The 60,948-nt window shown below is 40.6% G+C and overlaps 3 protein-coding genes across 9 annotated transcripts in view; 2 read left to right on the forward strand and 1 right to left on the reverse strand.

The window, feature by feature from the left end:
• The window catches only part of BTF3 (basic transcription factor 3), a 9,586-nt gene extending 2,720 nt beyond the window's left edge, over positions 1-6,866 (forward strand). The window contains exons 3-6 of the mRNA XM_054032681.1: positions 1,726-1,839; positions 2,052-2,253; positions 5,908-5,964; positions 6,775-6,866. Of these exons, the coding sequence (XP_053888656.1) occupies positions 1,726-1,839; positions 2,052-2,253; positions 5,908-5,964; positions 6,775-6,821 (420 nt within the window). The 3' untranslated portion in view covers positions 6,822-6,866. The remainder of the gene's footprint in view (positions 1-1,725; positions 1,840-2,051; positions 2,254-5,907; positions 5,965-6,774) is intronic.
• A 24,189-nt stretch (positions 6,867-31,055) lies between these two features.
• On the reverse strand, positions 31,056-47,633 carry ANKRA2 (ankyrin repeat family A member 2). Of its 2 annotated transcripts, none has more exons than XM_054031654.1 (9): positions 47,507-47,633; positions 44,271-44,675; positions 41,993-42,151; positions 40,230-40,295; positions 38,518-38,615; positions 37,737-37,862; positions 33,251-33,317; positions 33,053-33,133; positions 31,056-31,604 (listed from the first exon to the last, which is right to left on the reverse strand). In XM_054031654.1, the coding sequence occupies exons 2-9, from the start codon at positions 44,557-44,559 to the stop codon at positions 31,549-31,551; spliced, it is 942 nt and encodes a 313-aa protein (XP_053887629.1). In that variant the 5' UTR covers positions 44,560-44,675; positions 47,507-47,633; the 3' UTR covers positions 31,056-31,548. The 2 variants fall into 2 exon arrangements, with proteins under 2 accessions (XP_053887629.1, XP_053887630.1); XM_054031655.1 differs by lacking the exon at positions 47,507-47,633 and adding an exon at positions 47,353-47,500.
• Positions 47,634-47,779: 146 nt separating this feature from the next.
• On the forward strand, positions 47,780-60,237 carry UTP15 (UTP15 small subunit processome component). Of its 6 annotated transcripts, none has more exons than XM_054031647.1 (14): positions 47,780-47,943; positions 48,808-48,904; positions 49,136-49,326; positions 50,118-50,210; positions 50,326-50,510; positions 51,502-51,680; positions 52,747-52,872; positions 53,769-53,904; positions 55,065-55,149; positions 57,023-57,172; positions 57,523-57,624; positions 57,828-57,955; positions 58,845-58,903; positions 59,551-60,237. In XM_054031647.1, the coding sequence occupies exons 3-14, from the start codon at positions 49,237-49,239 to the stop codon at positions 59,772-59,774; spliced, it is 1,557 nt and encodes a 518-aa protein (XP_053887622.1). In that variant the 5' UTR covers positions 47,780-47,943; positions 48,808-48,904; positions 49,136-49,236; the 3' UTR covers positions 59,775-60,237. The 6 variants fall into 6 exon arrangements, with proteins under 6 accessions (XP_053887622.1, XP_053887624.1, XP_053887625.1 ...); XM_054031649.1 differs by having other exon boundaries at positions 48,857-48,904; XM_054031650.1 differs by lacking the exon at positions 49,136-49,326.
• Positions 60,238-60,948: the final 711 nt, after the last annotated feature.

The raw sequence follows: 60,948 nt of genomic DNA on the forward strand, positions 1-60,948 counted from the left end.
GCCATTTAGCAAAGACACTTCAGTTTTTTTAATTTTAGGGCAGGGTTGGCCAGATGTATTTCTCAGTATTCCAAACATAGTCTGCAGCATCCACTCATCTTTAATACATAGGTGGAACCCCAGGAATTGTGCATGTCTCAGCAGGATCAAGGTGGATTTAGTGTCAGAGACCTGTAATCTTTACAGGCTTCAATTCTGTAAAGATGAAAGCAGCTCCTATCCACTTAATGGAAATTAACTATGAGATTCAGATAGCAGACAACTCTAGCATAAAGACTTAAATCAATCCAAATGCATTTGACACCTATTTTAACCTATTGTGAATTGGCAGGTGTCTCTGCAGACACCTGCCAAAAAAAACTTTTTTGTCAGATTCCTGCAAAGCATGACTTTCTAGACCTATTAAAAAGCCTTTTGTTCTGAAATATTAATGTAGTCCTGACAGGCTGATAAAAACTCCTTTTGAATCACTCCTTACATGAAAGGTCACTGTTCTGGTTGCAGTTTCAAATTGCTGAGTGAGCTGGGTTCAGACTCTAGGCAGGCAGAGTGTTTCAGGCTGAGATTCCTTTCCAATTTAGTGGCAGTTTCACCTTAACTGGGGCTACTACTGTTCTTCCTATCCTAGCCTACCCATTCTGGGGGGCCTTTCTCCACACACAACTTTAAAAGGGGCTGGGGTTTTTGCTTCAATTGGATTAAAGCCCATAATGTTCACCCAAGTTTTTCTTTAGACCAATTCACTGATCGGTACTCTCTCTGAGGGAATTATGTCTAGATGGATGTGCAACTGTTTCTTATTGCTAGGACCTGGCTGGCCTGAAGCAGAAGCAGCAGGGTTTGGGACAGCAGACTCAAGGAGGAAAAGGAATGAGGTTAATAGAGCCATCTGTTTTGCGCTCTTTAGTTCAGGGGATGCCAAAATCTTGTGACTGTAATAGAAGCCATAAAGTGGCAATGCTGCTCTTTGACATGGAGAAGAGCAGTCTTCCCTGCCAAAGAACTGCACCAAATCACAAATCTAGGGCGCTTTGGTTGGGGGGAGTTGGCCCTCAACAAGGGGAGAACTCATCTCTTGGTGACTTCTGCTTTGTAAATGGGTATGACCTAGAATTCAGTTCAATAGTACCTTTATTGATGTGCAAAATATGAGTTGCCAAATCAGAAAAGACAGATCCCAATCTGTCAGACATAGCTATCTTCTCCTTGGGGCAAAGTTTCTCTGTTTGAGTGACAAATTCCTATGTAGTGCTGTAGCATGTCTTATTGTTCTTGGGATTCTGTACAGTTTTTTTTTCTCATTTCTTTTTGATGAATAGTCTTTGATTTCTTGAGGAAATCATTTTTGTACTCTCTCCTTTTATTTAGAATACATCTTATTACAGAGTTTCCTTTAATTTTAAGTTTATAAAAGTATCAGAATTTGGATATAATTTAAGAAACCTAGAAAGGTTTCCATTCTCCTTTCCAGAAATGGTTCTCTATGGAAAGTCTATCAAATCCTCTTTCCAAAAGTATACTTGGCAAATCTTTAAAGTGTGCTAAAATGGGATGTTTGTTTGAAATCTTTAGCCCATGGTGTTGACATAGATATCAAATTTACCAGTTCTTCCTTCTTGACATTTATACTTATCATCATCCCCTGTGAGTGATGTGTGAAATAAGAGTTCTTTAATTTGAGAACTGCTGTAGTATAAAGGTAAAACATATGTTCTTTCCACAAAGGGAACTGCTCGCAGAAAGAAGAAGGTTGTCCACAGAACAGCTACAGCAGATGACAAGAAACTTCAGTTCTCCTTAAAGAAACTGGGAGTCAACAACATCTCTGGTATTGAAGAGGTAACTGCTTTAATTAAAAAAAAAAACAACAACCTTAAAAAACAAGTTTTGTGACGTTTGTTATATCTACTTCTGATTATACTCATGAACTGTTAAAAATATTGCAAGTAAGCCTTGAGCTTGAACAAGGCTTAGTTGTTCAAGTTTTCTATTGAAATTAAATCATAGTCCAAAATTTGACTGTCTTGATATGCTTTTACTTTTTCTTGCAGGTAAACATGTTTACCAACCAGGGAACAGTCATCCACTTCAACAACCCTAAAGTTCAGGCATCTCTGGCTGCTAACACTTTCACTATCACAGGCCATGCTGAGACAAAGCAGCTGACGGAAATGCTTCCCAGCATCTTAAATCAGCTTGGAGCTGACAGTCTGACTAGCTTGAGGAGATTGGCAGAGGCTCTACCCAAGCAACGTAAGTAATAACCTCAACATACTTTTTCAGCAGATTTATACAGTTTTTTTTGTCTCACAGCAGTGAACTTCAGGAGTAAAAATTCAGTGTTCCACCCATACGCTAATAAATGTAATCAAAACCTGTTCGCACATCTATTTCCAACATGATATATAGTAAAATAAAAGAAACTGGCACATATCCCTTAACCTGCATGTAGTTTCTCAAATACCAAGAAACTGGAAGCAAAGTAATTAATGGTTATCTTACTCATCTAGGGCAGCTTGCTTAATTTGAGCACACTCATCTGTTTAAAATAGGGTTAGCACATTTTTATGTGGAAAACGTATTAATTTACATTTATCTTTTTTTAAAAAAAAAAGTAGCCTGGGCTTTGTTTTTCCTCTTGAACTGGCAGTGTTCACTTGCACAGAATTTCAGGAGGGGATTTAGAGGCACTAAGGTGCTCTGATGTCATGCTCCCCCTCTGGTTTAGCAAAGGTAGGTCTGCCTGGCGAGACGTTTCAGTAACTAGGAGGCAATGAAGCAGTATCAGGGAGTTCCTAGAGTTGGTATGGGGGAGAGAGATTATCAAGGCTTCCACCTCCAAATTCCTAGGTAAATGAGAAGAGGGGAGCAAGACAGCTCCCACCAGCAGCAGAAGCAATCATTACCCTGCAGTCTTGGATTAATGCCATATACCTGAATTGTGAAGAGGAGGGAAGTAGAGACGAGGGTGGGTACCCTCAGCACAGAAAGGTGGTGCTGCTATAGAGTAGGGTTTGGAGGAGAGGGAATTGGTGGAATGTGGCTAGTTTAACTGTCACTGGACATCTCTCTCACTGCCTGCAGATGGGGGCTTCCTGGTCTTGCTCTTCTTTCAGGTTAAACTTTTGAAATACCTTGGAAAGGAATCACAAATTGTTTGCCCAAGCTTATCCCCTCCCCTTCAGAGGATGAGGCCTTTGTTAGCAGTTGGGAGGATAGCCAGTTCCAGCAATAGTGAACTGGTGCAACTTTCCCTATTCCAATACACACCCCTCAGAATCTAAGGCATTTGTTTGGGGAGGTAGGGAGAGAAATGTTGCTTGTACAGTCCTCTGGCTCCACCTGCCGCTTTTATATCTGCGGTCAGGTAGTGAATGGCTTAGGTGTTGTGTACCCTGCAATTAAAAACCTGTGGCTGGCCTATGCCAACTGTCTTGGGCTAAGGGGCTTAGATTAAGGTGCTATTTAATTGCAGTGTAGGTGCTCTGGCTGGAACCCAGGCTCTGGGACCCTGCGAGGTGGGAGGGTCCTAGAGCTCAGGCTGCATCCTGAGACTGAACGTCTGCACTACAATTAAACACCCCCTTAGCCCAAGCCCTGCGAGTCTGGGTCAGCTGGCATGGGCTAGCCAGGAGTGTCTAATTGCAGTGTAGATATATTGAATCTCCTCTAACACGGCCCTTTTCTGGGTAGGGGAGGTGTAGTTGTCTATTCTATGGATGGGGGAGGGTGGTGGGTCTCCTGTTTTCTGCTGTTAGTTCAAATGTGGATGAGGAGGTTGCTTGATCCCCTCTGATAGAGTAGAGGGTTCTTTATGCTTTCCCATGGCCCAGAGGAATCTGCAGAACAACATCAGCAGCTGGGCAATCTTTTCCTGTCTCACCAGGAGTTCAGATCCCTCCCTTCCTCCCATCGTCCTTTTAGGTTTCCTCAAGGCAGCAGCAGCAAGATTCCTTGGAACTCCTAAATCCTCAAAAATAAAAGGACCCTTTGACACCATAATGGACCCTGACTGTTTTATATGATCAAATGCTAATCTTGGATACACCAAAACTTAAGGTCTTTAATATTAAAAGGTTTAAATGTTACTTTGAGTCAGTAAAACACTCTTCAACTTTGAATTGATAAACAGTTGAATCCACCGTGCAATATTGCTTATTGGATTTGGGAATCTGTAATTGTTGAAAAGTGAATTGCCCATGCTGTTTTATTAAAACTGCTCAATTTATAACTGATTTGAAATAGCAGATTTCTTCCAATGTATTAGCTAAGCTTGTGGAGGCCTTACACTTGATGGAGTCTCTGTGTAGAGTGCTAGCTTTTGAGTGCTACATCTGATCAGTAATTTCAGGGAATGTGCTAGACATCACTGGCCAGAACCTTATTGATTTGAGGGAAAATGGGGGACACATGAAGCTCTTTAGCACAGCCACAACCTTGAGTACCTCTGTAACTGGTTATAGATCAGACTGGTTGGTGGCACCCCTTAATACTTTCCAGTTAAAGTGTATCTCCTTTCCTCTCCTATTATCCTCCCAATAGAGTTTAACATGTTGACACTCTGAATGACTTCTGTCCCAGACAGAAGAATGGTGGGGGCAAAAGGGGAATGGAGGCATACACAGCCCCAGCCATGGGGCAAAGAATGGGGGACTTGGTCTGTGGAGGGGAAGGGGCAGAATTGGGGATACTGGAATAAGTGGAGGTAGGGAAGGGAGAAATAGAAGTGTACACAGAGTCCCTGCTGTGGGAAGGATAATGGGGGATCCTAGAATGGGGTGGAGGAATGGGGGGTACACAGAACCCCTGCCATAGGGGGAGAATGGGAGAGGTGAACAAGGGGCACACAGAGCTGCCAGAATGTGGGACTCTGGTGTGGGATGAGGGGGGTGGGTAATAGGGGGCACGGAGACCCTAGCAGGGGGTAGATTAGGGTGAGTTGCAGGGACTCCCTGAAAAATAATGGGGTGGGGGAGTGTGGTACAGAGGGAGCTTGTGATTGGGAATGGATGAATGCAAGGAGCCCCTGTATGTGTGAATAAGCTCAGCCGATGTAAGCTACGAAGTTTGACTCCTTAGTAGCCTGCTTTTAATACTAATTTAAGATTGATATTTGACCTATCAAGCCCAAAATGGGTTTTCCCCCTCTCATCTTGTGGTAGAGTACTTGAGTGAACAACCTCCTTTCCAGTTTAAATGTGGTGCAGGATGTTCTTGGTTGGGAGGCTTGAATTCACTCCCTACCTACCCTTTTGATCCCCAGAGCCAGGATTTAGTGATTTCAGAGATCTGCTGCAAAGTCATCACACTCTCCCAGACATTTAATGGGAAGGATTGATTGGTGGGGTGATTAAGGTGTTCAGTCTTCCCAACTCAAATTTCTGGTAAACACTCTCCCTTCTTTCATAATCTCCAGGGTAAGCACAATTAAGCATGCTGCAGCTTATTGTTTAGAGTCTGGGATAGACAGAGAACAAACGAATTATCAATAGATCAAGATGCTGTTTTAATCTGAGTAAAATCCCAGTTTTTGCATTTGCAGATGAAAATGATTATTCATACAAGGCACTAAATTTGCAGTGTTGATTGAAATAAGCTTACATTGCTGTAATAAGTTGACCAGTAAAATAGTTGTAGCATGTGTCCTGTTGTTTCCTTGTGTGCTGGTTGTCTTCTGATGAGACATAATGAAATAGCCAAAAGAAAATGTATACTCCTAGCTGGGTCTTATTTCACAATTATGTAATAAACTTGCATCACAGACCCTTCCCCTGCTGAAAATATATTTCAAGTTAACGTCAAACTTCAGTTTTGGCTTTATTCCAAAAAATATATATATTGTAATTGGAGATTTTTTACAAATAAGCTTGGCATTTAAAATGGATATTACATTATTTGTGATTACAGCTGTGGATGGAAAAGCACCACTTGCTACTGGAGAGGATGATGATGATGAAGTTCCAGGTAAGAACAAACATAAAATAGAAACTGATGAAAGGACCTGCTGTCCCACAAAATACAAACATAATGTAGAATTGAGGCCAAGAATTTAGTATGATTAAAAAAAAATAAAAAAATTGGTGTTTGACAATGAGACCATTACACACATGAAATAGACTTGGGGTGGGGGGCATGGTGGAGAAATGGTTAGGGAATTAGTCAGCCACTAACTGTTAAACTTCCCTATGGGCAAGTTATTCCATGGTGGACGACAACAACAATTTTTTTTTTTTTTTTTTTTTTTTTTTTTTTTGCACCTTCCTCTGAAGTATCAGGTATTGGCTGCTGTCAGGGTATGAGCCTAGATGGGCCTCTGGCTTAATCCAGTATTTTAGCTATTTTGTAGAAATAGCATCTGCAGTTTTTAATGTTGCTAGGCTAAAAATGATACATACTATCAATAGTGTGCATCAAGGAATTGGCCTAATACATATCATGAGGGTACAGAAGAAACCTCCCCTTTTCTTCCCTCTCCACTTCCCACCGCACAAGTGTGGTATAGCACAGTTAAGTGTGCTATAAGTCATTGGTGGTTGTTGAAGACAGGATTCATAAGATACTAGTGGTTCATCTACACCAGTGTCTTATGTGGCATTTATACTTTTATGTAGAAATTGTTTACTTGTAAATGCTAAAGCTGTAAGATCTCATAATTAAAATACTTAAAGTTGACTTTAAGATAAAATCTTGACTCACTAGATATATTTGGTAAGGTAAAAAAGGTACTGATGCTTTGGTTTCAACATGTACTTTTCTTTCTTTTTTTCTTTCTAGATCTTGTTGAAAATTTTGATGAAGCTTCAAAGAATGAGGCAAACTGAACTAAATGTCACTTTCTGAATAAAATTAAAACTTGAAAAAAGCTACATGAGCTGCTATTTTATATTGTGACTGCTTTTATTTGTAATTTTTTGTATTATGTTTACTTACCTGAGGTCTAAAATCTGTAATATTTGGAAACTCCTTGAACATTGCAGCTCTTTTCTGTTTTATTGCTCGTACACAACATTAATTATCTTTGCAGCCTGGTTGAACTGAACAAACCTAAAAATTAGTATAAAATCAAATTGCTAACAATCTTTGCCTATACAGTTAATTTTCTGAGTAACTTGTATACAAGCAAAAACCTGGCTCTAGTGAATTTTGGCATATAATAAAAGATGTAAAATTGAAAACTTGTTTAGTGTGGCTTTTATTAGAAAAGCAAATACTTTTTAATTGGGAAATAATCTGGCCTAAATGTTGAATAATCATATTCCTAGAAGATCTTGCTTCTCTGCAAAGCGTCTCCCAATTGCCATGTTACAGAACAATGCTGCTTAAAGTGTTAGTTCTAGAATTGATTGTCATAAGTTTGAACTGCTCATGATTAAGCAGTGAAGCCTCCTGATAGTTGTAGCCCAGTACACAATACCTGTTGGGTTTCAGGAACTTTTTTTCTTTTGACCCAATGGAGTTTGATCAAACTTTCTTCTACACTCTGGTATTGCTTTGGTGCTCAGATTGACAGATAAATCCATATTATTGGTCTGTAATAAAACTGAGGGTTGCAGATAACTTGAGGAAACTAGGTATTAATGTCAAGTCGTGTGTTCAGAAATTACAAATACATAGAGAAACCCAATCCAGTGGATTATAGCAAAATTATTATTTTCTCACTAAAATTGTCCCAATATCAATTTTCACTTAAAGCACTATAATTACGGTAGGGAAGCGAGGCTATACTATGGAGTTTGGGAAAGGGAAAGATTCAGCAGAGCTAATGGCTGTTCTGTGAAAAGTGAGTTTGTAAATTTTTTTTTTTAACACAACAGATCTATTAACTGTCTGGTCACCTCTGCTTGCTTTAATGGCAAGTTTGTGTTTCTTTGAGCAGCATTTGTTGTAGTGGGCTAAGACTAAAATGGATTTATACTCGTATATGAAAAGTGATATTTACTAAGTTAGTCTGACTTGTGCTAAACTTCTGAAGAGAGTGGAGTTGAAAGCCAGACTTTGGATTGGAGAGCCTATTTCTGGTGATGGATGAGAGAGCACTTTAGTTTGTCTTTGAGGTTGAGAATGTAGTCCCGGCAGCTAAATATTTTTTTTTCCTTTTGTGGATTTCTACAGTGCAATTATTTCTTCTAAAATAAGCTACGTGTACAATGTCATGTTTAGAGTAACTTTGAGTAAAACCACACTTCAGCAGTGATCCCAAATATGACACTTTGAAAACTGGTAGCAAACCAGTCTTGTTTCCTCATAACCAAGAAAGGATGGGACTCCGTGTAACTTGCCAAGCCATGTAAGTCATGCCATGACTTTATTGTGCAACTTGTAACAAGTTTCTCCACTATTTCTTAACTGCCATAGTTTGAGTCAGGGTAGAAGTTGTGTGTCTGGTGTAAGAATTCAAACAGTAATCATTGCAGTTTAGTTTCCTACTTTATGTAGGAGGAATTCTGTTTCACAATGCACACTTACTATATAGCATTAAACTGGAATATCAGTACTGTCACACTTCCATGCTTCAATGAATCTAGTTTCTGTCAATAGTAAAATATGGGGTGTTTGAGTAATAATGGACTGCTGTAATGTCTCAAAGCACTTATCAGAAGAGCAGTGGCATAAAGATGGTTGATGGAATGTGTTGCACAAAATCAAGATTTGATATAGGATGCTGGTGAAGAACTGTCCCTCAACAGAGACTTCCAAGAGGTGGTACAAATGGAGAATCATTCACAAGATGTTACTTGAATATCTCAGAATAGCAGCATTTCTGCCCACCTATGGAACTAGGCAGAAACTTTCTTGTAAAAGTTTCCATTTTGTAAATTTACTGGGCAGATCTAATACTCTTAATGGAGTCTACTGGAGTTCAGGGCACGCAGCACTTAGGAATACTTGCATTTCCTACGAGTCCTCTAAATTAGTCAGACTATCCAAATATCTATCAAACCATGATTATAGTAGATTCTAAGAAGGTAGGAAGGGGCATACTTTTGTTGTGGTTCACGGTAATATAATTGACTAGCAGATTCTTATTTTTTTCTGTATGTACTCAGCCTGATTCCATGTTCTGTTGTCTCTACCTCCTTTAAGTTAACAGATTAATTGCCCTAAACCTTTAGAGGTTGTCACTAAGTATTTCCAGTTTCTGGAAGTTATGAGCTAATTTTTTTTTATTAACATGTACTTTCATCACTCCAGTCCGTGCCATGTTGAATGCAACCATTACAACACTAGGTATAGTCAGTCAGCAAAGAAACTTCATACCTATATTCTGAACAGCTTTGACAATGCAGAACTGCAAACATGTTTGCATTTGCATTTAAAACAAAGGCATATGCAGATCATTAAAACTTTGACCTAGCTTCCCTGTAAATGTCAAATTAAACTTTATCACACCTGGATTCTAGTATAGTAAAGTGCTGAAAGGGCATTCTTTACCAGTGTTTTTTTTTAAGTGTCACAGTTTGAGCTTTAACCTAGTTTATTTTAAACTTGCTACCTATCCCAAGCTGTAGCTGTCCTGCTGTCAATTAAAAAATAAAGTCCATAATAAAAACCAAAGTAGCTGCAGAGCCCTTCCACTGGACTACAGCAAGTCAGCAAAACTACCAAACTTTCCCTTTCACAGCTGCTTGAAAGAACCTTCTCAATCCTCCTGACGCACAGACCTCACTCAGCATGTCCCTAAATAGATATTCCTTAGAATATGCTCCAAAGTAACTTTTGGATCAAAACATTTCAGGCTATTGTGGAACAGGGGGCATAAACTCCAAAGTTGTGAAGGCTCTCACAGAGATTCCCTTGCCAATAGTTTAAATGGGAGTTTTAGCTTCAGTGACTCTGCTAATGGCATTAGGATTGATCACTTGAATGTGGGTGCCAACATTTTCAAGCTTGTGCCTAACATTAGATACACCAAAATCAATTCTTAAAAACCTAAACAAATGTTTCAGTGGAGGTTGTAGGTACTCTATACCTTTGGTAAACAAAACTACTTTTACTTGCCTAAATACAGGTTGTGTATAGAAAATCCTATAGATTCATGCTTCAGCTGGAATAGCTTCCTGTATCTCCATAGCACTGGCTATTTAATTTAATCTAACATCTTTTCACCATTGTCTATTAATTTCTCCATTTTAAATGTTTAGATCATTTTGGGGATATAATTTATTTTTAGTGGCTAAGCTGTTGATCCTTTCCGTAAGAGTGGAGGTTGCAAAACATGGACATTTAAGAAATTGGCTTATCAAAGAGTACAAGTGGATTTGTATTTTATACTTGAGATATAACTAAAATTTAGGGCACCTAGGAAACACAAGGCACCTTTGAATTTGGGTGCTATCATTCTGCCAAGGGGCTTTGATGACAAACCGTGAGAACTGGACTCAAGGCACTAAGACTTTGAGATTAAAAATGTCTAGCCCCGTAATTTAAAAATTGCCTATGGAGCCAAGTAACGGATCCATGTCTAGATACCCTCTTGCCCTTCTGTCTCAACCTCTCCTGCTACTATTCCTTGGTCCTCTCTGACTTTCTGTTGATGCTGCTATCTCCCTTCAGCTAGCCACTAATGGCTCCTATCTACTGCCTTCTCTTCTTTGAGCAGTCCCAAAATGTTTACTCCTGCCCTGGCAGTTTTTTCTCTATCCCTGGACTAGATTAACCTTCCACTGTGGCTCTCTCCATCACTGGAGTGACTCCCCTTCCTCTCAAATAGGGACTTCCTGATTGGCTGAGCCACCTCTCCACATCTTCACTGCCAAAGCTGCTATTTCCAATTGCTGTTGTGGTTCTTAGTGAGGTAAACTGCTGGCTGAATGACTATTTTTAACTCTGCAATCCCTGTGGTAAGAGTCCATGTTATACAAGAATTTATGGAAAACAAGCCTCAGAAGTTTGCTTCTCTGAGATCTTACCTGGACAGTCTCTGCAGCCCTTTCTTGCATCTCAAACTGTTTGGAAAGCCAGGCCTTCTTGTTAGGGCACTTAAATATCAAGTGTTATGGAAGCCTATGATGTAGATTACCTGTTCAGATGAGAATTAAAATATAACTTCTTACTATAGATACTCTTATACAATGACTTTCATCTTCAAAGGGCTTTAGGAATTACTTCATTCTCTCAGTTCCCCTTGCAAGGTAGGAATATTACCTCCTTTTTACAGATGGGGAAACTGCAGCACAGAGAGGCTAAGTGACATGCCCAAGGTCAGAGAAGTAGTAGCAGAGCCAGGGGGTGCATATACAAGAGTTCCTAGATCCCAGCCCTGTGCTGAGACCACTGCAGCATGCCTTTCTACCTTCCTGCATGTTGGATCTGATTCAAAGTCCATTGAAGTCAGAGGAGTTTTTCTACAGATTTCAAATGGCTTTGGATCAGGCTTATTGCTGTGACACCTCAAATTTCAACTGTTCAACTTGAGACGATCCAAACACTTTCATGCATAGGTAGAGCTCTTTTACTGGACGTTAAGGTGGAGATCTTACAAGAAAGCACTTTCTCCCAAGATTGCTAGTCCTACCTGGTTTCATCAGGACTAGAAATACTCTCAAAAAGCTAGTCAAAGTATTTCTGCTTGTGATTTCTGACAAAACAAAGATGTGCAGAAATGCACAGGTTTTTTTAAGTGAAATATTGGAAGATAATGTAGTGGTATTGTACGGGGAACTCCTTCCATGCATAAAGAGAGAGGATATGGGAAAAAGTAAGGTGGTGATTGTTGTTGAAAAACTTGACAAATGGGCAATCAATGCTGGCAGTGGTGATAGAGCAAAGGTGGGGTTGCCTTAATAAAGCATAGGTTCAATAGGCTAAGCCCACAAGGGAGTCCTAGTCAGCCCCTCTTCAAGAACTTCAGGTGGAAAATTCCTCTCTTCCCCCAACCAGACTCACTAGAATTTGAGTTCTATCATGAGGTCTCTTTCTCTGCAAGGAAAACGACTAGCTTTGTTACTTTTTAAAATTAAAAAGTTAGGTCTCCAGCACTTCTTTACATCCTACCCTAAGCTTCCGAGAACGGATGTTCCATAACAATATTACTAATTTAAAAGTTAAAACCTTTTTGAATTAAACTTTAATCAATGACATTTTGGCTATGGGCACAGATCACTGGGGGAGTTCAGTAAACTAAGACATTTTTCTCCTGCTTTCTGGGGGGGGTGTTTTTGTTTGGGTATGTGTGGGGGTGTGTGTGTGTCAAAATGGCATAAAATGTTACAAGACTTCTTTAACTTTGAGCCATCCCTATATTTAGGGTGTTATGAAGAACAAACACCCTATCCAATTTTCTTCAAATTTTGTAATACAGTTCAGTCTCTACCTTAGCCTCAAAATTGGATGATTAGACCTATTATGTTACTTTGTGGATTTTTGACAGGGGCTCAAAACAGGGCTTAGAATGACAACTCAGTTGCAACTGTAGCTATCCAGCAATTACTTTTGCTTCATAAAACAGATATACCTGTCTTCAGTTGTGTTTTTTTTTCTCTAATTGTTCTGAGTCATAAGTGAATCCTGTGTGTTATTTTATAGTAATGAGATACCTAACAGTACAAGTCTTACCAAGTCTGTATACAAAGGAATTACTAATTCCCTCTTCTCTCTCACAATACTTCTCTAGATATGTTTCAGTATACTATTAGCCTCTTTTTCCAATAGCTTCACATGTAAGATACAGATTGTTACAGTTCACAGACCAACTGCTTACTTGATGGTTGCCCTGGTAGTCCAAAATTAATTCCTAGGCTGCTAGCAGCAACTGTTCTACTGTGTGGCAAGGGCACCCCTTCTGCCTCATCAGGCTTAGCGCTCACTCCTCTGGTGGGGACAGGGCCTGGGGTCAATCAGCCCCCACTCTGGAGTGTGTCTGTTTTCCCTCTTCAGTGCCTTCCCTGTAGGTCTCTGGGCAGGCCTGAGGAGTGCTCCTCTGCCAAACAAAGGGGAACAAGTCTATAAAGCACCAAAACAAAAATGAAATACTTTTCCCTGGCCCCCTCACTGGGACAGGTGTTGTCCTGTCACTCGCCCCAGGGTGTCAGTCCTTCCCCTAAACAGGCACTGGGTTTTGGGTGTCTCCCCTATGGGGAGGAGTGTAGTCTCTCACACTGGAGAAACCTATCTCCCTGCTGCCACCAGCCTTGCAGCAGTTCATCTTCCCCCCCACCAGGAGAGAGATTTTAACAGGTTTCAGGCAGCCCCTAATTGGACTCAGGTGTCCCTAATTGACCTGAAGTAACCCCTTCTCAGCTTGTAGGAAAAAGGGCCTTTAGCATTCTAGGGCTAACATACCTGTTTTCCCAGACCCTCCTGCCTGACTTTGTCACAACAGGTAATAAGGACCTATCTCCTAGAAGGTAGCATGAAAAATAGAAAAGGATAGGATTTCTAGTTAAATTGCTTCTTATGATGTTGTTGTTTTCACACAGTAAAAGCATAGTGGATTTAAAAAATAGGATTGACAGTTACATGTTCAGTGAGCAAAGAAACAACATAAGTTAGATTGGAAATGTTTTCTATTGGGGGGAGGGAGTTTGTAATGAAGGAGGTTGCAGGTCAATAATAAAACTCTCTCTTGGGTAGCTGTGCTACTGTATTTTATTGTGGTGTGTTTAGGCATCATTAGTAAATGTGGCTGTTGTCCATGATGCATAGTTTAAACAAAACTAACAAAAAAATTCGCTGCATGTCACAACTGCCCACCAGCATTTGGTGATTTGTGAATTTGTGTTTGTCATTTAAAACCAAATACTCCTATTATTATGGGCCTGGTCTGGAACTCTACTAGGGAAAACTCCCACCAAAGCTAGAGGGAGTTTTGCCTGAGTAAGGACTGTGGATTCTAGGCTCCTTTTCCACTTATTGTGAGGAGAGGAGGAAATTAAAGTAAAAAGGGAAGGAAAAGCTACCAACATTTTAAAATCACAGGATACCCCAAATCCTCAGTTGGGACAGCTGTCCCAACTGAGGATTTGGGGTATCCTGTGATTTTAAAATGAGGTGCACAGATACCTACTGCTACAGAAATGAGGTCTCTATACATTCTGATGGATGGATAAATGGATGACAGAAATGTATGCTTGGGAAGGAGCCAGGGAGCTGCCGCTCTGCAACACATTGTACTGTTCTTAGTTCCTGGCAAAGCTGTGGCAGCCCTACTCCTCTGGAGTTGCATACAGTCACTGGCTCACAGTGATACATAAACCATTCATTATGGTCCCTAAAGATATTGCATATGGTTGCAATATGTGTCTCAGTAATCCCATGCTAGATCATTCACTTATACTGGAAAAACTCATCAAGGGAAGAGAGAGGGCTTTTTAAAACCAGTGCAATATTATTGTAATTTAAGGACCTTTCATTAATGCAAATGTTGGGCACATCTTGTGTTTTCATAAATGCATGGAACAGGGTTGTGTACTTTTCTAGACTGTTCTTAACACCTGTTTTACACTCCTGACTTAGGGCTTGCTCCAGCACCCATTGAAGTTAGTGGGCATTAGAGCAGGCATTTAGAGCATGAAATGGGATTTGAAAGTTCTAATGAAATCTTTCTATGGAGAAGGAACTGAAAGTAAAACTCTCTATCCATGTTATCTGAGTGATACTGCACATCCAGTGGAAAATTATTGATCTTGCTTTGTGAATCAACCTGGATAGTTTTAGAGAAACTGAAAAGAAGGAGCTAATGTTGTAGCGGTGATACTGAACAGGACTTTATTTACCCTGATTCTTTTGTGTGCTAAAATCTGATTTTAAGCAGTAATTTATAGGTTAAAATGGTGAGTTATTTGAGCCCTTAGGCTGAAGCACTTAGCAGAGCAGAACAGGTCTTTTTGACTTTTCTATTGTCATGATAGTCCCTCCTCTTCTGTAATTACTTTTCATAAATGGCTCACCAGTAGGGAATGATGGTGCCCAGCAGAAAGAAAACACTTTACATGATGATATTACATTTCCTGTTGCTAGATTCAATGCCCTTGTGAGAAGTATGTTTAAGCAGGAGTGTTTATTGTTGTCACCTGCACGCCACACTGAAGTTATAGCTTGGTAAGGCAAGAGTCATCCTAATAAATAGTCCTCTGTTCTGCAGGGATTAATGATGCTTTTATGGCATTGGAACTACAGCCCAAGCCCTTTGCTTTACTAACGACTCTGAACAAATCTTAGGCTGATTAATGTTTGTAAAGTGTATTGAGATGCATAAGTACCATCATTATTATTCATTGTGTCTCTATGCCAATTATTATTATGTAGGTTTTAGAAATTAGAGGCTCTATCCTCCATTGAGCAAAGTGTAAATTCTAAGGGAACTTTTTGCCTCTCTCACCCTCGATCCTGGGCCAGTTGAAGATCAAAATGGCCTGAAGTAATTTAAAGCAACCTAAGCTGATTATATTGGCCTATGGTATCCAATCATAACCCACATTATGCCTGTGCTACACTTTCTCAGTTATTCCCACTCAGTTTGATATGCTGCACAAGGTCTCAGATGACATACAATGGCAACCTCTGCCTCACTCCGAACCCTCTTTCCAAACACACTGAGTAATGCATTTCTTCTGCAACCGTCATGTGACTCTTTGTGCACTGCCTGCTGGTTCCATGCTTAAATGTCAAGTGTTCACAGCTGTTACAAATATTTTATTAATAATTTAATATTGCTATTCATTTAAAATGCAGAACTGGTGTTTCATTTAATTTTTTCCTAAGTTAAGAATTCAAAGACATTTGAGAGTTCTGCCTGTTGCATGTGATGGGGTGTACCAGCCCCGCACTTGTTCAGCAGGGGTTAATCCTACTCCATGGGCCAAGGAGGCCATGTTCCCTCAGCTGTGCTGAGCATGCTCCAGTTGGAACCAGGATATAAAAGGGAGCAACTTAGCCTCAGCCTAGGCTGACTGCCAGAGGGAGTGGAGGTGCGCTGCAGGCTCCTGTGGAAGGACTGCTGACATTTCAGGATTCAGAGGGCAGCCAGATGATGATGACCCATGACCTCCAGGCATCTGAGGCCACAGAGGGAGGAGAGACCATGAACCCTGAGACGACAAGCTACAGAGAAACGGGTAAGAAGTAACCCATGGGAATTTAATGGGGAATGGGTCGTAGAACCAGAGATTAGCGTGGCATTTTTTTTGGCAGGATCCCTGCCAAGCTGGTGGTGGGCAACCCTGCCACCGCCAGGGCCCTGGGTTGGGACCCAGTGGAGAAGGGAGGGCCTGGGTCCCCCTTCCCCAGCCGCCACCCAGTTTGAGGTGGCAGCCTACCCCTCCAACCCATCAGCCACTAGGCCTCACAGCCCTGACAGAAAGGGCAGCCCTATTGGCTCTGGCCACTAGGCCTCACAGCCCTGACAGAAAGGGCAGCCCTATTGGCTCTGGCCACGAGGCCACACAGCCCTGACAGAAAGGGAGCCCTATTGATCTCTGCCATTAGGCCACACATCCCTGATAGAGAGGGCAGTCATATTGACTCTGTCCATTAGGCCACGCAGTGCCACCTGGGAGGGAAACCCCATTGACTCTGGCTATTGAGCTTCATAGGAAAGCCCAGCATAGGAAGGCCACCTTGTCGACCCCAGACATTGGGCCATAGGGCAGTCATTCAAACTAAGCCGCAGGACCATAATGCCCCTCCACCTCTCCCCCAAAGGGTGATTGGCTGTACCACTCTCATGACACTGCAGTTGAAGGGAGGGAGAGAAAGCTCAGTGATTTGAGCATTGGCCTGCTAAACCCAGGGTTGTGAGTTTAATCCTTGAGGGGGCCACTTAGGGATCTGGGGCAAAAATCAGTACTTGGTTCTGCTAATGAAGGCAGGGGTCTGGACTCGATGACCTTTTGGGGTCCCTTCCAGTTCTATGAGATAGGTATATCTCCATATATTAAGAAACCTCTGGGTCCTAGAGGAAACCCAACTGCAATACAGGTTAAATAGCTAATTTGATCCAGTGTTTTTTTTTTTTTTTTTTTAAAAGGAGCCACTGAGAATATCGAAGTATGCTGACTGTAGGAACTCTGCTAGGTCGCACCAGGCCTGAGCCCTGTTATTTCAAGAGAGTCAGCCAGTAATGGAGGAGCAGACTAAGACCTCTTTTACACTGGCTTTACAACAACATTTAAACACAGTCTAGAGGTCAGATCTGCTCTGAAAAGTGACCTTTAAGTGACAGTGCGAGGTTCCATGTTTGTGTCTCAGCGATTTCCATAGCAACTGTGCTCCATTTACAAGTAAAACGATATTTTAACTGCCAGTCCTGAAGACTCAATTGGGATCTAAGAGTTAAGCTGCGATCTTTGCTTCTCATGCATTAGGACCTGTAAAAAAGGTTCTGCAGGCAAAATCAGTCCCTCAGCTACATATATGAAGCCATATTGTTAAGAACTGAGAACGGCCATACTGGGTCAGACCAAAGGTCCATCTAGCCCAGTATCCTGTCTTCCGACAGTGGCCAATGCCAGGTGTCCCAGAGGGAGTGAACCTAACAGGTAATGATCAAGTGATCTCTCTTCTGCCATCCATCTCCAGTGACAAACAGAGGCTAGGGACACCATTCCTTACCCATCCTGGCTTACCCATCCTGTCACATTATGCCTACAGTCATAATCCCTGGGTGAAACTATCTGCAACTTAATAAAAAATAGAATAAAATCCAGTTTCTGTGTCAACTGTGTTGTCTCTGCAGGGCTAACATGAGCAAAAAGCAATGAAAACTCATTTTAGCCACTAAAATGGGCCACATATGGCTCTGAATACCCAAAGGAAGAAAGCTGGTACCATTTTTACAGTACTTTTTTCAGAGTAGAACCCCACTTTAAGTTCCATTGCAGTCAAACTGGTTTCTAAAATTGCTTGGCCTCAACTATGCAGGCCACTCAACCAACATTAATATTCTATATTACTGCATTATGGCAATTCCCAAAGGTGCCAAACAAAATTGGGCCTTATAGACTCATAGACTTTCAGGTCAGAAGGGACCATTATGATCATCTAGTCTGACCCCCTGCATGATGCAGACCACAATGTGCCTTGGATAAGCCCATAGTGAGAGAGAGTCACTGCCCCACATATTTTACAATCTAAGGTCCCAATCCTCTAAAGTTACACAGGAGTGTAAGTTTTTACAGGATTGGGAGGAAAGCAAAAACCAAATTAAGTGAGGGAGAGCTGGACAAAATATAATACCAAAGTCATAAAGCACATAGCATGTTAGTTCCAGCTTTTGATTGGGCATTTTTATTTTTGTTCCCAGGACAAGGGACAAACAAGGGATAGGAGACAGAGATATAAAAATGATCATCAGTCACCCTTCTGGCTGCTTTGCACTGCTCAGACAGCACACAGGAGCTGGAAAGTTGCCTTATAGAGGTAGCTGGGGATCCCTCTGGTACAGGGGGATTCTTGGATGGTGTAAAGCCATCATAGCCAGCTCTCTGCCAGCCAGCCACTCTTGTCTCCAGGGTTAGGAATAGGGGGACATGATTGGTGCAATGTGGGGATATGATGGGACACGACTGGAGTGTGTTATGCTCCAGTCATCCCTAGCCAGAGGAATGGTCTTCAACAGACTGTTCCTGTCAGTGTAATTTAGAGCAGCCTAAAGGCCCCAGGATCGGTGTAACATAGATAAGTGCCAGCACATTAAACATGCTAAAAGGGCTACATGACATCCATCATTCTCTGTCTGATAATGTTCTGGAAGGGTTGGCTCATTCATAACATATTATCCCAGGATGCGTGCAAGAAAATAACTGGATTTCAAAGATACAGTATGTGAGGAGAATGCCAGCCCTAAGGCCACATTTTGTATCCGAAAAATCAAAATACTAACATATCATAAAATTGTGCTGGCTATGAAAAGGTCTGTCATCCAGCTGTATTCGCCACCCTTTCATGCAGCTGCTCCACAGAACAAATGAGTCCAAGTAATTTACCACCAATACAAGCAGTGCTGCTTGTTAGGTTTCTAACAGTTCAGAATTTCTTTGGGGTACCCGGGATTACTTAGCCTCCTTCAGCAGGAAATTCACAAAACATACAAGGATCTGTGTGTGGATAAACTGCTGCAATTCACCTTCCTGGCCCTCTTGCTGCTGTGGCTACTTTGTGTTCCAGACTATTTCCTTCTTTCCACCTAGTTTTGCTACTCTCCCCAGATCCTCTAATTCTCTTGTGTGCATGGTTGACTTCATCAGTGCTTGTCTGTTGAAGACGGATGTGCCCTTCAGTCCTGTATGCCTAAAGAACTGCTAGCTTCATTTGGTGACAAATCAACCTCAACTGAGAGATCTATTCAGACATCTTCCCTGGGAATAACCCCTAACAATATCTTTGATCTTTAACGTTCCAAGTGACTGGATTCTTAATTCACCCAGTTGATACATTCGTTGCCAGACATTGCAGTGTACTTCCTGAAAGCATACATGTTGCACAGCAGGAGGTGCATGCAAGCGGAACTGCTATAACAATACTAATGAAGATCTGTCCATTGCCAGGCTATGTCTACACTCCATGGTTTTATACCATTGTTTGGAGAAAACATTGCTGTCCACAATGGTCAGGGAAACTGTGTGCTGGAATGCTAACAACCATCTTTCTGGTGTAGGAGTGAAGGACTGGAGCAGTCATCACATGATCAGCCTTTTCTTGTTTCCATCCCCCGTCATAAGAATGATGAAAAACATTTTCTTTAGTGAGTCATGAGACTATGGAGTCACATATGGTTCATTTTGCAGTAAATGTGAACTATTTAGGAGGAATAGATTACCTGAAATTGTGGATAAACTCTGTTTAACTGCATCTTTCATTGGTGATGATATACTGCTTCCAACATGCTTGTCCAAAAATGAAAGCAATCCTAAAATAAAAATAAGAGCAATAAAATATCTTTGTCTCTAGTTTATTGCTCTCTATACATGTTCTCAGTTGATTCAGGACTCAAAGCTTGCTTCAAAATCATATAAAAGTTATTAAATTATGAGGCCATAAGAAAAGAGGCACCTTCTCTATGGAAATCTAAAATTAGTCCTAGTTTGTCATGGCTATAAAAAGGGCAGATCGTTAATGACTGACAATGAGATTGTTGCTCAAGGCATGTTTACTCTGTGGAGTGTGCTTGAGATGGGCCATTTTATTTGCACAAGGAAACATAAGAGGCATAATGAAAACAGGCCAAGAATAAAGGATAGGAAGTGGACAGTTTTCAAATCTGGCTCACAGGATTCCTTGTGTGGATACCAAACTACTCTTTTATTACTATTTAATGGCTGATTTTAGTCCCCTCGAGAGATCCGTAATCAGAATGTTTCTTCAGACCTGGATAACATTTGTAGACAAATGGTTTGAATTAGCTACATGCAGAGAGCTAGAGCATCTCTACATGAGAGACGGCAGAATGGCCAGGGAGTGGGACTCGCGAGTTTTCCCTTTGGAACACAGCCTACTCCCACTGGTATGGCCAAGGGTTGTGGTCTCCCATCATGGATCTCAAGACAATGTGGAAGCCTGATACTGTGCTGCAGTACTCCCATTGGCTCCCCACCCGTGCCAAACCTATCCTTGGTTGGGGGGAAGGAGGAGTAACAGCACAGCATGCTGATAAGTTCAAAAACACAATGGAAAATCCACACAAGGGTGAAGGGGAAGAAGGCTGCAGAGCAGCAAATGCTGTCTTCAGCCCCTCCCAGCTCAGCCACATCCCCACCAAAAACACCAAGCAGCAAGCACCTGGGAGGGACTACCATGAAGAAAATGGTATATGGTTAAGACCCCACCTGAATCATGGATGATCTTCAAATAATTGCACCTGAGTTGCAGACAAGACATGGAAAATCGCAGATAAGTAATAATGGACCTTTTATTAATAGAGGTAATTTGGAAAAGCCACAGACTTATTTGCTTAAGCCACAGTAGACTTATTTGCTTAAGCAAAAATTGCTGGAATGCTATAAACACTCCACTATTGTTATACCTGTGAAATTTTTTGATAACCAGACAATTTGGTGCATCTATATTACATTCATTAAAAAAATGACCAGTACAATATAAAATTCAAAAGACTAAAAGTCTTAATACAACTGCTGTAGAAATTAAGCCCAGTCACTTTAGCCATTTACATTTTTCAGGCATTGAATGTTAGTGCAGTAAACCCTGCTGCAGTGGTTTCCTTCACGCCCTGTCTTTCCTTTGTGAAGACTTGTCCATACTGAAATACTGCACGCTCGGCCTCCACATAATCAGGCAAGTTCAAAAGTGATCCCTTTGCTGTCTCTGGACAATGCTGTAAAATTGCAGGTGAATCCCGAATCTTTCCAAAATAATTTAATGTACTAGTGGGGGGAAAAGTGTGTGTTGCAAACCTCAAAATGTGTGCAAAATTGTGAACTGGGCAAAGTAAGTTCATTTAAAACAAAATTGCGGTGAAAACCTAATACTGCGGAATCTGCAATTTTCGCAATATTGCGAATGAAGTAGGACCTTATATATGGTCACTATAGATGGGAAGCCTCAGGTGTAGAAGGGAGAGGGAGGGAGTTTAGAATACATTAACTGGGAGCTTTTTGAAGGGCATAGGATACATGAAAGATCACACCAAGCTGGGAGTGGATGGATGAATGAGACAAAGGAAGCTAGCAGGAGAGAAGTTAATTTTGTATCTTCTGCTGCTCCCATTGAAGCCAAATGACAAAGTGCCCACCTGGCTCCAGTAAGAGCAGGGCCCTTTGCTAGTACAAGTCTTTAACAACCAAACTTTAGAGAGAGACTTGCCAGCAATGAAATGCATTGCTGTACTGTGCCTTGCCATTTCATCACTGACATCCACTCCCAGCCTCCGTCCGGGTTTTGCCCCCAGATGTAGACAAAGTAAAAAAACCAAACAAACTAGTAAAATGCAAATGGAATAAGAAGTATCTCTAATCTGAGCCTGTTGTGATCCTTTGTTTGTCATCCCAGGTTGTTTTATGTCTAACTTAGGGCCAAATTGTGATCAGCCTGTGCATGGGTGCACACGCAGGGGAGCCAGGAGCCTTCTTTCCCCCACATGCAAAGGCTAAGCTCAATTGTATTCTTTGCACTGGGGGAATGAAAGGCCGGCTCTCTCGAGAGGCCCAGGAGGCATGAAACATGGTGGTGGGGAAAGGGTAGGAGTGGTCATGTAGCCAGAACCTGCCTCCAACTCCCAGCTGGCCCCACGAAGGATATGTCTACACTGCAGGTGGGAGCAAGCCTCCCAGCTCAGGTAGACAGACTCATGCTAGCAGGGCTTGAGCTAGTGCACTAAAATTATTGGTGTGGATGTTGAGGCTCCAGCAGTGATTCAGGCTAGGTGGCTCAAACTCCCTGTGACCGGAGTCCTGGGGGACCACACTGGAGTTACTCAATTAGGGTGAACTGCAAAGAAAGGGGCAGACAATCCCCAAAGCTGGTGAATATTCCAATACTTAGATTTAACAAACCAGCACAAAACAGCTTCTATAATACCTTACTGGTTACCCAGAAGCCTTAAAGCAACCCAGCCTTCGGCCTCCACCCAGACACTCAAGTCAAATATGATGAGGATTACTGAAAATTTTATTCATAATATAAGAAAGTTCTACCAATCTCAAAGGATCAGACACATTACCTCCCAGGTTAATGAATATTCCAGCTCGTACCCATACATGCTTACAGACAATTCTTATTAACTAAATTAAAATGTATTAAAAAAGAAAAGAGAGAGGGTATTGTTAAAAGAACCATATACATACAGACATGAGTACAGTTCTTGAGATTCAGATTCATAGTAGAGATGGTGAACTTTGCAATTACAAAGAGTTCTTTCAGAATTAGTTCATAAGTGTGACGTTATTGACATAAACTGGGACCATATAGATCACTGTTGCAACCAAGGTCCTGTAGTGGCACCCAAATCTTGTATAAAGGGGGTCAAATGGGGTGTCTAAGACAAGATTATGGTTTACTGGTTATGATTATGCTGTCTATATGTGTGTATCAGTTTTGTAGTTGAAGTTATGAATATTGGCTCTATACTGTCTCTATGGCAAACTTATGCTATGCTTCTGGGTGACATCTCAGACAAGCTGGGATTAGCTCTGCCTAGCCCACTTGATGGCCCATTAAGGACCATAGCTATACAATGGACCCATTGAGAGAAGGCAAATATGCCTTCAGACTCAGCAAAGTATGCAGGAACTGGCCCATGTGACTCCAGACTCCATTTTGCTGTAATTTTCCACAGTAAGAACAAAGAGGTGTTCTTACACCTGGAAAAGACTATATAAGGCTGATGCCTCATCTCCATTTGGTCTTCAATCCTGCTTCTTACCTCTGGAAGGACTTTGCTACAAGCTGAAGCTTTGAACAAAGGACTGAGGACCCATCCCAGAGGGGGATGTATTCCAGAGACTTAATTTGAACCTGCAGTTTATTCTGTCAAAGCTACAAGCCTGAACCAAGAACTTTGCCATTGCTGGATGTAACTGATTCCATTTAACCAATTCTAACTCTCATCTCTATCTTTTTTCTTTAAAATCTAAAGGTTTATTGATAAGATTCTAAAGGATTGGCAACAGCGTGATTTGTGGGTAAAATCTGATTTGTATATTGACCTGGGTCTGGGGCTTGGTCCTTTGGGATCCGGAGAACCTTTTTTCTTTTATGAGGGTATTGGTTTTCATAACCATTTTTCCCATAATGAGTGGCACTGGTGGTGATACTGGGAAACTGGAGTGTCTAAGGAAATTGCTTGTGAGATTTGTGGTTAGCCAGTGGGGTGATACCGAAGTCCTCTTAGTCTGGCTGGTTTGGTTTGCCTTAGAGGTGGAAAAGCCCCAGGCTTGGGCTGTAACTGCCCTATTTAAGCAATTTGTCCTGAGTTGGCACTCTCAGTTGGGTCCCGCCAGAACCGCATCGTCACAATAGGTTATAGTCCAATGTTTATATTCAGAGTGATTCCAGGTTAGGACTGGAGATCTCAGCCTTTTGGCTTAAGCTTCCCCTGCATGAAGCATCAAGCAGATCTGAGATAAAAAAGATCAGGACCCCAGACATTCTCATACAGTTCTAGGTCTTCTTTGACAGCTCGGAATCCTCAGGTGCACAATAGGCAATTATGGAGATGTTGAAATAGACCTATTTCCTAAGCATCACCGATAATTAGCTATATGGCTTAACATAAGGCAATTGCCCGTTTTCCACCATTCTCAGGTGATTTGCTATACATTTCAAAGAGAGATGAATACAGTGATTTACAATGTTTACAGTTCATTTAAATGTTATTTCCTTTTGATCGCTGAATTAATAGCTATAGTGACAGACAGAAACTGTCTGTTTACATGGCTAACATCTAACATGATATAAATACATACACAGTTAGTATCACCTCCAATTCTCTAACAATACAGGTTTGAACTTCAAAGTTCTAGCCCAAGGGGAGGCAACTTTTCAGAAGTGGTGTGCCGAGTCTTCATTTATTCACTTTAAATTAGGGTTTTGCGTGCCAGTAATACATTTTAACGTTTTTAGAAGGTCTCTCCCTATAAGTCTATATTATATAACTAAACTATTGTTGTATGTAAAGTAAACAAGGTTTTCAAAATGTTTAAGAAGCTTCATTTAAAATTAAATTAAAATGCTGATCTTATGCCGCCAGCCTACTCAGCCCGCTGCCAGCCTGGGGTTCTGTTCACCTAGGCCGGCAGCGGGCTGATCGGGGCCTGCGGCCGAGATGCCAGCTGGCCAGGGGCCGGCAGCCGGGATCCCAGACCTGGGGGGAGGGTTCAGGGGTCAGGGCAGAGGGCTGGGGGTGTGTGGGGGGTGCAGAGTAGAAGGCTGGGTGAGGGGGGGGTTCAGGGGTCAGGGAAGAGGGCAGTGTGGGGGTCAGGGCAGAGGGCTGGAGGGTGTGGGGGTGCAGGGCAGAAGGCTGGAGGTGTGTGGGGGGTTCAGGGGTCAGGACAGAGGACTGGGTGTGTGGAGGGGTGCAGGGCTGAAGGCTGGGTGTGGGGAGGGGGTTCAGGGATCAGGGCTGAAGGCTGGGTGTGTGGGGGTTCAGGAGTCAAGGCAGAGGGCTGGGAGTGTGGGGGGCTGCAGGGCAGAAGGTTGGGGGGGTGGGGATTTCAGGGGTCAGGGCAGAGGGCTGGGGGTTGTGGAGGTGCAGGGCAGAAGGCTGGATGTGTGTGGGAGGGTTCAGGGGTCAGGACAGAGGGCTGGGGTGCTCAGCTCGTGGGGGTGATCCCAGCCCCCTGCCCTGAGCGGCTCATGGCAGGGGGCTGGAAGGGATATGCCCTGTTCCATCCCCTTCCCCAAGGCCCCATCCCTACCTCTTCTCTGCCTCCTCTCCGGAGCAGCGACCACGCTGCCACTCCTCCCCCTCACAAGGGTCATCAGCTGCTCAGCGCAGGGAAGGAGAGGAGGGGGGGCCGGAAAGCACCACGCTGGGGGAAGAAGCGGGGGAAGGGAGAAGCTTAGCTGCTGCAGTACCAAGCTTCTGCCTCCTGTCCCCGCAGGGGAGAGTGGTGGGTGGGCGGGCTGAGTGGGATTGGGGGCCGGGACCGCGGCAGGCAGCAGCGTGCCACTCAAAATTGCCTTGGGTGCCATGTTTGGCACGTGTGCCATAGGCTGCCGACCCCTGTTCTAGCCTATCTAACATGGAGTGGCCCTAATTACCATTTATATACTTTTCTAACATGGCTCTACAGGTTGACTCTGGGTCATTTAGCCTGCAGGATACTTAACCCTTTCTGGCCATGTATTACACTTTGAATAAGATTTGTTGCAATTATATAACAGTGGTAGCAACAATGCTTTGCATGGTCATATTCTAATTAGATAACATCACATCCCCCAGGCTTGAGCTCAGGTGCCTAGCCCAAGTCTCCACCAGAGCTGCAGAGTCCACACAGATGTTTGTAGTGTCCCAGCTTGAGCCCCACTAGTGCGATGTACTGATCTATCTGGGCTAGGAGGCTTGTGCAGACATACCCATACGGGCTCACTCCAGCCAGCAGCAGGAGTTGCTTAAGGACACAAGGGGAAGCCCTAGAGACTACCTTTGGCTGCTTAAACTTTGGAAGTGTCTTCTGTTTGGCTGGTTGCGTGTACCTGTCTCATAAGCACAAGTGAGGAATTCAGACTGGGAGGCTGATGGACCGAAAGGGCAACATAGTGGAGCCAAGAGTGCAGGGCCCCATAGCAGAGGAGAAGCAGCAGGGTTGTATATACAGCCTAGCAGTTTTATAAAGTGCCTAGCACACTTTGGACACTAAATAATAGTTATTCCCATTACTTGTGATTGAGAAGAAATTTCCCTAATGAACAGATCCCCCCACCAATTAGCCATTATAGGGATTCTTGCATCTCCTTCTGAAGCATCTGTTACTGGCTCCAGTTAGAGGCAGACACTGGACTGGATGGAGCACTGGCTCTAATTCACATATGCTAAAAGACTGCATGGTTTCTTCGGGCCTGCCAATCATTACAAGCTACCACAGGGAGATGCGTATGGATTTCAGAAAAACAAGTTCTTAAGTTTCATCTTTTGTATAAAACTCTCTTAACAGGATTGTAATCTCTTGCTGTGTAAATTGTGTATCTATTTATATTCTCTTATGAGGACTATTAAATGAACAGACCTTTTTTAATAGTGTAAATATTTAAAGTGTTTTATTTGCGGTTATTCTTTATCTTTCCATCACTGCTGCCCCTTTCTCTAATCATGACCACAAGCCAAATAAGTTCCCCATCTAGATCATTAACTCTTGAAATGACATGGAAAGCAGAAGTGTTAATTTTCCATTTTTAGTTGCTGTAACTCGTACTGCTGGATTACATGAACAGAGCTTCACTTTTTTCTTTGGCTTTCATTAGCTTTCTTTAAGATCACTCAAGGCTGTCTTCTGCTGCCAAGTGATCTCAGCCTGTCACTAACAAAGCAGCAGCTTTGTCAATGTATTGCAGTCATGTACTTTTAGTTCTAATTAATTTATTATGTGCCCTCCACAAAGTAGATCACAATACACTGCAACTTGGAAACATGAATGAACAGGAGAAAGGCTTTTACTCCACTCTGGAAATGTATTGGATACTGCACCACATAAAACCGTAACAAGCAGTCTGTCCTTTGTGAGACAGACTGCAATAAATCTAGGATGGAAGAGCTGCTCTGGTGGTAACAGGCCCATGGTATACAGAGTAGGGCTGGCCAAAAATTTTCTGTTGAAACTTATCAGAAAACTGGGTTTGTGACTAAACATTTTTTTGCAAATTGTCTACTTTCCAAGGAAAATGTTGATCTTTTTGTCAGAAAAACAAATGCCCCAAAATTGAAATATTTTATCTGAAAATCAAAATATTTCAACTTGGAAATGCAGCTCCAGGGCCTCATGGGAGGTATAGTTTGGGGATATGAGGCAACTGTTCTCCTCTATAGCCTGGACACCCCAGCCAGACTGTGTCCCATGATACACCAGGGTCAGGGACTCCCAATATGCACCACTTCCCTTCTCAATATGTGAGACTGTGGTGTACCATGGGGAACAGTCTAACCAGGGAGCTCAGCATGTAGAGGAGACTTGGAGCATAAGGCTCCTGAACTACAATTCCTGTGATAAACCATGGCAGTATTTTCAAATAGAAATATTTTGTGTTTTTTGAATTTCTTCTGCAAAAAAAAAAAAAAAAAAAATCTAATTTTCTGTGAAAAAACATTTTTGACTAACTCAAATGCAGAGTGGCAACACTGAATATAATACTTGGTAGAACTGTGCAGGGAAATTGTTTTCTTGTGCCATGAGAATCTGAGATATAAAACAAAACCTTCTCTTACATCAGGATGGAATGTTAAAAATTTAAATTTTTGCACACCAAAAATCCAAAAAGTTTTTTGGAATGGGTCAGTCAAAACATTTTGTTTCAATAATTTCTACATTTTCTTTAGATTTTGACCTTTTAAAATTTTTCATTATTTATTATAATTAAGAAAAAAAATGTAACAAAACAGGTTGTTTTCAACCAAAAATTGAACTTTTCCTTTCAAAAATGCCAAAATGGAACATTGAGAATTTAAAAAGAAAGTCCAAAATGTTTTGAAAAGGGAAATTCATCAACACCAACCTTTTCCCATGAAAGGTTTCAGTTTTGATGACTAGGCATTTTCCAACAAAAACATTTTGTGAAAAAATTCCTGGCTGACTACTAATTTGCAGCACTTCACAGTGTGTTTTGAGCTTGATTTGCTACTCTCTCACACCAGCCGTATTCCATTAATTTCACTGGAGTTTTTGCTGATTTACACTGGAAAGAAGAAAGAAATCCTTCATTTTCAGAGCACTTCCGCATCCTTGTGAGGTAGGTAGGGAAGCATTATTCTGATTTCCCGGAGGGAGAGACTGAAGAAGAGAGATCAAGAAACTTGGCCAAAGTCACAGAGGGAGTCGGCATAAGAGCTGCAATCAAAATTAAGAACCTTCTCATTTCCCAGTCCTATGGCCCAATCATAAGATATGTCTATATTCAAACCCAGGATTTGGCTTACAGGTAACCAGTAGTACCATCAAAACCATATGACCGAGAATATGAAGGCTAAAGAAGTCATTTATTCTATCAAAGCAAGGGTGGTGGCCTAACTTTTGGAATGTGAGTAACTGTATCAGGGTTTCTCGGCTTGTTCCAATTTTCCTCCTTTAAGGTACAAAACAAACCCTTCTGTATTTTGTACCACTGTTGTATTTTTATACTGAGTAGTGTTTACACCAATAATAATAATAAAAAAAGTGCACCTACATGTGGACTATGGCCACCCTGTTGAATGCAGAACAGTAACAGATGTCTGCACTTTTTTTGACTCAAATGAAAACAGAACAATAAAGGTAGAAGAGTTTTCCCCCACACACACTTAAACTCTCCCTTCCCAGTTCTCCTGCTCTTGACTGAGCCTCCCCCCAGGATGCTAGAATCATAGTTCATGAAACACTTATCTATTCCCTATAGTGCCGTCACAATGGCTACTGAGTGAACTTCAATTCCAGTTGCACTGCTCTAACAGCAAAGGGTCAAGCTACAGAAAGTGCTCCTGACTTCAGAAAATAGGTAACTTTCTAAAGATGAACATTTTCAACTTTATTCATAGGCATTTGTATGACACAACACTGTAAAGCCCACAAAATGGTTTGAAAGTCTACAGCAAAAAGGTGAAGACAATTCGTTTTTCCTACTTTCTTTCTTTCCATTTATTCTATCTTTTATCCACCCAATCTGAAAATCCAAGTTAGGTCAAATCACATTTTAAAACTATTGGACAGCAATAAATTAATTTATATCAATTCAATTTATTCAGTAACAACTGAAGGTTAAAACAAAATTTGAAACAGCTATTGAATGCTTATACTTTAAATGACCCCCTTTCTAGTATATAAATCCACAGGAAAAAGGATATTTTTGTTCTTCATACATATTTATATCCCATATATACATGAAATATATTTGAAATGAAGTATTTGACAGATCATAAAACCATTAATTTCAAGAAAAAAATGGTTTGCAGTATGATACAATATATCAACAGATCTGAAAACAATTAAACAATTTTAAACATCAGTTAACTTCCCCACAAAGGCCTTTACATCTAAATATTTCCAATATTGCAACTCTACAATAATTACCATCTCCTTCCGGCTTTTTTTTTTAATTAATTATTATTAAAGAGTTTACTCACATTACAAGCAATAGATTTAAGAACTTGCTAATCTATTTCTAAAATTATAATAGAACATTTTTACCTTTCCCCCTGACCTCAGAGTTGTTGTTCTTTTTACTTGATGAATATATATAATTTAACTAGAGCTGTGATGGGATGCAAGAGATATAAATGCTACATAAGAAAAAGTATGTAGTGTAGTTGTAACCATGTTGGTCCCAGGATATTAGAGAGAGAAGGTGGGTGACCTCACCCACATAAGAAAAAGGGCAGTTAAAGATGTTGAAAGATGAAGTGGTACACATAATAATAATACTCAGTCAGCTAGGATTTTACCAAACCATGAAAGACCAATGACATTTTTCTGTTCAAAGCTCCTTCTTTACGGTTCGCGCTGAGATTTTGACTCTCTCAAAGAGATCTCACTGTCACATATGTTTCACTGGCTTTCCTAGCAACCAAAATTCAAAATCTAAATTCTGCCTTGACTTACACTGTTCCTTCACTGAGGTTGTGCCAGGTGTAAGTTAGGGGAGAATTTGGCCCGAATTCAAGCTAAATTCATGTAGCTATTTAAATTTGCCCCCTGGTTGTTTCATTCACTTTGAAATGATGAAACCAGTATTTTGTATTTTATTATATCTCTGGCTCTGACCCAAAGATTAGTCTGGGGGTCCATGGGCCTTCCCAAGCCCTTTGTCTGAGGCTCAGTGTATACATTTTACATGGTGCTAATTTCATCTTCTTATATTTTTGAGGATAATTCTTAAACAGCACAGTGTAAGGTACATGTAGTGGAAAAACAGTGTTAAGAATCCGAAACTCTCTAACATTCTGTTTCAGAAGTTGATTTGTTGTTTGTGCAAAGATAAAGAATCACATTCTTTGCCTTTTTGAGTTTAGGCTTGGCAAAGCAGAGGGGAGCCTACTAGGGAGCCAGTTACCACTTCCTGATTCTCTGCCTTTCCCCAGTGCAGGTTAAATCAGCCTAACGACTGCTCTAAACCTGCATCAGCTGGCAAGGAGATCCTCAAGGGACGGACGATCTCAGCTGAAAATAGCTGGGGTACAGTGCACTCTAGGCACTCTTCCCCCCCCGATCGCAGACATCCACTCTGCCAGACACTCTGAAGAGGGTGGTTTAGGAGCCAGGTATGTCGGGTCTAAGACTGCTGGGGACTCCCCCATACCAGGGGAATCCCAGCTAAGGAGATGCTGTCTCTGCACCACCTGATTGGCAAAAAAGAAGCAGAGCAGAGAATCTGCCCCAAAGATTTTAAGGACCTAAATCAGAAACAAACTACTGAGTGGAATTGAGCTCCCAATGCCGAATTGCTTCCCCCCCCCAAAAAAACAGTTTAATCAGACAAATACAGAAATTGACAAAGTATTTTAATTCAACTGCATAGGAATTTGTAAACAACCACACATTGTGCACTTTTTTTGTCCTATAAACAATAAAGAAACTTGTCTTCTGTGGTACACACCTAAAAATCTAAAACGAAGTCTATGTGGATACCATATCATTGACACAACCTAGTGGAATACTCTGTAGAAAGTCAACTACTGTACTTAATGTGAACATTTACGCAGCTATAATTATATTTTTTTTCAAGGTTTTCATGCAACACACTGATTACATTTTTTAAAATTTACATAAAATACATTTACAAAAGGATCAATTATCACAGATTTCTATGAACATCAGTGAAATACATAAAGAAAGTGTACTAAAATCTTACTAAAACCAGCAAATATTTTCACTGAGGTAAAGTTAAATAAGTTAACAAGCCTTTATCACTGATTGTGGGGCTAAAACACAGTCCAAATCTTCAGGTCTGGACCAATTTTCTATGAACAGCAGGCCATTACTCCTTGATATTTTGAAGGAGCTGCAATAAATGAGCCTCAATAACCTGTTGAACTAAAGTGGAGAAACAACCTAGTTAATTACTGTTCAATGATTTCCAAATCACTACTGTTGTTGTATTTTACTGTTAGATGCTGACTTGTTTATTTTGATTAGATGATTGTACAGGACATGAACTAATGCACTACGGATTTGTCACCTATGAAAATTAAAGCATCATATAATGCAAAACAATGAATACACTAACAGAGGGCCAGCATGTTGAGTGAGAATGGGAGGAAGCCATGGTCTGGTTTGGAAATGTAGATGGGATAGATTAAGGTAGGGCATGGGGGGATTCTAACCTAGAAGTGGAGAGTGGGTGAGTACTAGGGGGTAAAATCATAGTCACTGTTGAAAACTTTGTAGTGATTTTCCTCGGTGTTCAGAATTTACACACTGAATCCCCTATGGGTTCCAGATCTGAGCCATCCATGAAGTTATCAATTCCAACATAAGCCCAGGGGCTTGCAGCAGTTACATGCCTGGGTGGGCTTATCATTTTTTATTTAGTTCAGGGTTTAAAAAAAAACCAAAGATTTCACATGGTCCAGAAGCCAGGGTCACCAATGAAGAGGCCCCTTTTTGACTCTGAACAACCCAAGGAGGCCCTGAAAATGGATAGCCAAACTTGCCAGCCTTTCATGCAGGACCCCAGAAGAAATGCCCTCTCCCCCCAGGAAATGCTTGTGGTTTTAGATGAAAAAACAAACAATTTCAAATCGTTCCCAGAGGTAAGTCCAAGAAAACTGTGACTATTTAAAGTACATGACAGCAGAGGCCTGGCCCAAGTGCTCAAAAAAACAAACAACAAAGTTCCCCTCTCAGAGAAAGCTGGACTCAGGCTGAAAGGCTGCCAGGAGAAAGAGGGCAGCCTCAGCAGACAGGGCTCCTGTGTATCCCCACACACAGTTTAATGCTGTCTTCCTATGGCCAAACCCTTCAGGGTGTAGGGGGTAGTAGTGCCCTCTCCTAGAATAAATCCCTCCTCTGGTACAGTTGTCTCCACATAGACAAAGGAGTTTGTAAATTAGATACACTCCCAACTGTGCCTAAAAACATGGCTCAAGAACAGTGACTTTCTTTCACTATTGACCTAGGCTCACAAACTAGAGGTGAAAGACTCTGTATCTGTTACTAGTTCCTTGAACAAGTCAGGACTGTCCTCTAAATTACATATTGTAAGATGTATACAGCACATGCTGCTAGAGCTAACATTTTAATGGATTTCGAAAGCACAAGTCAAACAAATAAAACGTGAGTTTAGTCAATTAACATTTACATAATTAAGATATTTAATTAGCCCATAATCAACTACAAACAACAGCCTAACAGATTTAGCAATCTACAACCATTTTGGGACAGGGACTTTTGTCTTCTTACACGTGTAAAGCACTGTTACTGTAACTACATAAACAAACTGTAATAAAAATAGCCAAACCTAAAAGGCTCTAAATACTCACCGCTCCGATGGCCTAAAGCCACAGCCAAATCCATGGAATTATAGCCAGAATCGGTCTCAATAGTTGGATCAGCACCATTTTCTACGTAAAATAGAAGGAAAAAAATCCCTAAATTATGCTGGTAATTAATAGTTTATCATTATCAGTAATAAAATTATTTTAGGTTTGATTTCTTAATGTTATCCTTAATGTGCTCACCTAAGAGAATTTTTACACATTTCACATGATTTCCATGTACTGCATATAGAAGAGGTGTCCCTCCATTCTGCAAAAGAAGAAAAAAGAAAGACTTACAGTCTTTAATAGCTGGAGTTCATGTATCTAGTTCAAAAACTGAACAGACTATATCTGTAATTCCCTCCTGATAATAAGTAGTACACATATGAGTCCTTCAGATAACAGTGGTGCAATGTGTAATGAAAAGGTCACCGGCTCTTCTCCAACTAGGGTTTTCTGTGTCCCCCATCTTCTATGGGTCTATTTTTAGGCCACAATCTTGGAAGTGGGTTGTGTCTGCAGACCCCTGTCCCTGTGAGGAGTTCTAGTGAAGTAAAAGGAGCTTTGCATGGGCAAATCTGTCTCTGTGGGTCAGACTGCAGAACCTGAAGTTTGTAGACTCTTCAAGGCAGAAACTGGCCCAAATTGTTTGTGTTTCCATGAAGGCTGTTCTAAATTATAGCAGCTGCCAACAGCCCAAAGAGCAGGAATTAGCAGATCAACTCCTACACAAGGGGTGATCACTCCAGGGCTGGTTATGCCAGTTCCATGTCCAGACTCCAGAGTGGCACAAATTAACCAAACCACACCTCAATTCTGGGTCACTGTTTTTACTGCTATTGCTTAGTACTGAGCACACTGTTGATGCAATAGAAATAATAAAGTGGCAACAGACATTTTTACTGCATTAATATGGAAAATATTTAACTTGTACAAAAATTTCTGAAGCACTCATCACGTACAAAAATTCCAGCCACTTTAGAAAACTGTCTATAAATTCAAAATCTGAAAACTGAAACCTTTTCAAATGTGACTATTAACCCGAAATACATTCTCATCTCACTTATTTATATTTTTTACTGCTGCCAGTGTTCTAAAGGAATCCTTATGGTGAAATGTAAATAATTCAACAATAACATTCATCACACCATAAAATTGATTAATTTGACATTTATGTTAAAAAAGGGAAAATTGAGTAAGTGAATACTTTTTTAACTTAGACCTTTTCTCTGCTATGTTATGATACAGGCTTTTTTGCCCTTATGTTTCTGACAGTGCAGTTTAATCAATGACATCTCCTTTGAAATGCAAAATTCACAAGAGTCAAAGGCCAGTTTTTGTTTTCTAAAAGCAATTGCATTTTAAAGGTTACCTCAGATTTTGCCCTCATCCCAGAGAGATTTTTTTCCTGGCTTCAGGGAGTAGCCCCCCCTGTGCTGATAATATCACAGGTAATTCTCTGTAGTTTTCTGCATAAGGAACTCTTCTATAAGTACTGCTATAGCAAAGTTCTTCTGTGGCAAGAAGACCTGGGTAGGGAACACCCCACTAGTCTGGGGAAAAACAAACATTTCACCTCCCCAGAAGGTCCATAGTAAGTCCTGGGGTGTGAGGACAAACACTCAAGGTCCCTGATTCACATCCATCAAGTGAGCCCAGGAACAATCTCATCTAGCCCTCCTATTTCGGCTTAGAAGACACTCCCCTATCCATCCCACCAAGAGACTACAATTGGCCACAGAGACCTGAAAAAACTCTCTTGGTCCTGTATAAAAAAGTCCTCTCAGGGACAATACATTAGTACACCTTGTCCTGGGTTTTCCAAGCTTACATTTCTGAAAACTTAATATGGTTTTCAAATCCATGTCAGTTCTAGAGTTAGGAGCAAATTTTTGACCAATGCACACTAAGATAACACTGGTCTACAATTTTTGAGAAGTCATCTGCTTCAGAGATAAAATGTGCTATTTATTATGTATTTTGATGTGCTGAATTCAAATATGACAATTAAAACAACTGATTGGCTACTGTTTCTAAGATATTTAAGTTTTTACATTTTATGTCTATGTATATTGTGTAGATAGTAGAGTTTTAATCATAAATTGTAAACCTAGGACTTTTCATGTGTTTATGGTTGCTTTACATGATAATATTTCACCTGTCCTGTTTATGTAACACTTTAAAAATCAGCAAAATGGTTATATAAATAACATTTATTATGAAACAAAAGGCAAAAAACTATTATGTACATAGTTTAGTCCTATTCAGTGTCTACTCAACGCTTCTTGGCTTGTCTCTTGTATTCATTAAATGGAGCATCTCTTGTCACTGTCCAGCAATAGTCTGCAAGCATTGATGGGCTCCATTTGCCCTGACAGCATTTCTCCATTGTTGCAATGTCCTGGTGAAATCGTTCGCCGTGCTCGTCGCTCACTGCTCTGCAGTTCGGTGGAAAAAAATCTAGATGCGAGTGCAAAAAATGTATCTTTAGTGACATGTTGCAACCAAGGCTTTTGTATGCCTTGAGGAGGTTTTCCACCAACAACCTGTAGTTGTCTGCCTTGTTGTTTCCGAGAAAATTTATTGCCACTAACTGGAAGGCTTTCCATGCTGTCTTTTCCTTGCCATGCAGTGCATGGTCAAATGCATCATCTCGAAGAAGTTCAGGAATCGGAGGACCAACGAAGACACCTTCCTTTATCTTAGCTTCACTTAACCTTGGAAATTTTCCACGGAGGTACTTGAAAGCTGCTTGTGTTTTGTCAATGGCCTTGACAAAGTTCTTCATCAGACCCAGCTTGATGTGTAAGGGTGGTAACAAAATCTTCCTTGATTCAACAAGTGGTGGATGCTGAACACTTTTCCTCCCAGGCTCCAATGACTGTCGGAGTGGCCAATCTTTCTTGATGTAGTGGGAATCTCTTGCACGACTATCCCATTCGCAGAGAAAACAGCAGTACTTTGTGTATCCAGTCTGCAGACCAAGCAAGAGAGCAACAACCTTCAAATCGCCACAAAGCTGCCACTGATGTTGGTCATAGTTTATGCACCTCAAAAGTTGTTTCATGTTGTCATAGGTTTCCTTTATATGGACTGCATGACCAACTGGAATTGATGGCAAAACATTGCCATTATGCAGTAAAACAGCTTTAAGACTTGTCTTCGATGAATCCATGAACAGTCTCCGCTCATCTGGATCATGAATGATGTTGAGGGCTGCCATCACACCATCGATGTTGTTGCAGGCTACAAGATTACCTTCCATGAAGAAGAATGGGACAAGAATAGGGGGGGAGGGATAGCTCAGTGGTTTGAGCATTGGCCTGCTAAACCCAGGGTTGTGAGTTCAATCCTTGAGGGGGCCATTTAGGGATCTGGGGCAAAATCAGTACTTGGTCCTGCTAGTGAAGGCAGGGGGCTGGAATTGATGACCTTTCAAGGTCCATTCTAGGAGATAGGATATCTCCATTTATTTTATTTATTTAAAGATCCTTTTGACGGTCATGGAACATGGAAACCCTAACATCACCTGCCAGGAGATTCCACTGCTGTAGTCTGGAGCCCAACAGCTCTGCCTTACTCTTGGGCAGTTCCAAATCCCTGACAGTTCACCTTGTGTTATGAGGTGTGGTTCAGAGGAGGAGGATGGGAGAAAATGTGGGTCCTGTGACATTGATGGTTCAGGACCAGAAGTTTCATCCTCTCTCTCTTCCTCGTCTGACTCAAGTGAGAATGATTCTGGTGCATCAGGAACCGGCAGTCCTTCTCCGTGGGGTACTGGGCGTATAGCTGATGGAATGGTTGGATAATGCACAGTCCACTTTTTCTTCTTTGACACACCTTTCCCAACTGGAGGCACCGTGCAGAAGTAACAATTGCTGGTATGATCTGTTGGCTCTCTCAGAATCATTGGCACTGCAAAAGGCATAGATTTCCTTTTCCTGTTCAACCACTGGCGAAGATTTGTTGCACAAGTGTTGCAGCATATGTGTGGGGCCCACCTCTTGTCCTGATCTCCAATTTTGCGGCCAAAATAAAGGTGATAGGCTTTCTTAACCATAGTGGTTATACTGCGCTTTTGTGATGCAAAAGTCACTTCACCACAAACATAGCAGAAGTTATCTGCACTGTTCACACAAGTACGAGGCATCTCTGCTCACTTTGGCTAAACAGAAATGTGTCCCTTTGCAAAATCAAACACTGACAAATAAGAGAGTACGACACTGTATGATTTCTAGAGCTGATATAGGGCAATTTGTTCAGCAGAGTGATGTAAGCTTCGTTATGATTGCATCATCCACGACTTCTAGGAATAACATGACGCAATTCATATAATGTATGACGCAATACCAGCTTCAGATTGCATCATTCATTGTTTTGCCTAAAAAGCAAGTACTGTCCAAAGCCAGTCATAGATTTATTCATAGATCCAGTCAAAGATGTATTTTAGTCATTTCTGGTTTAAATTGAGATCCCTTTCCTTTATAACTCACTTTTCCTCCGCCATTCTCAAGTCAAGGGTCGTATATACTGACCCAATAGCGTATCTTGAAAACTAGAGCCAATCAACAATTTTAAGCATCATTTTCGTTCTCAGTGACCTAGAATTAGTAAAGTTTGACTACATTTATTTCAGAAGCATTTTGGCTGTAGAGCAGTGTAATGTACACTCCAGTGATAGACTTACCCAGTCATACTCATTTACATCAACTCCACAATCAAGCAGCATTTTGACAATATCTGTGTATCCCTTACTACAGGCCAATGATAGTGCACTTTCTCGCCCTTTCCCCAAAATCTGAGCATCTGCACCCTGAAGAAAAAAAAAAAAAAGGTGTTAACAGTCCTATTTAAAAACCTTACTGTCACAGGCTGGAGGGCCCTTTAAGGCAAGCTGCCCATGAAAGGGCAATTAGTGATCCCAGCTGGGTGCACTAGAGTTAGAGTGATAGACCCCAGCTGCAGCTCTAGAGAGAGACTACAGAGGAAGCAGAACTCTACTACAGACAGAAACCCACAGGGATGGAGTGGCGGGTAGTCCCAAAGAGACCCATAGGGAGTAGAGTAGGCTCCTGTGGGAGTGGCCCTGAGACAGGATTTGTAAGTAGAAGACTTCAGAAGCTGAATGGAGCAAGAACTTTATTCAGATTTGTTTGGATTTTCATTTGGACCTTTCAGTTACCTGAACGGGGATTTAAGCTTTATGTGACTTGGCTGGAGGGCTGAGCCACAGAAGAGCTGGTGAGAGAAAGATACTTGCAGGAAGTGCTGGAGCTCAGGATACCAATGACATTATGCACTGACATAAGGCAGAGATCCAAAGCAGAGTGTTCCCCCGCCACATTTGCCTTTTATTTCCCCTTTATGGGGCAATTAATGTTACTACTTTTAGAGATGTAGTAGCATCTGCAAACTTATCGATATAAAATGAACTAAGGATTTTGAGAAGAACTATATTTTCGCCTTACATTTTGAAGCAGAAACTCTACCACTGCTATCTGTCCATGCGCTGCAGCCCACATCAGAGGGGTAAAACCTTCTTCATCTTTATGGTTGATTACATTTTCTGTTTAAAAGAAAAATACAGTTCAATGATCATTTTTGCGGCTGTACTGCAAGTGCTGTTAGAGTAAAGGTTGTGTCAACATTTCTGTTATGAACAGCTGCGTTTATAATTCTACCATAAAGTCCACTCTAGTCTGACATTTTACATACAAAATCTAACCCTGACAGTGACAGAAATACACTTATCTATGCTGCGTGGGGGGAGGGGGAAGGAAAACCTAGCTTCTGATGACTTTCACATTTCCACAAATAAAGCTTTATTTTTATACTAAAATATTGCAGGTCATTTGTCCATAATGTTGACTATGGATCTTTTTGGAGATAGCACAGCAGATGCCCCCAAAATAAACAAACGTTCCATATTAATAGTTATTAGGCAATCTAAAATGTGCTTTTCCAAGATAGTGAGCTATTCTAGTCTCTCAAATAAATAACATGTAAATCTACGAGACTAGAATAAAGAATTGGCAAATTCATGTATTTGATTGGGGTTTTGTGAAAAGGGTTAAGTGTATTCCCAGAAATGAATGGGGGTAGTAAGTGTGTTTTTGTAGCTGATTCATTGGCTGGATGAGTTGAGTTAATTTGTTCCTGATGGATGTTTGTTTTTTCAATGCTGCTGAGTATATTTACATTGTTGTAAGATAAATTAGGTGTCAGGGTGCCCAAAACTCTTATACAGGTAACTTTTTTTTTTTTACCATTACTCAAATCTAAATAAATATATGCTCAAATTTTTAAAAATGAATTTGCTTTCTCTGGATTCCCAATCCTTTGCTTCCTACAAAAGCGAGACAGTTTTACTTGCATGAATGCCCACAAAAAGCAAATTTCAACTTTGTATATTTAAGCATACCACCACCGTAGGCCAACAAACAGATGTCAGATGGTAATGACTTTCAATAACTGCCTACAATGGCCAGATTCGTACCAGAGAAGTTAACGTAAATGTTTGTATAGTCTGTTGAGCCAGCCAGTGAGTCATCCATATTTACACTAATGTAATTACTTAAAAGGAGTGATGTACAGTATAATGGATGCTATTTCGCAGTTTATTTTACAGAAAATAATATCCATTATAAAATTATAATAGTTTCACTACAGGATATTGCATAACTCAGATTTGGAATGATAAGCAGTGAAGAGCTGGCTGAAACTACAATATAATGCTGTATAGGTTAACTGATAAAATTATGACTATAAATACACTCTAGTGGGAATTTGTTTCAAACTATAAATGCAGTAAAGAACACTACGGTTAAATCATCTCAGAACTAATTTGCAGATTTTAGCATATCTCACTTTCACAGTTTATCTATATGCAGTCTATAGGGTTTTTTCCCACTGCTTCAGTACAGAAAGGATTTACATGTAATTCCCATTAACACTAATGTTACTTTGCGCACCCAAACTGCAGTGATGGGAGACTAGACAGCTTTAAAGATACAGACAGATATGAAAAAATCCATATCCATAAAGAATGGATATCATGAGTTTATGGGGTTTGTGACAGATCTGTGGGGGATTTTCTATGCAGCTGATGCATGTTGGGGGATATAATCCATTAAAAATCCTCCACAGAAAAGATGAGGTTTAAAGCCCCTCAGACTCTCACCTTGTTCAATACGTGTGGCCAAATAAAGCATTTCCCCTTGAGCAGCCAGCTGGTGAACTGACAGAGCTGCAAAAAGAGCACAAAGATGTATTATGTGCACATAAGACATGGTCCTGCTCCAGCTGAAGCCAATGACAAAAGGAAGTGCTCATATTTCAGCTTAACTTCTGAATCAGGTTTGCAGTCTTCTTAAAAGTGGTTCCATATGGCTTAATATTTTTCCACCAACTCTCTATCATATTAGAAGGGCAAAATATTTTCCACTGATGTTGAATTACAAACTTTATTATGTTGCCAATATCCCCATGAGATGGCTTCTTGCCACCCGGCTTGTAATTTAATGTCACTTTGCCATCAAGATTATATTGCCTTCAAGAACGTTTAAAGGAGAAAGATTAAAAATACCAATTCACTGATACGCTGAGGATATGTTCTTTTCCGTTTTGAAACAATTAACCAATGTTTCCTCCAATGTTCCTTCCTTTCTGTTTAATTCTTAAGCTTATCTCAGGTTTTCGTCAGCACTGAATTTTTATAGAGACCTGCTGCTGATAATGGTCAGACAAAGGGAATATTCTCACTTGTCTTAGGACTTAAGAAAGCTGCAAGCACTTATCAACTCTTTGTTGCATTAGAATATCCAAGACACACTGTGACAGGTCGCATAGTGTTCAGTATGAACCTAGTTGACTGCCTGTTGAAGCCAATAGCGTGACTCCCATTGAATAAGCATTGGATCAAGTCTTTTGTAAACATACACAACATGACCTACTTTTCTACTGGGGAGGAAAATATTTTCATTAACCTCCTTTCCCCCACCCCATCCCCCCAAAAAACTTGGGAATGGAATCAGTTATTACAGCAGAGTGCTTTAATAATCTAAAAGCAAACATTTAAGGTCTTGATCCTGAAACGTGCTTTGTACAGGCACAGGGGTCTGCCTATGTCAAGCTCACTGTGGGTATAACCATTCTGTCTTGGGGAAAGGCCATATTATACATACTAATTGATAACACTGTGTTGTTTGCCAGTGGCTATCCATTAAATAAATGTCCATTGTGCTATTCCTATTCACGGTTAGGTATATCCTTTCTGAGAAATCAAACTTTCATTCAGAAAAGGCCATTGTATGGTATACCTCTGTATTCACTTGCTAAATAGGAAAGGGGAAATTTTATCATTGAACTTCTGAGTTTAAGAGGGATGTATGCTTAAGATTTCAAACTGTGGCCATTTGTAGGGTGAAAGCTCTACTAGGTTATCAGTTTAAGAATTTTTTTAAAATTAATTAATTTTACAGTTTCCTCTGTCAGTGCATCTTCTGTCTCCTTGATTATAATTGCTACAGAGCAGAGACTGTCTGAATATTTATTGTATAACATCCAGGACATTGTTGGCACTTACCGATTAATTAATAAGTTCTACTTGCTGTACCTACACTGATAACAGATTAATAGGGTTAAAAAAAAATCAAGTACTTTCATTTAAAGACTACAAAGAATCAGAAAGTTCATCTGTAAGGTCTTCAGCTCAAGACTTGGATACTTTTCCTGAAGATGTGCTTAGCTAAAGCGTAACTCATTGGCTTCAATACAGAGTGAATGGATGAAATTCTATAACCTGTGCTATGCAGGTCAGGCTAGATGATCTAATGGTCTCTTCTGGCCTTATTCTATGAAAGGTCCCAATGAAAAAGTCAAAACATCTGACAAGCAGTTATTAACTTCCAATTCACAACATTTACTATATCACAGAATACTTACAATTTACAAGGAGAGGTGTTGTAGAGACCTCATTTCCCCTATGTTTGTTAGTTAAAGTAGTAGACTGTTTTATGGGCGAAAAATGTTTAGTTGTTGATGGAGTGTAGACATGTCTTACTTGAATTCCAGGAGAAGGGGAAGTATGGATGTTGCATTCAGCTAAATTCAACAGGGAAAAGATAATCGATTTTAGTGACTTTAAGAATGCTAAAAGGAAAGCTACAGATTCTAAATCAAACTAAGATAAGTTAACGTTATAGAATATTTAAAACATGCATTAAATAAGAGTGATGGAATGTATTTCTTTCCACTATTAATTATACGTACAGAGTAATAAAGTGAAAGGGCCAAATTCATCCCTAAATCAATGATGCTCTAGGGATGAATATGGCCTACAATCATCCAAAGACCATAATGCAAATTTTCTACCACGTGTCTACATGAACTATGTAGTAGTTGGTACAGTTTTACCATTTCTTTAGCAAAACTACAAGTGCATTGTGAATGATGTCTTATGACTATTGATCTAAGAGAAATGGAGACTTCCCAAATTAACTGATGTCTAGCTGTTATAGTGTGGGGAAGCTAGAGTCCTAAAGGTTACTCTATGCCGTGTTTTATCTGCACTTTGCAAGGGCTTATTTTCCTAGCTTTCCACTAGATAAGCATAGGAACAGTAATTTAAAATGATATATTATATACATTGTACTTTGGATTCCAATTCTCAGGAGGGGCTATATTACTTCTGAGAACTTAGATTAGAAGCCACAAATAAAACAAACCCAAACACTTTAAATGTAGGAAGTCATAACTAGGATTAAGCTGCATTACTGGCTGAATTGATTTGGCATTAGTGTGCAATAGTAATTAAATTATTTGAGGTTAATTAACATGTCCAGTAACTCTGGAGTCATACTGTAAAGAACTTCTGAGTGCAAATTCAGGAAGAGAACTGATTAAAAAAGTGTGACACCCTGGGGCAAATGTTGTTCAAGCAAAGTTACATTTTACTTGTAGGCCAAATAGCTGCAGCTGTGATTACAGAGTTAAATGCCCTAAGCTGGTGGCTGAACTGCAGCCAAATACAAGAGTGGGAAAAATGAGTCGGGAAACCCGTAATGAGTCAAAGCTTGTATTCATTATGGCAAATTGATTAGATTCAACACCATGACAAGACTGATCACTGATTGTTTCCTATAGTACAGAAATGTGAAAATTAAGTTTAAAAGCACAGATATTTAAAAAGTAACAGACATAAGCCTAGTTCTGCAAGCTGTTCTGTGTAAGCAGCCCAATGCCTGCACAGAGCTCCCCTCAACTTCAATGGGACTGCACACACAGGTATTAGGGTCAGCCCACATGGAACAGCTCACAGAATTGGACCCAGAATCACTAGCCACTTTCAAAAATAGGTGAAAATGACTCAACAAGGCAATTATTGCAATGACTGCAGGTCTAGCAGCATCATACTGATAAAACAAGATCAAAAGAAGCCACTGTCAGCGACAAAATAACTTAAAAGTGTATATAAATATTAGGGAAAAGATAAAACTCTCTAAACTTCCTCCAAAAGTGTATTAAAGCTAACAACCGATCTTACAATTCTTTCAGTGGGGCACTGTGTGGGTACAAGAGTCTACGTGTGCAACACATTGCAGGGTTAGGGACTAAGCCATCAAAAGAAGATTATATTCTCAATGTGAGAGTAGTTTAATTTTTCCAAAAAGATATACATCTGCCTCAGTGTAGACTCATGGTCTAAGTACATTTATGACTTTTCTTCGGTCCTGTTGCTTTAAAAAAAAAAAAAGTATGAAAGATATGTATATGTATGTACTCTCAGGCGGGAAATGAGTTTTGAATTAAACCATTTTTGAACTGGATGTGTAATAGAAATGTTAGGAAATAAATAATAGAAAATTGCTAATGATTAAAATATCAAGAGGCTAGGCAAGATAGTTTTACAAGTCAGCTTGCATGATTTGCAATGGAACTTGCCTCCAGCACCTAAAATGTTCACAAACTTTAATGGGAGTTTTGGATGCATAAGGAATACAGGAATGGGCACTACTTATATTTCCCTATGCAATCTTTTGCAAATAGAAGACAGTGGCATAATCATCCTGAACTTTGCTTTTTAGTTTTAAAACCACTCTAGAATGTTAGGAAACTATATGAATTGATCTATAATCTTGAGGATAAGCAGCAAAGAAAATACTGAAAAGTGAAGGGGGAAGGGGAAGGTACTCCACACACAACTTGTACCATAAAGTTCAACCTTTAAATAAGACAGACGCCACTTCGAGGTCAGAGTTGACCTGGTCTTGAATATTTTTACTATCTTCTTCATTCAATGACTTCACAAACCGAGAACAGACATTCATATCAAATCTATTAGGCAAAATGAATTTCATTCCCATGGCGACACTCTGAGCTGGGCCTTCTTCGGTGGTGGAGTCAAGCTGATGCTCTACTTTAATGTCTGGCATGTGAGACAGACTATAGCTGCTGGTGCACTCTTCCACAATTATCTGTGCCCCAATATCTAGATTTGTTGAAGATGCCATGATTTCAATCTCAACTATGTAAAATGTTGCTTCATGGTTTCCGGTTGATAGTGGTTTACTAGCATAATTTCCAACCAGTCAAGCAGTCTTTGAAGAGATCTGGACTTCAGAACAATCTACAATTGAACACAAATAATCTTAAGGTTTGAATACAATGTCACAACTTCATAATGAAATAAAAATACATTATTACTACTACCTTTAAAGTAGCTACAATTATGTTACTATGGATACAAACTTCAGGCCAAATCACAAAATCTGTATTAGATTTTATTTAGTTTTTATTCAAACAAAATTCTAATTGAAGCAAACAACAATTGTACCTAAATAAGGATTTCAGGATTTGACCTTTTAATTACTAAGGTTACAGCCAACTCAGTGCAAAGAAATAAGACATAACATTATCGATAGCAAGGGATTTTGCTTCTTTGACTATCATTTAGCTGTCCCCAGCTATTGCATGGAAAACGTGGTTTGAGGAAGCACTGAAAATGTGTAGTTTGAAACTCTGATTTATTACTATGTGACTGCCTGAAACACTCACCCTTGTGAAGAATACTTGTGAAGAAAGGATTACAGTAGGTGCATTTTATGACTCATTGAGGTAGGTGGTTCACTTTTTCCCACATGGACATAAGTGACTCACTAGAGAAAAAGAATCAAGACTGAGCACTAATGAGGTAGGAATCCTAGAATCAGCCACATCTCAGGAGAAGGCTTAACCTGAACTCTGTTGTTAATTTCTGTATTAAAGATACCCGAGGGTGGGGGAGAGGGGAAGAGCTTGATCTTTTTGACTGTATACAGTGCATAAACTTTGCTCTAAAGCAGCTTGAGAAAAGCATCTCCTCATAGGGCCATATCTTGTAGGCTTCATTAAGAGCTTTGTCTCAGTAAGAACTGTAGGATTTAGGCCTAAGGCTACATACAGAAGGAAATAATTTTTCTTTGAACAGAAAAAAAAATTGTTTAGAAAAAAAGTACTGTTTCAGTATTTGGTATTATTATTCCCCCCCCCCCCCCCCCCCCTTCCCATAGCATGACTGTGTGTCTCAGAAAAAAAAACAAATCCTGAGTGTAGCCTGCTGGTTTATAGTGAAACTGCAACATAATTATTGGGCCTGATTCTGATCCACTAATGCTTGTTTTACACTATTATATAACTCAATTGACTTACAAAAATGTAAATCAAAAATATTTTTTCTGATATCAGGACTAGACACAATGTTGTTAAACAAAGTTTTTGGATTTCAATAAGCATGATAATTCATTGTCCCATGAGAGTTAGGTGACTTCACATCTCACAGGATTGTATCGTACATCAAAGCCTAAATTGCCATAGACAGGATCCAATTAGTAAGTTAGCAAGAAACAGCTGTTGTCCATGATTGTACTGTATGTCACCTTGCAGAATCAAGATCTTATCAGATCATGGGTTAGGTGAAACAAGTGGCCATTCATTTCACTGTACCTAGGAAAACCTTTTCCAGCTAATTTGCTCTAAAAGGAATGTGTGTGAACTGCAATACATTCAGAGCTAATTCAAATCTCTAACTTGTGTAGACAAAATCCAGACTATTATATTAAACCAGAACAGAGTTCAGGACTCCAGTCTTCTCCTTCTTTTTTCGAAATAAATAAATAAAAATGATAAACTCCAAGTGCTGGATCCTATAGGGAGGAAGAATGGTTTATGGGTTAGGGCATTCCCAGTTCTGTGTAATCTTGGGGAAGTCACACATGTAAGTCTTCCTGTGCCTGCGTAAAATAAGGATATTTCCCTAACCTGCAGGTATATTACAAGGCCTAATGTGTAATGTTTATGAGCTGCTCCAAAACTGTCACGATCAGTACTAAAAATGCCTATAGGTAAATTAGACTGTGCAGAAGTACATGTTTAGTTCCTCCAAATTCAGAGTCTTCTGTCACTCAGTCTTTCAGAGAGAACAAAGATGAGGTGAGAAGGAAAAGGAAGAAAACAAAATGGAAAAAGATTGTAAACATAAGCACAGGGACCCTAAAATGGCAAGAATTTTTAATAATCATATGTTTGTTTTATTTTTATTGTATTTAGAATAAATAAAAAAGCACCCTCCCCAGATTGAACCCCCTACAATTATCTAAAATTATATAAAAAAAATTCAATTAAGTCAGCTCATCCTTTGTCCCAAGCAATTAAATACTAACACCCCCACTGGACCGAACTTTAGTTACTGACTCTCTTCATAGGTCAAATGAAACAAGTACTGAAATATGGTAAATCCAAGCTATTTCACAGGGAGGCAGAAAGGCAGTCCAGAGTCCTGGGGTCTTTGTTATTATACTAAGGTGGAGTTGGCATCAGTGCCTCCAATGAATGATTACATCTGCAGCAGTGTATTATGGAGGTAGGCTAGATTTAGGTTATTTATGAGTGTGTATATATATATATATATATATAAAACCAACACCTTAAGATCTATCCAGAAGCTCACAGATACCAACTACAGATCCTGAGTATAGGAGTCATCTGATCGCTATTAGGAGTCCTGCTTATTAAGCAAGCAACCACTTTCTACTCCAGTTCCAGCTTCCCACTCATTTTAAGCGGTGACCTCCTATAAACCCGAGGCTCGAAGCGACAAAGACACTAGCTAATGGCAGCGGGATCCACACCCAGAACAAACGTTGTACTCGTTGGGCCACAGCTTCTAAAGCAGCTGTTAATCTAGCAAGAGCCCCACGTGACAAGTGCTGGTCTCATTTCCGGAGACCTTTGTTGCCTTTAAGACAACGCCGCTGGCAGAGACTCACCCAACGCTGCCTGGGGCGAACCCTAGGCCCGCTACCGCCACTTTAATACTCGGCCGCGAGCCTGGTGTCACCGCTACTCGCACGGCGAAGAAGGGGGTGGGGAGGGAGCTCTAGGCGCGAGCCGTGACAGGTCTCTGGGGCTGGACCTTCTCACCTGCGGCTCCTCGGTACTGTTACCGACGTTGTTGTTGTTGTTGTTCTCGGTAACGTCACTTCCTCTCTGTTTACAGAATCCGGAACAATGAATTGTCTTCCAACCTCAAGGGCGCGCGCGTCCCGGAAGGGCGTTCCCATTTACGTTACCAATAACGCTCGGTGCGATTGGACACGATGGTGCCCTTTTTCTTTTTCTCATTGGGCCTCTCAAGAGGTCACGTGGGTCAGAGGCGTGGGTGTGAGAGGGGATGCGTAGCGCTGCGTGACGCAGCAGTGATGACGCAGTTCTTTGGCGACAGGACCAACCTGATGCTCGATGGCAGCCGCCGTGGGACACAACGTGACTTCTGCCTGCTGAGGCGGTACCGGGTCCGGGCTCCTTCGTCCAGAGCTCTCCCAGTGACATCCAGTCGGGACAGAGGATCCGGCTCCGAGGTGGGGATCGCGATGGGAGAGAGCAGCGCTCCCCGCTCCCCCCAGCATGGCCCGGGAGGGAGCCGCGCTGCGCCGCTCGGCCTGGACAGCAGCCGGGCCCCGGTCTCTCCCGCCCGCCTCCTGAGGCTGGTGAGCTGTTGGCTCGTTCTGCTCCGCTCGGCGCTGTAGCTCCGCTGCTGGGTAACGAGCCCCTGTGCCTAGATACCCCCGCCCCGTGCAGAGCGCGGCGCCAGCCCGCCTGAGCCGGGCCCGACCGGCGTTGGGCTGCCCCGTCCCGTGTCCTCCAGGTGGGGCCTGCTGCTGAGCGACGGGGCTGCCCCTGTCCCAGGCATCTGGCGGGGGGCCGCTACTGCGCGCACCGCTCCGCAGCGGCAACTCCGTAACTATTGGCCAAGCTGGAGTCCTGCTGTGGCGGCTGGGAGCGGGGCTGTCACAGTAGCGGGGAGGGGGATAGTCGGGGTGGCGTGGAAAGGCGGGGGGGGGGGGTTATCACAGTGGCTGCGTTGTGCAGGCGCTGACTAGTGAGTCCTTAGGCTTGGTTTGAAATGTATCTATCTCCTGAGCAGGGCGCTGTGTTACTGACCTGTGTCATAGATTCATAAATTATAGGACTGGAAGGGACCTCGAGAGGTCATCGAGTCCAGTCCCCTGCCCGCATGGCAGGACCAAATACTGTCTAGACCATCCCTGATAGACATTTATCTAACCTACTCTTAAATATCTCCAGAGACTGAGATTCCACAACCTCCCTAGGCAATTTGTTCCAGTGTTTAACCACCCTGACAGTTAGGAACTTTTTCCTAATTTCCAACCTAGACCTCCCTTGCTGCAGTTTAAACCCATTGTTTCTGGTTCTATCCTTAGAGGCTAAGGTGAACAAGTTCTCTCCCTCCTCCTTATGACACCCTTTTAGATACCTGTAAACTGCTGTCTGATGTGATGAGCCTGGATGGAAGCTAAGGTGAGCTCACGTGTGATCTGATCCAGCTTCAACACTAGATGTAAGGCTGCTATATTAACCTACTGCATGCCCTGGCCTTACCTTCCCCACTGTCCCCTTCATACTTGGCCTTGCCCCCAAAACTTAAAATCAGGAGGCTGGATAAGATATTTCAGCACATTCATAATGGAATTTCACTTGCATTTTTTTATGGTTCAAATTTAAAATTTATTGTACACTCTTGTTTTTCAGCTGCACTTGCATTTAAAAAAAGAAATACCACACTTGCTTTACCGAGAGCATAACAGCAGGGGCTGCACTTGCTGCTTTTGGGAACCTAACTATATGAAATAATGGCTAGTTATAAACCTGTAGTGGTTCAGTCATTTCCCAAGCTTGGTGAGAAAATCACACAAGATACTTTGTATTGGAAGAATTACAAGGTAAGAATGCATAGTTAATATATGGGAATATAATTTAAGTGTTTGTGTAGTAGTTTTTGCTTAAAGATTTTTGTCTTGATTTTATGCAACAGTTTAAATGGCCAAAACTTAAAAACAAAAGACTTTCCTATCCATTGTTGTAACTGGACTATCTCTTTATGCACTTTATAGCAAAATAGCTTCAGTAGAGGTGACAACCTGATGGCTTGTTTTTAAAATCAAGTATGTATCTTACTCGTGTAATGAGTTTAAGTCAATATTTCAAGACCCCAGACTGACTTGAATCACAAATTGCTTCCTCTAATATATGCAGTTCGCTCTAATAAAATATGGTCACCTTCATTTATCTTACTGGCAATCATTACAGTAAGTTAATTGTAGAAAGTCTTTTTAAAAATGAAAATGTATACCAGACAGTTTAGGTATAATGTACATATGGGTATTTGAAAAGTACATATTTATACAATATGAGAATGTTTTGCATTTTGGCAAATTCCCTAGTAATGAAAGAACATAACGCTTAAAACATAAAATTAGAAACAAAAATTTTTTAAAGCAAAAAAAAGGGAAGTAAAATTTTGGGAGTGGCAACTAATTTTTTTTAAAAATACAGCCATGATTTTTTCTGTTCTAATTATTTAAAAGGATTTTGTAATTCATTTTAGAAATTAGACAATGGTAGAGTATCCATGTCAAGCTTTCATGTCTTTGTAAGACTCCTGCTAATAAAAAAAAAAAAAAAAATCTTTGATAAAGATTAAATTTCTTTAATCTCACTTCAATTCATTTAGACTCCTGTTCAAATAAAGGAATTTGGTGCAGTGAATAAAATTGACTTCTCTCCAATTCCTCCACATAATTATGCTGTCACGGCCTCTTCAAGGGTAAGTTTTCATAATAAGTCCTATTTTGTTTTTCAATTAGTGTTGTATGAGAATGTACTAATTTAAAATTTGTGATTTTTATTTTTTTATTTTTATTTTTTTATTTATTTATTAGATCCATATTTATGGTCGGTACTCTCAGGAGCCAATCAAAACGTTCTCTCGCTTCAAAGATGCTGCTTATTGTGCTACATATAGAGATGATGGCAGGCTGCTTGTTGCTGGCAGTGAAGAAGGTGTCGTTCGGCTATTTGATATCAGTGGAAGAGCAGCACTGAGACAATTTGATGGTCACACTAAGTAAGACCACATGGATTTATTCATTGTGTATAAAAGCTTTCTCATGTGTAAATTTTATGATTTGAAATACCATCGAATACTTTGTGAAGGCGAAGACATTAACAGAGTTCAAAAAAGAACTAGATAAGTTTTGTTACCCTTAATTTTATGCGCCAATTAAATTAGAAACACTAATGTATGCTAATTTTAACAAAAGGGAAACAAGGTTGTGGCCCGCCCTAAAGGAATTGCCAGGGTGTTATGAACACATAAGCAGAAATTCTTCGAAAACAAAATAATTATTTATTTAAAAGAAATAAGTGGTTACAATGTTTTTAATAAAGCAAGAAAGAATACATAGAACATAGTAAACCGCAATAGAATTACATTTAAAGAATCGTTTAATTAAAGCGGCGCACCAAAATAAAAGACACAGATTATATGGAATATTCCTATATCACATCTAGAATTATAATGTAAATACATTTAAATGATGTTACAATCTGATATTACCATTCTGTGGCTGGGGGCCAACCAGTCACAGGATGGGATGGGATAGGTGTCACTCAAACACAGGCATCTGGCTTTATTGACAACCACACCCAGTCACTCCTTAACAAGAAATAATAAAATCAGACTAACACTCACACCAAAATCCCTTACAACTTTTGTATAGAATTACTAGGCTCCTACCGTATTTAAATCTTCCCTTTATATACAAAACAATACGTAATTGCCCTTGATGGAGGGGTGGAGTGGTATTAATGCATATTCTAAGAAGAAAGTCAGTATAGCCCACATTTTGTGTTCTGTGCTTTTAATATAAACTTTGAACTGCTGAAGGAGTATCTAACTTGCAAGCTGCGGCACTATATTTTCCAGTAGCAGATATTTTGTTAGTCAGTTTATCATAGCACTTCAGATTAAGTGGACATATTTTCCTATAATAACTCTGCACTCAAAGTTTGAAGTACTTGTAGTAATCTTGGACATTGTTCGTTTTGGTTTCTAGAGCAGTACACGTAGTGGACTTTCTGTCTGATAAATACCGTATATTCTCTGGTGCTGACGATTATACTTCGAAGTTGTGGGATATTCCAAGTGCAACAGAAATTGTGTCGTACAGCGAGCATACGGATTATGTGAGATGTGGCTGTACAAGTAAACTGAACACAGATCTTTTTGTAACAGGTTTGTTCCGTAAAATACTCATCTGTCTTGAATTGGACTCCTATAAGGAATTCAGAAAAGCAGTTTCTTCTTGATCTGGGTTCCACATCTAAATGGCACTAATTTCCCCTCCCCTGGACTAGGAGTCTCCTGCCGTTCATGTGTGTTCTCTCCTTGATTTTTCTGTTTAAAATCTTGATTATCTTAGCATTTATCTTTACAGGATGATTCTTGTTGTTACAGTAGGACAGTGTGCTTGCCTCTTATGCCAGTTCTTTGTCTTTTTTGTTTTCTACCGTGTTTCATAGTGAGTAGAACAGTACTCTAGTCCTTTAAGGTTAATGATTCTGCTAAAATACTTACTAGACTATTTCTTGAGGTTTTTAAGAATAAGTAAGTAAGCATTCCACTTACCTAATACATCAATGCAATTGAAAATTTTTGCTAAGACTTTAGGAAAAGATGGCACCAGTGAACATGGCTTGTGTGGTCTAAAAGTTGAAGTTTCAAAACTGGAATAAATGCAGTTTAAGTAGCTATTAGAACCAACTGCTACTGAGTTTCCTGATATTTTCATAATATTCTAGATTAAATAACATGCACACTTGCACAGAACACTATCCGTTATATTGTGCTATAAGAGTTATCTAACGTAAAGTTATGGTTATCAAACCACTGGTTGGACTATAGTAATGCTTCATTACACTTGAAAACTGACATTCCAAGTTTTTACATGGTATTAAACATTGTCTTCTAGCTCTAGTAGTTCTTGTGATTCTTGCTGCTAGAGTCCTATGAATTCAAGGGTGGGTAGGAAGAAAACTGATCTGAATGACACGGATTGTAAGGTCCAGTGTCTTGGTAGGACTAAAGGTGAGATCCTTATACCACCTGAAAGATGGAAATACACTTATGTAAGATACTGGCTATTTAAATTGTGAAGCAAAGTGCTTTTCCGTTGGTCAGCAGTTCCTATGGACTTTGGTTTGAGATTGAACATTTTATCTTAGATGAGTGTGTGGGGTTTTCTGGTACTTGAAATGTTATGGATTCTTAAATTAAAACTGTTCACTGGGGTATTTTTCAGGTTCATACGATCACACTGTGAAAGTATTTGATGTACGGACAGAAAAAAGTGTTATGACTGTAGAGCATGGACAGCCTGTGGAGAATGTTCTTCTCTTCCCTTCTGGGGGTCTTCTAGTCTCTGCAGGTATTTGAACAAAATGAAATTTCTTTCCTTTCTTCTCCCCCTTAACCCGCTCTGTGGCTGCAAGTTATCACATTTGTCATTGCTGAGACTGAAACACCAAGGCTGAACACTTCTACTGCGTTATGAATTAATATTGGATTGAACTCTCGATTGTCATGCAGCCATAAGTGGCCTGGTTCCAGCTGTCTGAGATCCCACTATAGTAGTGAATTTGCTGTCTGTCCCAAGAGCTAAACTGAAGGAGTAGGTAGCAGGAGAGGGTCTTCATCTCTGTAGTCTGCTCCCACTTGCTGTTAATCAAAACTAAAACAAGAAACCTTTAGGACTGGAAACTGACTCTCTCATTGGCGTAGTGCCATATTGTGCAAGGGTGGAAGAATGGGATAAATTGTTTCATGGGACAAAGATTATTCTTGAAAGATGTGACTTTTTCTCCCTTGATCTGAAGAGCTAAGAATCTTCATCTTCTTCAGGGTCTTCCCCCCCCCCCAACCCCCCATTTGCTTGAACACAAACAGAAGATCCCCCAACTCCATACTGAGCCTCCATAATATTCTTATAGAGGGAAGTTACAAGTTTTCTCCTTTTTAACATCTTTAATAGACCATGATTGATGCCCACAGCTGCTATACCCTGAGTGATACAATATTTTTCTCCCAGTTGCTTCTAGAGGAAGATCATGTCTCCTATAGAATATAAACTCAAATTGGTTTTGTTTGACAGGTACTTACGTCATAATCGTAAGTGGACAAGGGTGGAGGCAGTAAACTTAGTGTTAAAAGGAAACCAAACTAGCAAAAAGTCATGTTCTTTTGTGCTCTTAACTTGAAAATTTATGCAAAGAAGCTTAAATGTGTACATGTCAAAACTGCTTTGCATGTGTTTCCTGTTTATAGGAGGCCGGTATGTTAAAGTCTGGGACATTCTAAAAGGAGGGCAATTACTAGTATCGCTGAAAAATCACCATAAAACTGTAACCTGTTTATGCCTCAGTAGCTCTGGGCAAAGGCTGCTCTCAGGATCATTAGACAGGTTAGTATCTTTCACTTGATCTAACTTTTTTTTTTAGGGGGTTTGTTATTTTTAAATTTGGGAAAAACACATTGTAGTCATGACTGCTATAGATCAAGGCAGGAGACTTCGGAAAACACCAGACTAAAGTAATAAAAGCAATATTTTTCATACTAATACTTCAGTTACTGGTGCAAGTAACTTTGAAACACATTCTGGGGCTTTGTTCTACCTTTAATTGTGCACTCGTAATTCCCATTGTCTTAAGTGGCAGATGAATAAATCATTCTAAGGGCCAAACTGATTTTTCACCAAATTGCTATTCTGTTTCCTGAAACTCCAAACTTATATTGCCCCCCCATGCCAATTGCTCCTATTTTAATATGAAAAGAGAGCTATACTTACTTACTAGTGCTTCTGATTTCAGTGTAGATCAGAGTCCTCTCTTGCTAATAATCCTCACTCGCACCTTACATCAAAAATGGCAACCTCCACCCCACTCTTTATTCATATTAGCACTTGTTCCCTACCCCCAATTGTGGCTGCCCTGGTCCTTACTGTCTACTCTTGATCCCTGGATTGGGTCACAGTTTCCCTTGGAGCTCTTTTGCTGAACTATCTCCTCTACTTTCTTCTGAGTATTTCCTTCTAACTCACTAGCAAGAGGGGTCCAAACCTTGCACTAGGTACTTCCCTCTGCCGAAGAGATTAAAAAGATAAAAGGTTCAAATGATTGAGCCATTGTTTCTGGCTTTTCCTTTGGTGCCTAGGGAAGGCAGTAGTACCGTGACACTCAGTTCATGTTTGGAAAGTTATTTGAAAGCTAGAAATTGAAATATTCTTTTAAATAAAAGCTTAGTTTCTGCAGAATCTGCATATTATAGACCAACCACGTAAATATATCGTGGAGGCCAGGTCTGGACCATGAGCCAGATGTTTGAACAACTATCTGATGGTACAGCAAGTGTAAGAGTTAGAGTATGAAATCTTTCTGCAGGCTAGAGAGCGGAAGAGACCAGTAAAAGTAGAATCTGTTGTAGAATGAAGCAACTTTTATGTAAAATGTATTGAAATCTCTTTAGATGGGTCTGTGACATTTGTAAGAGAGGTGAAATTCCTGTAAAATATCTAGACTGAGACATGGAAATGTAAAGTTGTAAATAAGTTGCTTTTCTTTGCAGGCATGTGAAGGTTTACAGTACAACCTCCTACAAAGTAGTCCACAGCTTTGATTATGCTGCATCAATTCTGAGTCTTGCATTGGCTGTAAGTATAATATAAAAAATTATTTTTTTAAGCTCTTTGGGAACTGGTGTATTAAAAAAAAATTATAAGTGGTTTACATAATTGATTTTAGCTTTTGTTGCAATCTCTAAATGTCAGAGGGATGCTATGTGTGTGAGGATCACTAAATTAATTCTACACATACAAGTATTACCTGGAGACTTTGAGTATTCTACATTAGGCTGCCATAACAATCTATTGGCTTAACATGCTGTCCCGCAGCTGAGTCTGGCACTGGTCTTAGTAGTGTACTCTGAGCTGGGAGTGTCTTGAGCAGTGTGCTCCCCCAAGGAGTGAGTGATTGGGAAGGGAATGTTGCTGTGTTCTGACCTTCACTTTGTATAGAATGCTGAACTCTTTCTTGTTGGGGAGCCTTCTGCAGCTCTAGCTGGAAGTGGACCAGTTGTTGAAGCTAGTCAGCGGTTGTGGGAGGACCTGCACCAGGAGCCTTTTAGAGCCAATCTGGTCTGGGGAGACATGGATAGAATCAAACAATTCATCTGCCGAAACCTTCCTCACTCTCCATGCAGGCTTCCCCTGTGATGGAGGGTTAAGGGTAGAGACATTAGAAACTAGTTTCCATAGGAGGAGCTATTGACAAACAACCTCCTGGCAGGGAATGCAGGAGCTGCCTGACAGCTCACTCCTACTGCAGGCAGAGCTAGCTGTGGCTGCTCTCCTGTCAGAACTTCTGCAGAGGAGGAAAGGAATGAACTGCTTGGCAAGCCATCCCTTTACCTTCCCTGCCTGAGAGTCAAGGGAAGAGCCGAATTCTCTGCTTGGTGGGGCCGAGAAGGCAGGTCAGACACAGCTCCCTTCTTCCAGCAATGGTAGTTCAGAGGGCCACCCATAGCTGGTAGAGAGTCTGGCATCAATTGACTACCTCTTCTCCCTTCCCATAGGCCTCCCTCCCCCCTTCTCTGGCTCTTCCAGAGGTCTGCTTTTCTTGGCCCCTCACAGCCATCTCTTGGGGGCCAGAGGGGAAGGGAGGTATGAGTCTCAGGGAATCTGTGGTATTTAGATAAATATGAGCCCAAAGAGTCGAAGATGCTAACATGACCCTGTCACTGTACAACATTAACAGTTTTAAACAAAGGTCAAGGTTCAGAGTATAGAGACCTCAGCCTGTTTAGTACCATGGGAAACATAAGAGCTACCATACTGGGTCAGACCAATGGTCTGTCAAGTCCAGTATCCTGTCTTCCATCAGTGGTCAGCACCAGGGATTCAGGGTGAGTGTACAGAACAGGGCAGTTTTGGAGATATCCACCCTATTTGGCTTCTGGCAATCAGAGGTTTAGGTTTGCCCTGAGCATGGGGTTACATTCCTGACTATCTTGGCTAATAGCCAGTGATGGACCTATTCTCCATGAACTAATTTAGTTCTTTTTTTAATCCACTTATCGTATACTTTTGAGCCTTCACAACATTCACTGGCAGTGAGTTACACAAGTTAACTGTATTGTGTGAAGAAATGCTTCCTCTTGTATTAAACCTGCTGCCACCTGTCATCAGGTGATCCCTGGTTTTTGTATTGTGGGAAAGGGTAAATAGAGAATTTTTTCCCCCACACCAGTAATGATTTTGTAGATCTCTATCATATTTCCTCATAATCATCTCTTTATTAAGACGACCAGCCCTAATCTTTAGTCTCTCCTCTGGGAGTTGTTCCATGCCCGTGTGTCCAAAAATTGTGCTTAGATCAGCAGGCCTTAGTACTTTGGGGTTTTTATCAGACCTGATTCATACAAAATATATTAACAATGTTTATATAACCTGAGAACTCTGCCTGCTATGGAAAGCTTCATCACAGCAAAAACATTTGGTTACTTACTCAATTTCTTGTTCATTTTAGCCTGAAGATGAAACTATAGTTGTAGGTATGACCAATGGGGTACTAAATGTGAGACACAGAAAACACGAAGAAAGCAAAGAACGTTTTCCAAAGAAGAAACGGCCAGGATACAGAACCTTTGTAAAAGGAAGAAACTACATGCCGAAGCAGGTATGGGGGAGAGGAAGAAGCGTGTGTGGTAGCTGCATTCTGTATAACTCTTCAAAATAAAAATTGCGCTTATTTTTTAAAATCTATCCATCTGATATTAGTATGAAGGGTTTTAAAGGGAATGATCTAACTAGCTGTGCTGACAACTGTATTTTTAACATGATTTTCCAAATACACCATTTTTTTTTTCCCCCTGAAAACTTTCCCAGAACTCTGATAAGAACAGAAGGCACCTGGACAGCAGATTGCAGTATCTGGAAAAACAATATAAAGAAATTGAGAAGTAGTGTTAGTGCTAACAAAACACTTAAACATGTTTGCTCTATCCTGAACTGTCCTTTCAATTCTAGGAGGATTTCTTTGTCAGTAAACCTGTGAGAAGTCACTTGAAAAAGTATGACAAACTACTAAAAAGCTTCCAGGTATCCAAGGCTCTTGATGTAGTACTTGAGGTAAGGCCATTACTGCTTTGTGCGTCAATACTCAGTGCTTTCATTTGAAATTTATATTTACATATTATGAAATTAATATAACTTTGAGACAGGCCTAGAAGGGGAAGAAATCTCTCTTGTGTACATAGACCTGCTTATGCGTATGTAGGTTTCATTTCATGTTGAAGATGAGCACTGGTACTAAACTCTTTACATACACTTAGGCCCGTAACAGGACGCCTGAAATTACAGTTGCAGTCATGCAGGAGCTAAATCGCAGAGGAACACTGAAAAATGCACTTGCAGGACGAGATGAAACACAACTTAGCATCCTCCTGGCTTTCTTGATAAGGTATCACTCACCTAAATTACCTCTGACAAGGCTATTTCATCAGGCAGATGTTTCTTGTTGCCAGCTTTTGCCACTCTTTTACCTGCAGACACCTCTTTCAAGACTGTTGGAGTGAAACCTTGGCCCCACTGAAGTCAACAGGAATTTTGACCTCAGTGGGGGCACAAGCTTAGAATTTACCCCTACCGTTGTTCACAGTTACTCTGTGTTCTTAATGGACTTGTGCTTATATGGTAACTACACTGCCTTTCATTTATAAAATGCATGTTGATCAAGTTTGCTGCTCTCTTTTTAGAGGAAGTCTGAGACCACCAAAAAGAGGATGAGGTTTCTTTAAACTTGCCTTCTTACCCCTTTGCCTGCAACCCTCCCACTCCACCTTAATGAGTCCTGTTGTCTGAAGCTTGTGTTTTATCTTCCTGTATTTAAAAAGAAAATTGCCACCTTTCCAAGTCCCAGTGCTTTCCTCATTGAGCGGTTGCCACGTGTGACTTCCTGATTATCCCATCCCTTGGACTGCTTTTACCAGTTGTCTGGTTAAACTTTTGTGTGGTAAATTGTACATGCGTATAGGGAAACTGTTTATTCACACTGGTGGTGTGGGAGTAAATGGCTAGTATCTTAATTTTATACCTCTCATAGAACTGGAAGGGACCTTGAAAGGTCATAGAGTCCAGTCCCCTGCCTTCACTAGCAGGACCAAATACTGTCCCTGACAGTGGGGTTTATTTTTTTTTTTTTTTGTTTGTGGGTTTTTTTTGTTCCAGATCCCTAAATGGTCCCCTTAAGGATTGAACTTACAACCCTGGGTTTAGCAGGCCAATGCTCAAACTACTGAGCTATCCTTCCCCTCCCACCCCCCATTTTAAGAATTGTTCTGTCTCTGCAGGTATGTGGTTGAGCCAAGATTTGCCCCTATGCTGATAAAAGTTGCAGAAATGATTATTGGTAAGTAGCAACAAAGAGTCCTGTGGCACCTTGGAGACTAACAGATGTATTAGAGCATAAGCTTTCGTGGGTGAATACCCACTTCTTCAAATGAATGTACTGTACCAAAAGGAAACTCCTAGTAATCCAAGCTAAGCTTACGCTGTTCCAAAGAGTAAAGTTCTACATTTTGCCTAACGACCCAGCGTGGAATTTAAAACTGATATAATAAAAAGCTAGTGGTCAAAATAGAGATCAGAAAATTCCAAGCTTTATTTTTTTTCTTGCCAGATGATTGATCAGACTGTACACTTCACTTTGATTAATGTTCATTGTACAGAAGAGCACCCGTCCCAGGCTCTGAATGCCCTCAGCACTATTTTTATGCAGTTGTGTGGTATGACTAGCTTCCCCAACTTCTCCCAGTGCATAATACCACAAGTAGTAAACATTTAAACAAAATTTAAGCCCCCTTCAGGCTTACTAGCATGAAAGTTACTATAAGATATATCAATAACTTTTCAGAAGGCTATTAAAATATTCTCCATCTTGCCACGAAGCAAGACTTATCAGAAATAACTATATATTTAAAAAATAAAATATATGCTTATAAAATATGAACCAATGGATATCCGCACATAGACTAACTTTAACTTTCCTTCATCCAGATATTTATCTCCCTGTGGTTGGACAATCGGCAGTCATTGATAAACAATTCTTAAGACTCCAAGAGATCATAGAAAAAGAAATTGATTACCAGGCGGAACTACTTGAAGTTTTGGGAATGATGGATGCACTGTTTGCTACCATGACGAGGAAAAAGGCCACTTCTCTAGAGGAGAACAAAACTCATGGTATTTTGAGGGTTCCGGAACAAGCTACAAGTAACTAACTGTCTAATTCCATACGTCATATTTGTGGAAAATTCATTGGATTTAAAATCTACGAAGCTTTCCCCAGATTTCAAAATACTACTTTGCTTCAGGAAATGGAAACTACTCCTGCAGGATGTGTTTTGAAGAGACTGGATTAATGATGACAGAAAGAGCGGACCCTTTCAAGACAGACTTTCCATGTAATTTTTTGACCACAAAGATTTTAAAGTTTTATTCTAAAGCTATTTAACTACTAAAATACATTTTGTGGATCAGTACAAAGTGAGACTTTGTTCCTCCAAATAAGTCTATGAACTTCATTTTATATTGCTCCTCTTTTCTCCTCTTCTTCCCCCCCCCCCCCAAAAAAAAAAAAGATTGTTTGTTTAACTTTAATATACATCAATCCTGTAAGAATTGGTATATCTCAAATCTCAGGTACTTGGCCACAGGAATAAAACCAAGTATGACTTTGACATAGCTTGACTGCATCGTGGCGTTTTTTTCATTCCCTTTTCATTACCCAGTTCAAATATTTGGTATCTTAGTAAAAAGCAATTCTCTCTCTCTCTCTCTCTCTCTCTCTCAGAAAATAGTGGACAACAGTGAAGCATTTTTTAGGGGTACAGGAAGAGTCTGAGTTCAGTATCTTTACTGAAATCCTTGCAATGTATTCACTTTTGAAAAGTGAATGCTAACTCATAAGAATTCTAGGCAAAATAGGTTATTTGGATTGAGTTTTTCCCTTAAAGCAACTTAGGTTTATTTATTTTTTTAAACTAACTAAATTACTCCTCAGTGAGGAAATCCTCAGTTACAGTTCCAGCACCAATATTAACTTTTGCTCCTTCCCCTGCCACTCTCCCCATATCAGCTGAATCCCTTCACTTGCACTTAAATCTGCCTTATTGCTTTCATGAGTTGTTTGTTATAACCTTGCACCCACCCTTAAACTTCTCAAGTGTTGGGGAAGGGAATTTTTGGTTTATATTGCCAAGAGGCTTCTGGTGGTCAATAGTGCATGTGTGTAGGTTGTGGTGAGGACACAAGTTGATTTCTAACATGCATCTGCCCTGACCTGGATTTGGAGGGTCACTGGGATACAATATGATTTAAAGCCTACAAAGGGTGATACACATGATCTCGGTGTCTTGGACCGATGTGGCAGATACAGATATTCGTGGCAGAAAT

This window comes from Malaclemys terrapin, chromosome 6 (genome assembly GCF_027887155.1).
Source record: "Malaclemys terrapin pileata isolate rMalTer1 chromosome 6, rMalTer1.hap1, whole genome shotgun sequence".
In the NCBI taxonomy this organism is placed as follows: Eukaryota; Metazoa; Chordata; order Testudines; family Emydidae; genus Malaclemys; species Malaclemys terrapin.

Bases quoted from the DNA above. Each gene is read 5' to 3' on its own strand.
- ANKRA2 (XM_054031654.1), bottom strand. From the start codon at position 44,559: ATGGCATCTTCAACAAATCTAGATATTGGGGCACAGATAATTGTGGAA. The intron at 42,152-44,270 runs GTTGAACTTTAT...TGTTGAATTTAG, and splicing joins GGCGTCTGTCTTATTTAAAG to CTGAATGCAACATCCATACT. The intron at 40,296-41,992 runs GTAAGTATTCTG...CTCTTTTTGCAG, and splicing joins AACACCTCTCCTTGTAAATT to CTCTGTCAGTTCACCAGCTG.
- UTP15 (XM_054031647.1), top strand. From the start codon at position 49,237: ATGGCTAGTTATAAACCTGTAGTGGTTCAGTCATTTCCCAAGCTTGGT. The intron at 57,173-57,522 runs GTATGGGGGAGA...TTTCAATTCTAG, and splicing joins GAAACTACATGCCGAAGCAG to GAGGATTTCTTTGTCAGTAA. The intron at 57,625-57,827 runs GTAAGGCCATTA...ACATACACTTAG, and splicing joins CTCTTGATGTAGTACTTGAG to GCCCGTAACAGGACGCCTGA.